Source organism: Cololabis saira, chromosome 2 (genome assembly GCF_033807715.1).
Source record: "Cololabis saira isolate AMF1-May2022 chromosome 2, fColSai1.1, whole genome shotgun sequence".
NCBI lineage: Eukaryota > Metazoa > Chordata > Actinopteri > Beloniformes > Belonidae > Cololabis > Cololabis saira.
Genome location: NC_084588.1, coordinates 34,557,881 through 34,618,828, shown reverse-complemented (window position 1 = coordinate 34,618,828; position 60,948 = coordinate 34,557,881). Strand labels below are relative to the sequence as shown.

At 40.2% G+C, this 60,948-nt stretch overlaps 1 protein-coding gene across 6 annotated transcripts; it reads left to right on the top strand.

Moving 5' to 3' along the window:
• Positions 1-10,917: 10,917 nt before the first annotated feature.
• ppfibp2a (PPFIA binding protein 2a) lies at positions 10,918-33,549 on the top strand. Of its 6 annotated transcripts, none has more exons than XM_061744354.1 (22): positions 11,744-12,212; positions 14,966-15,052; positions 15,858-15,971; positions 17,715-17,846; positions 20,180-20,476; positions 20,735-20,827; positions 22,339-22,450; positions 23,273-23,334; positions 25,410-25,488; positions 25,631-25,755; positions 25,864-25,931; positions 26,019-26,079; positions 28,206-28,374; positions 29,215-29,356; positions 30,167-30,292; positions 30,410-30,560; positions 30,761-30,872; positions 31,019-31,107; positions 31,229-31,351; positions 31,681-31,806; positions 32,550-32,738; positions 32,840-33,549. In XM_061744354.1, exons 1-22 carry the CDS (start codon positions 12,165-12,167, stop codon positions 33,059-33,061), a joined length of 2,727 nt encoding a protein of 908 aa, XP_061600338.1. In that variant the 5' UTR covers positions 11,744-12,164; the 3' UTR covers positions 33,062-33,549. The 6 variants fall into 6 exon arrangements, with proteins under 6 accessions (XP_061600382.1, XP_061600338.1, XP_061600346.1 ...); XM_061744362.1 differs by having other exon boundaries at positions 11,746-12,212; positions 28,206-28,347; XM_061744371.1 differs by lacking the exon at positions 20,180-20,476 and having other exon boundaries at positions 11,750-12,212.
• Positions 33,550-60,948: the final 27,399 nt, after the last annotated feature.

Sequence of the window (60,948 nt, the reverse complement as noted above, 5' to 3'; positions counted from 1 at the left end):
GTTATGGTACTCCAGTACAACAGTTACTATACAGATAATATCACAAAAGCTCTTTTGTCCTTCAGTTGAATATGTTACTGCAGGAGCAACAGAAACACACATTGCATTACCGGGGAGACGATGCAATTTCTGATTTGCATTACATTCTTAAGCTTATCTTCCAAAGCTACTCATGAAAAATAAATCACAGCAAGGTAAAGTGTAATGTTTAAACGAAGAGTAATCTGCAAATCTATGATTGGAAATTAACACTGATTAGTTTCAATAAAGGATAACTACATAGAAAAAATGTTATGAGTCTCTAGTTCTTTAAAGTGTGTTTTATTTCTGCGTGCATGAAGAGTGAATACATTTACAATCGACTAGTTCCCGCTGGAAAATCCCATATTTTTTTATCCATGTTATCAATTTATAAAAACTACAATTAGCAAATTATAATTGCTTTATCCCCATTCTTGGCCTAATTTTTTGCAAAAAAAACATTGCATTGCCTCAGGCTGATTCATAATTAGAGAGACTAAAAAGAAACACAGGAGCAGAGTGATGGTCTCTGAAGACTAGAGGTGAGAAACTGGGGTGAGGAAAGAAAGCCTTGAACTTAATCAAAAGAAAAGTTGTACATGTTCAATTTTGTAGGGATTTCGCAGTGATGTTGGTATTGTACCATTGTCAGATAGTATAACTTCTCAAACGGGTTTTCTTTTTCTGGAGTTCATGTTCAAGCCAATTTATTCTGATATCTCGTAACGTCAACATATCAAGGCCAATGTTGCTCAGGTGTTATGTCCACCATAAATATTCAGACTGAATATTTATAGTGGACATAACAGCGTATTATATGTGTGTGTCGGGCCCCTCCTTCAGTGTCCACTAAATTGGATCATTCCATCTTACTCATACCTGTCAAGTTTTGGATTTAAAAATACGGAAAATTTTCCGCCATTGTCCCACCAGCCCAACCCAGGTCCAGTATCATTCATTTTAAGACAGATTAACGAGAAATCCAAAATAACTACATGTCAACCACTTACACACTACAATTATGTGCTCATAGCCTGATAGGCTGACTTTTGCTGACACTGAAAATGCTACGAACATTCCTATGTGTGTAATTCCTATAATAGAGTCTAAATGAAAACACAAAGAGTAATTAAAGCACTTTCAGTTTATACAAACATTGTCTTCAAGTGAAACATTTACATTTTCTTTTAATTTGTCATTTTCACTCTCTGGATCTCTGGCATAGGCTGAGTGATGACACAGACGCATGTTTCTGTCCTGCTCATCTTTAAGAAAGTAAATTCGGTTTCACATTTTTAGAGATATTTACACAAAGTCTTCGTTTTTTGTGCAGAAATGTTTTCTTTCTCGTTCATCCATCTCTAATTTGATGTGCCCCCATTGTCGCCTCTAACCGTGCAAGATCTGCCACCCAGGCTACAGCAAGTGGCAGTTCTCGTGAGGCTAGTGACAATTCAGTTTGCAGTTTAAAAATTATTATATTATAAAACGGGAAATTTACGGGAAAATACTAATATGGGAGGACGGCGGGAAAGAGGGGTAAAATACGGTAGTTTCCCGGCCAAAACGGGAGACTTGACAGGTATGATCTTACTGCGCATGTGCAGAACGGATCCAAGAAAATGGTGACAAAACAAACGGCGTGAAGTGGCGAGGGAGGGAGGGAGGAAGAGGAGAGTGGCGTAATCGAGAAGAGAAAACACACGTCGAAGTTACAGAAAGTGACAAGTTTCTTAACCGCTCCTGCGGCAGCAACCCACAACCGGCACCTGTTGAGGGTCCGTCATGTGCAAATGAACAAGTGAGTATCAAAACTGTCCAAGGCTTATTTAGGAGTGATGTTCGATACCACCTTTCCAATCCGATATCGAGTAAAATTCAGGTTGGTATAAACGATACCGATTCAATACCAATACATTGTGCAAATACACCTAATGTGCCAGGTAAATCTAAAACAAATAGTCTAGTTTAGATAGGAATTACAAGACATCAGAGTCACTTATATAGCTATTTATTTGAAACTGAGGTAGCGGCCTCATTCACAACACTGCCGAGCTATTAGAGCCACAGAAACGGGTTTGAAAAAGGTGTTTCCATCACTAAAAAAAGATCCTAAGTAAGATAATAAAACCATTGAAATAAATAAGAGAATAATAAAAAAAAATAAGAACTACAATAAAAATGGAAAAAAACGTGTTCCTACCAGCAGCTTGTCATTTAGACAAAATCTGAATAGTTTAGTTGTTTTCCCCATATTCCTGTTAATGATATACATGACCACAAATGACTGAATTATCAAAAGTATTGATATTTTAGTTTTAGAATCGCTTTTAGAGCATACAGATCTATTGGAAGTATAGATATTTCAGTATTGATCCTTACATCACTATTATTTAATCGTCAATGTGTAAATTTGTGCATTAAAAGCGTAAGAAACTACCGGTATGTAAGTTACGGAAGTTATTAACAACTATCACTCTGCATTAAAAAAAGATCTTTCATTGTTATTACTTTATATTAATATCATTTTAATGCGTGTTATCATTTACTGCTGTAGATATTTAAGACTTTCACGAGGCAGGAAAGGTTTAAAATATGTAACCAGCCATTTCATTTAATGTAGAGTAGTGGAGTTTAAACCACTGTGTTTGCCTCTAAGATACAGCAGAGCAGACAGAATTGAAGTTGCATGAAATCCTCAACTGTCTACAGTAGTAAATATACTGTACATTTCACCACTGGGTAAAAGCCTTATACTGTGTTTGGTATTTGTTTCCAGAATGAGACAGGGATGGGCTGTGAGAGCTCTCCAGCTGCATCCACTGTAGCCTACTTCTTGAAGATGACCCAGCACTCGGGCCAAAACAGCTGCAAACAAAGAAAAATGAATGTGAGTAAAAGAGACAGGAAAACAAAAAAGACAAGGAGAAAAAGGAGAGAAATCAGACTACAAAAAAAGACAGGAAGAGAAAAGAAGAAGGCACAAAGGGAGAGGAAGACCACATGAAAAAGGGACAGAAGAGAAAAATGGAGTGATGATGTGAAAAGGGGACAACAGGTAAAACAAATCATACATGTATATTATGTTTAAAATGTATCTGGATAATTCACCTGTATTGTGTGTTGTCTTCTCATGTCAGCACCACAACATTGAGAACAGCTTCTACTGGCCTGCTACCCACTGTTGAGCTGTGTAAAGTTAAAACATCTCTCACATACACAGTCATGAAATGACAACATATCTAGTGAATTCAGTGGGCAGCAGTGTTTCAGGAAGGGCAGCAGGTCGTCCAATAATCAATGGTTTGGCGGTTTGAATCCCGCTCTCTCACTTCGTAGTGTCCTTGGGCAAAAAAAAAAAAGTATTCTATCTTAAGTATTCTATCAGATAACCTGCTGGTAAAAATAATACATGTTTATTCTGTTAAAATGTATATATCTGTATAGTTGACCTGTTGCTTTGGGTGTTGTCTTCTCATTTCAGAGGGCTCCATGCCGGCCTTTGTCTTGGGCCCCAAATTATGTATTGGGTGCAAAGGGTGTGTCATAGTTTATTTTATTTATCGTAAATATATAATTATCATATTTTACCAATAATATAATAATGACAATAATGACGAGTCATTTGTCCTTTTAAGAGGTTTGTTTCTATAGAAGTGTCACCAACAAAAAATGAAAGAAATGTCTGTAGCAGTTGGTCTTTATGAAAACCCCAAAATAACTGGATTCAGTTTACAGTTAGAGCTCATTTTACATTATTCATATGTCCAGGACCTTTTAATTAGTATGTCTGACTACATTACCTCAGATGCGCTGCCAAATAACTCTTTCTGATTCTCTCGCTCTCGCTCTCGCTCTCGCTCTTGCTCTCTCTCTCTCTCTCGCTCTCTCTCTCTCTCTCTCTCTCTCTCTCTCTCTCTCTCTCTCTCTCTCTCTCTCTCTCTCTCTCTCTCTCTCTCTCTCTCTCTCTCTCTCTCTCTCTCTCTCTCTCTCTCTCTCTCTCTCTCTCTCTCTCTCTCTCTCTCTCTCTCTCTCTTTCTCTTTTCTTCATATTTTTCTTTTTGGGATCAAGCTCATGTCACGGCAGAGAACATTTTTATTGTAACAGACTTGGCCTCAGATGAGCTGATTAAGCCATCCGGCCGTGTTTCCGACAACTAGCCAGCTGAATGTTCTGCCTTTTCCACTGAACCACATCTTTTCTGGTTACCAGGATTCACACAGCTTCTTCACAGACTGTGAAGGAGTAGTGAGCAGAAAGAGAAATTGACTGATTTTGTGAACATTAGGATCAGACGGTACTGACATATGTGCGCTCTCTCAGTGGAAACATTTTCTTCTCACTTAAACCTTCCAAGATTGTACAGCCATTTCACAACCAAAACCAATAAACAATAAGGCTTTTATTCAGAGCATAACAATATCAGTCAAGTAAATTACACTGTCTGTCCAAAAATGAAAGTCACGCGTTCTAAGATTTTGTTGGACCGCATTTAGCTTTGATTACAGCACGTATTCGCTGCGGTCGTTCCGATATGCTTCTGCAATGTCATAACATTTATTTCCATCCAGAGTTGCTTATAGTCTTCTCCAGCACATTCTAAAGATTCTGGATGGGGTTGAAGTCTGGACTCAACCCATGTGTGATTATGTGTCATGGTCCCTGAACCACTCTTTCACAATTTCACATTTTTTGTGTACATAACGCTGCTGAACCAGACCTGGGGCCTGTACTACGAAGCAAGTTCAACATACCCAGGATATCTTTTCCTTATCCAGATTCACTAACCCGGACAATTGCAATCACGCTAAGCGGTCACACGACGGTGGTTATCAACTCGGTATATCAACCCAGGTTTCTCCAATCTGGATTTGAGCGCGTGCACATAAAAGGGGCGGTGTTTTCAGCGCATGACCAATCGCAAGCATGGAGAAGTCCGCTGTCAGAGCCGCTTATTTCAGTAGCGAAGAGCAAACAATAATTTTACGGAAATATGATGAGTATAGGCATATAATACAGGCAAAAAGCAACACAGTTGCAGCTGCAAAATGCAGGAAAGACAGCTGGCAAAAGATCGCTGACTGTATAAATGTGTAAATTCATAGGGATATAAACATCACTGCCCCATCATTAGGGCATAAGTAGATCTGACTATAATTACAGTTGTCTATTCTGTTAAATACACTTAGATGTATTCGTATGGCGTGTATGACAATTGTAGCCTCATTCCTTCAGCTGCAACCCCAGCGGAGTGAAACGCACATGGGAGCAAATAAAAAATAAATATAAAAACATAATTCAAAGCGGTAAGTAGGCTCACTTTCATATCTTAGAAGTACAACAAGTACAAGGCTTTAGTGTTTCTATCACTCTCTGTTTTAGGATGATATCAGTATACAAAAGCACAATGAAATAGCATTGACATTACTTGCAGCAAACAGAAAAAAAAATGACAAGAAGAAGACAGGAGGGTCCCTGAATACGCGTTCTCTTCGGAGGGATCCTCTCACGATCCGCGCACCGAGCTCCACTGGATTCTCTTCGAAAGGGCATGCCATTTTCCAAGAGAGCTGATTGGTCAGTGGGCGGTGCTTTTATACCCGGCGATCTGTATCTCGAACATAACCTGCTCCGGAGCAGGTTAGCTGTTCAGCATAAGTTACCATGGCGATGTACCCCGGTAAGAAGTGAACCACCGTCGTAGTCCTGAAAACCCAGGGTTAAACCTGAAGTTACCTCGCTAACCCCAAATCCCGCTTCGTAGTACAGGCCCTTGATGTTCCGAGTTTGCCCCTGTTGTCGCCTCTAACCTCGTGAGAACTGCCACCCAGGCTACAGCAAGTGGCAGTTCTCGCGAGGCTAGTGACAATTCAGTTTGCAGTTTAAAAATTATTATTTTATAAAACGGGAAATTTACGGGAAAATACCATGGAAAATACTAGTCCAATCTTTATGCTTCCTAGCAAATTGAAACCTTATTAATTATTCACTAATTAGTGGTTTTCTTAAGGCTTTGCAGGTGTTTAGTCTCAATCCCTCACGTTCCCTCTGCATCGTGCATGTGAAGAAGCTCCTGGCTTCACCATTAAACATAGCTGTGAGTTCGGCTTGGTTTTTTTTGTTGTTGTTTTTTTTTATGATTTGAATGCACTGAAAGTTTAAGTGATTGCTTTCAAGATTTTTTTCCTGACTGCATTTGTTCTTCAAATATGACAGTACCCCACTGTCCTTCCAGTTCTTAACATATTTTTCACAAAAAAACCACAGTATGTGTCTTCCGACATGATTGTTTAAGAAATCAGAAACACCAACTCCATGTAAGTTAGATATTGTTAATTGATTTTCTATGATGTGGATTTGCTGGTTACTTTGCTTTTGTTTTTAAAAATGCACTTTGTTTCTGTTTTTTCAGATATCCAGTCAGGCATCTCATACCCCTTTTACACCAAGCTGGTTCCAGGGCTGGTTCTGGGCTAGAGCCAGACTTAGCACCAGTTCTTTGGTTTTACACAGCCTAAGCGCCGGCTCCTGGCTCTCAAAACGGGTGCTACGCCAGCCCCTTTGAGCTGCTGGGCCAGCGTTAGAACCAGCTACGTCGGGGGCTGGGGGCGGGGCTGGGGACGGTGTTACTGAACAACCAGAGCAGAGTAAACACGGAAGCGCGCCGTTTTTAAACAACGTAGCGTTGAAGACGGTGGTAAAGTTAGCAGACTATTTTATTATTACATCCATTTATTTAATAATGGATGTAAAACAGAAGCAGCAGTGGTCTACGGTACAATCCATCAACAGTAACGTCTGCGGGCTCCGTGCCGCCGATGCAGCGGCGCAGCCTCGCATCGCAAGCTGGTGCAGGCTAGCACCAGCTTGTGTAAAAGCAAACGGTTCTTACTTAGAACCAACCGCGAACCGGCTCTAGCACCAGCACTAGCACCAGCCCTGGAACCAGCTTGGTGTAAAAGGGGTATCAGAGTCCCTTGTGTTGGTTCTGCTCACTCACTTCTACTGGGGCGGTACCAAAAGACATATCAGTTAAGGTCAGCTGCGCGGTAGCTGTTTTTGATCAGGTTTATTCAACTCTACAAATCACGCACCAAACAAACATATGATGGTTGGGTGGACTTGTATTATAGGTGATGACTGTACCACATAGTTTACCTCCAAACAATAATGTGCAAAAGTAAGTTAACAAATGCACAGCGGTGAAATGGGTACTTACTTCCACATTTTATTCAGTATTATTTTTCTGTCAATGTACGGTAGCAAAGCTCCTTTGGTGATTTTATCAACGTCTGGTTCAGTCTTAGAGTGCCCCCATGGATGTTCAGAGGGGTCGAGATCAGGGACTGAGAAATAAATCTTTGATATCCAGCACTCCCTCAAGAACTGGTCAGTTTGGTTCTTTGTCCTGCAGATGCCTCAGTCCATCCACGTACATGTAAATCACAATACATGTCTCTGTAGAAAATAGTGATACTTTTTCTCTGTGCCATTTAAAAACTGGCCTCAGGGGAGATGACTGGGGCTTTTGGACTCCTTGATATACAATTAAAAGCAGGTGTTCCATCTTTAAACACACACTAGTATCTTAGTATAGCTCTAGTATTGACATAGTCCATTGATTTTAATTACAGCAGCATTTCAGAGGGTTGACTGACTGTTTAACAGCGACATCTGTGTGAAGATAGATCATTTTCTTGACCTGTGACGCACCCTGTTGGTGACTCTATATACAACATGGAACAGTTGAGCCAAAAAAACCATGACAGACATGTAAGTTAAAAAAGGTTTTCAAGGGTATTAAGTTATAAGATTCTCACATAGGCTCCCATTTATTAAAATGAAAATTAATTTAAAAGAGTTTTTTTGTTTGTTTGTATTATTTTGAATTTTCAGTTGCATTTTAGGGTTTATGACATGCAGATCATTTAAATGTTTTTAGGAACACAGAGTGTGTCTAATCAACCTGTTGAGGTTTGATTAAAAACTTAACCAAAGCGTAGAAGTGCACCACGACTCGAAAGGTTTTAATCCTTTAAAGCCCAACGTGGGAAATAATACACAGTAAAACTTTTTGAACTTATTTATTTTTATATTTTTTTTAATAATATGATTTATTTCATTATTGCATGGTGCAAAGGTCTCAGAAATCCATGTATCATACATGTAGCACTGCTTCAGTTCACTGAGGTTTTTGCTCATGGACGGCTCTCTCAAGGTCCCACTACAGCATTTCAACTATGTTGAGGTTTGGACTTTAACTATGACATTGGAGTACTTTTGATTCTTTATATGTATTTACAACTGTTCTGTTATACAGTACAGTTGCTGGTTGCTGTTGTAGACGGCCAACTCACTGACAGGAAAGTCCTTGGGTTTTGTGGCTGCGATTGACAAAGAAAAAACAAAACATGGGCTTCATAACTGGAATGACACCAAAAAGCTGATATAAATGTTTTTTTTTAGTTCTTTTTTACCAAATGAGATTTCAGAAGTTTCAGAAGCCATGTGATTTGCTCAGAGACAGCTTTGCAACCTTAAACTGTGCTGGCAATGATCATTTAAAAGAATGTAGGCTCTGCCGTGCTACGTACTCTTCCAAAACAGTAAATCTTTCAGTAATTGCGGTGCCATCAACTGTCACAATTAACATGCTGTTTTTTCAGTCTCGTAATTACTTTGATATTTGATTGTTCTGAGTTTGGGATGAATTAATAATCATGTTTGATTAGTAGCAACTCTCCTCCACCTGCTCTCTTCATTCCTATGGAAGCTGTTAGAGTGTACTTCATTTTTGACAAATTGGTTCTGCATTTGGTGTAGTCTTTAAATAACTAATGATATAGCGTCTTTTATTATTGGTTATTATTAATATGATGGATGCAACATTTTCCTCGACTTCTTTGCCATCACTTCTGAAATTCAGTACTGCCGAAGGCAAGATATTGTGAAGGCTCTATAATAATTCTAATATAGTTCTAATATCCCCTAATTCTCATAATTCTCATAATTCATTTTTCATTTATAAAATCCTGACTCACTTGGATGAAAAACACCCAAAGGCCTCAACATTCCCATCACCATACATACATATATTTTTTAGATTAATTTATTTTTCTTTCCCTTAATATATCAAAACCAATTCACTTTTCTTAAATAATTCCATGTTCACCTCATTCCTCCTCAAAATAACTGAACATACTGTAGACTTTCCTCTTTGTTAGGCTAAGTTAATCTCTAATGTGCACAACTGTCCAGCCAGTCTTGTTTACTGCAGCTACATTGTTCCTCGTGCAGCGTTGTTAATTATGTTCTCTCTCTCATCAGTGTCAAACAGAAGCTTGAACCTTGTAGTTCCATTGAAACTGCTGGTCCTGAACTGAATGGTAATTACTAATTTTTGACCTTTTTTTTTTGTTAATCACCTGACTAAAATTAACTTACCTTTTGGTGAACAAAAAACACAAAAAACAATAACAACAACAGCAAAGCAAACTATTCTAAATATGAAGTTTGGCCTCAAGTGCATAACAGAGCTGACAATGGGTGAAATGTCTGGTCACAAAATGAGAGGAGAGTTTAAACCCAAAAGCCACACTCAGGAGCTTATTTACTCGCGAGTCCCTCAGATGTCAGGAAGGCTGTTATATCTTTGCTGTAAAAGGATCCAAGTGTGACAAGCGCTGGGAGTAGACCCGTCCTTCTGATGAGCATCTTTCACGGCTAACACTCCGTTAGAAAGAGGATCTAGTAGCTGCTTTACAACAACGGCGTTTCCATGGCGTTGCATGCCAGCCACGTGTTGGAGGCTGCTTTGGACCAAATGGATGACATTATTGCTGGTAAGAGCTTCTGTTTCATTGTTGCAGTCTCAGGAGACTGCCCCGTTTGTAATTGCAGGCTTTCCTATAGACCGGGAGCAGCCGCATTACTTCTCTGCTACACACTCAACAACTGTATACATATGTTGCATAAGACAGTTTTCCTAAATATTACTTAAATTGCGGAAGATATTTGACAAATAAGAGACATATTTGAATGGAGTCAAAGTAGGGGGAAGTTACTGAAGAAAAAGGTTTGGTTTTCTCATCATTGATTGCTTTTGCACCTTCATTTCTCCCTGTTGGCTTACTACTGTCACGGAGGAACATGAGCTCTAACTCAGTCTCCAGAAACTTCCTTGCAAAGTTTTCTAGTCGAGGTGACACATTTTAGATGCTTCTCTTTTTCATAACCACAATAGTGTTGAAGCACAGACACAGAAGACAAAGAGCCAATAATAGCAGCCCAACTTCAGTTAGAAAATACACTACAACCAACAACAAAGCAAGTCACGCTCGATCAGAAATATTGTATATGTAAAGTCATATTACAAAATATGAACCCATCCACATTTGTAAAGTGCTGGATTACTGTGCCCTTTGATTTCACTACAAATAGCATGTATGAAGAGCACTTTTGCAGCTTAGACACGATGATTACAGTAACTACTGCGACAAGCTTAACCTTTAATTTGTGGATTCCAGAAACCACAGTCCAAATATGATGCTATTTCCATCCAGTATAGGCTTCACTGGAGCTGAACAGTGCCCTCAAGAGGACATTACTGGCACTGCTATTACTTCCCAGTCACAAGGCACTCACTTATTACTCAATTCTTTTCTAAGTAGGAATAAACAATAGTCACAAATTTAGATGAATGAAATAATGGGTATACTGTTTGAGTAAGTCATATGTTAAAAACAAACGTTGATTTCCTGTTGTCTTTCCTCAAGGCAAAATGGGGGAAGACCTGCTGAGAGCTCTGCAGTTAGGAAGCCAAGGTTGCCAATCTTCAGAGCAAAACCAGCAGCACCTCCCCCCACCGGTGGACTCTGATCTCCAGGTTCTTGAGTTGACTGAGGCCCTCAGGGCTGTGTTGGAGGCCCAGGAGAGTGAAGAAGAGCAGGCCGCTCTGAGGAAACAGGTCTCCAGTGATACAGCAAATGTTATACTAAAATGGCTGGAACGAGATGAGGTGAGTACTCCTCCTCTCACAATTGAAGGCTTTCTACGAGCACGCTTGGACGAATGATCACCATAACAGTGTTTTATAACACCCCGCAAATTTCATATCCACATCTAAAATATCCAAAGTCCTATTTGTGATAAAAGGTTCTGGTAGAGAATTGTGCTCATGCATACGCCATTAGCCTGTCACAGCCTAATACTACTGGGTCCATGAGTTTTATGGGTTGCATGATTTGGTGGTCTTTGATCCTGGTCATAAACTTCTAAAGGGCTGTTTTTTTTCTGTCTGCTAAGAAGTGAGCTGAAAGCAGGATCTATTGCGAATGGCACCAGTAATGAGAACCAGAGCTCCTGTTTAAAGTGCAAGCAGTCGCTCTGCATTTCCACTGTTGTTGTGTCTCTCTGGTCCTTCATTGCCTTGTCAGCAAAGGTAGTTTATTTGAGTTCTCCAAGTAAGCTATCCCAAGTGCTTGTCCTCATGCACTCTATCTCTTAGATTTTATTCTATATCAACTATGTTCTCACTTTCCCCTTTACTCTGCCCCCCTACCTCCCCCTTTGCGTGGCCTGCCCTGCTCCACATCTGACAAGCATGTGCTACAAAAAGTTTTCTCTCCCCTTTTCTCCTATGAGAAGCCTCACAAAATGAATTTGTCAGAGGGGGCTTGACACAGAAGCGGAGGGGAAGGACAGGAGAAAGGAAAGTGAAGGAAAAACACGGAGGGTCTTGATGAGACCCACTAACACGCAGAGATGTGCTGAACGCTGAAGCAGCTGGAGTATGTGTGCATGAGAGGGAAACAGAACGGGGCAGTTAAGAAGAAGTAGAAAAAAAGACGAGGGGGAGAAAAAAAAAAGAAAGAACGGGAGAACTGCCAACTGGCATACTTTGACTTATTCATCTCAGCTCTAAAAGTCTCAGGCAGCCCCAGACTGCCAACCACACGGACCAACATCTCTCCTGCACTCTACAACTGCAGTATGGGGTATCTGTAAAAGGAGGAGAGAGTGTGTGCAGCATACAGCTAGCAGCTGTTGTTTTGTTTTTGCTTTGAACTGTGTGTTCATCTCCCAGGGTGTGTGATAGTACAGGCTAAGTTCTCTTTGACTTTAAAAGCCATGGGCCTGCAGAATGGAGTATCATATTGATTTCTACAAACATTTTGCCTGGCTCAGAAAGGTAAGACATTCCCCACTTGCATGTCTGCTGCCTGTACCTTTACACCGCAGCACAGCTGCTATGCCTTTTCTTCACTTTGTTACTTCTCCACTATAATTACAGACGCCAGAGTAGATCATTTAGGAGGAAGACAAGATTTGTTTTTCATTTGCAGGGATGCTGCAGAGCATGAAACACGTGCATCCTGCTAAACACATGGTCCTCAAGGAGTGGAATGTTTTGGAAAAGTGGAACTTAAATCATTTTGTTTATTTAGGACATTTTTTGAGTACAGACATGCTTTTTTATTATTTTTATTATTTACTGCAGATGTTCTGCACATTCCACTTTTTATTTGTTTCTGGTTGTTGATTGAAAAGGACTTTAATCAAAGTTGATCGCTTTTCAATATAATTTCAGGCCCTATAGCAGTGGAACATTGTTTACCTCTCAAAGTGATTTTAAGTTTAAACTGTTGAGAAGAATGAAAGGATGTATATGATTGTTGTGGTCATTTTCTGCCACTTTGATCTTTAGGGGGTCTTTGTGCAGCCCCTACCTTTCTGTTACCATTAACAAGTGAGTCGTGTCCACTGCTTCCATTTGGTTTTAATATTTAAAGGCAGCTGGCAGGATATATGTGTCAGTGATTTTAAACATAATTTAATGAGATGCAATATTTCACCTGTGATATTACTATTCTTCAAAGTAGTGTGCAGAAGTACATTATTGCTTAAGTCTTTAAATACTAATAAAATACAACTTGTGTATCATGGGTTTACTTACAAAAGTAAAAAAAAACAGAAGTATACCAGATATCAAAAAAATATTATAACAGAAGAATAATTAATGAATAGATATATAAATAATACATTTGTAAATATGATAAATACTCATTTGTGGCAGTGCAATCTAATAAATGAGTAAACATCAGCCTTATATCCAGTACTACATGATCACTCCTGAACATCGGTGTCAGGAGGCCTTAGCCTTACTTAGAGATCAACTACATTATGTTTTGTCGATGCCCAATTTTTCCAATGTGTTCCCAAGAACTTGGGAAGAATATAGAAATATATCCCTCTATTCAGGTTTGAAACCAGTTCAGTCACTATAGTTTTTCAGCTAAACTGTTGGGTGTAGGGCTGCGACTAATGATTATTCTGGGAGTTGACGAGTCCGCCAAACATTCCTTTCGACTAGTCAGTGATAACGTACGTGAATGTTCATCAACCCAGGTCGTCAGATGATTGGATCACCATCAGCCTGTCATGAAGGTCTACACAAAGTCTGTTGATGGGCTCTAATTTGAGCAAGGTGTATGAGAGCAGAGCAACATCTAAAACGGACAGGACAGTGTTTCCTGAGGACCAGGGTTGAAGAACACTGACTTCTGACATGCCCTCCACATGCCTCATCATGCTGCTGATAAACTGTTCAGCAGCTCGTATGAACCAAGCCAACCAAACCAAGACTGTGGACAGCTTACTGCTGATTACAAAACAAAGTAAAATTGATCAATACCAGCCTCTTCTAAATAGCGGCGTTATAATGTTTAACTAAAAGTTTTGTTTGTGATCCAAATAACAGCAAATTGAACACATCATGATTCCTGTGTCTTATTTGCAAAAGAAGATGACCAAGCTAAGGACCTATTTTGGACTTGGAATTTTAAGCACTATTATGAGATACTAAATCTTAATACAGGTAACCAGGACACATGTGAAGGTATTAGCGTCAACAAGACTTGTTTGAACAGTCAGACTTGAGAAATCTTGGAGAATATGAGTGGCTTTAGGTTGCGGGTCTACTTTTTGTGATTGACCTTATGTCAGATGCTATATATATCTAAATAAGAATTCAATCATCGGATCTCTGAGAGTTCTGATCGTAACAAAAGGATGCACCGCTCCTTATGGCAAGAGGCAGCCCATTAGAGGAGCCCGTCAGCCGACAGGCTTGCCAGTAGATTCATACATTTGAAGGAGGTGTGGTCTTATCGGTGCCATGCCAGCCATCAGGATTCACCTAATCATTCAGCTAGTAGATGTGTTAAACAAAAGAAAAAAAAAGCCACACTTTGTTAATAAACCAGGAGAAGAAAAAACCCTTAGAGGCTCCACTTTTGCATTTGGGTGAGTAAAAATGACAGGATGGGTTTCCCTTTGTCGACATTGGACCCTGCGGCTGAAAGCTATTAAGTTTATATTCAAGTATTTCTCTGCTGAACCACATAGATTGGTGCTTCTTTAAAGTATTTTGAAAATATTGTTCAATAATACCTTAAGAATATTTTATTTCATATTATTTTGAGTATTTTGGTTATAACTATTTAAGACCTACTTTAAAACAGGTGCACTGGTTGGTTCATGACTATGAACGTTGAGTTACAGAATATTTCTCTGACTGGGGTCAACTAGAGCTGATGTGGATGTACTTTTCTTCTCTTATGACAATGAGGTAGCGCTGTGATTTCCCTGACAACACAGGCCAATATTCAGCTAACACTTTCTCACCCCCTAATCAGCTTGTGTAAATAGTTGTGCACAACTTTCAGAATTGGATTAGAACCTATAAACCTCTTACAGACTCCACACAGCGCTGATACTGAAATGTATTGTGCATCTACTGTATATATATATGTGTGTGTGTGTGTTTGCATTCATCTGTGTTTATGTGCCTGAGGCTGCAACAAAAGAAAATTGATCCACTGGGAAAATGTTCTGTAATAACAGCCTGCAAACAGGACTTAAGAGGTGACCTCTATTTTGCAGGAAAACCTCCGCACAAATGCTAATAGTGAGTCCTACCAGGAGCGGTTATCACGTCTGGAGGGAGACAAAGAGTCACTAATTCTGCAGGTTGGATTTTGTTTCAAGGATCTTGTCAAATGCTATGCAATTTTGTAAACAAAGCAGTCTGAAAGCAGGAATTGATTTCAAACAATGCCCATATCACGTAGCGGGGTTAGAGGAGAGAGGCGAGGACAGGAAAGGACAAAGGTGCATTGCAGAATTGCCTTGTAAATATTGTGTAATTGCTTCAGTCTCAGCGTCTAGGCGAGGCAGCAGTTAGAAATGTGGGTTAGGTGCTGTTACAACACCAGAATGTCTTGTTTCAATCTTGTTTTGTCTGTGACTTATATCTGTAGGTGTGTGTAGCAACTCTGAGAGAGTGTGTGGACAGGTTGGAACTAGCACCAGCAGTAGTAAGCACCCATGTTGGTGTGTGAGGGACAGCAGGTGCCCCATTAGTTTCTTCAGACTCCACAGAAAGCCTTTCCCTGGAAACCTTTCCCAGTAGGCTGGAGGGAGCTGCCTCTTAGCGTGAGATTAGCTGTTTTGAGGCTTAAAGTTTCAATGCAGAGCTCTTTTTTTAACCGCACGTGCTCTGCTGCTTGAGTTACTGAACCTTTTGCAAACACCAGCTAAAGGACAAAGAATCATTCCTTTAGTTAATAAAAGGAATATGTTAGTAAAAGTGAGCACCATTTAAATGAAAATAGTGGTCAATTAATAGTTTATTATGAGTAGCTTTTTAATTAAAGGGAATTGCTGCACCCAGCGCAGACTGTAATTACGAGGGTGGAGTTGAAAAGAAATGATGGTTTAACGGTCTATGATTTGTTTCTCTAACGTCTCTGTTCACATGTACAAATGTAATCAGGTGAGCGTGCTGACAGACCAGGTGGAGGCTCAGGGAGTGAAGATCAGCGACCTAGAGAGTTCTTTGGTGGAGCATCAGCACAAACTCAGCTGCACAGAAGAGATGCTACAGCAGGTACTCGGCTTCACTGACCGCAGATTAAGCTGAATTGTTTAAACAAGACAAGATGATCTCTATCAGTGCCACATGCTCTGTGTTTTCCTGGACCAAGGCTAGGAAAGTCTGACTTTCACTAGCAGAAATGCAAAACTGCTCCATCACTATTATTGTTCATTAAAACAAAGAGAGAAAAAAAGAATTGGGACAGGGCCCCTGATCGTCCATTTATCTTTTTAATATAGCTTCTTCTGCGGGACCACGTTTTTTCTCATGAGCTGGAGAATGTTACCCAGGATGCTTCCTGGAAGGAAATTCCTTTTCAAGATTCCAGCGGTGGCTGGAGATTACCTTGACAACCAAAATATTTGGGATGATCAGACTCATTCCAGGATAGATTTTGTTTCAGAGAGTATGTCTGGTTCATGCAGGGCCAGACTAGTCTGTCTTTGCAGGAGACTGCTGCATAATAAGCTGTGCCGCCCCCCCACCCACCCCCTGACCCCCACCTCTCACCCCACCGCCGCCGCCATCCACCTGCAGACACCATAGCTCCGGTGCAGGCTTCTGCAGAGAAGGAAAGACAGGAGGATAACAGAAGGAGGGAGAAAAGAGCAGATGAGGAGGGGTGGAATAGCTGTAAAAGGTGAAGAGGTGGGAGGGAGGAAGAGATGGGTGGTGCTTCTTTAAGAACGGGGCGTGCTTGTCATCTTTCAGTTGTTTGCTTTAGATTTCTCATCAGAAACTTTATACTGAATGGAATGGATGTCTAAAAGCTTAACTTCCTGAAACTGAAACACGCCTGAAACCACCGTATCCATGAGGGGAACACATGGTTTGCTGCTGGCAGACACTGGACGATCAACCAGGTATTGATTCTAAATCTTATGCTGGGACCCTTATAGCCGAGTTGACTGTTTCTGAGTGTTTTGGCACATTTCTGAATTAGATTTGTAACTTCTGCTCTTATTTGAAAAGCTGTATGCGTGGACTTTATTAAAGTACAGCCAGCACTGGGTTTTTGGATACATGGTCATTATGAGGCTTTGGAACTAAGCTGTAAATCTCTTCCTGGTGACAAAGCTCTAATATTTTCCATGCACACTCTAGAAGAAGCCCAGATATTTTCCAAAAGCCAGAGGTTGACACGGTTGTATCCATGTGTACACTTTGATGCATAATTTCTGGATGTTAAGTGATTCAGCACCTGGTTGGCATTTAGAAAAATGTGTAATACATCTGCCTGCATGGTCTGGTTTAATTGTGAAAGATGACAGCCTTTCAGGGTAGATTTACCAGAACTATTTGGCTTTAATCTCCCTCACCACCTGGTTTGATTGGCAGCCGTTTATGTATACGCAACAGGGAAATGCACCTGTCTAAATTATTTTGACGCTCCGTTTATGAATGTTTTGCATGCTTTTTCCCCCCCTCTCTCACCCCTCCCTCCCCTCTGCAATGTACTTTGAGTGAGCTGTGAAATAGACATTATAAATAGTGGTCATGGGTTGTGTATATTTAGCCACTCAAACAGCTTCTGAAACCAGCAGGGTTTGTGTGAGGGGACTTACATTTCAGAGCCGGTAGCTTGCTGAGCCTCATACTCAATGCTGCCTTTGTAAAGTAAGTATTGTGCCTTGTGTATAGATGATGGGATAATGTATTTGTGTGTGTCTGTGTGTTGATTTGGGCTCCCGCTGTGTGTGTGTGTGTGTGTGTGTGTGTGTGTGTGTGTGTGTGTGTATGTGTTGTGGATGACAGGAGGTCCTGCATAGAACGTCACTGGAGAGCCAGAAGCTGAATCTTTTGGGGGAGGTGTCCTACCTGAAACTGAAGCTGGCAGATATGGAGGGAAAGCAGGGCCACGGTGCTGAAAAGCAGCACAAAGCCGAGGTTAGACTTCTCTCTTGCTGTACATTATGTGTCCGTGCTTGTGCTGTCATTCCTTGTTTTAAATATAATGTGTATTGGTCAAAATTTTGCTATTGGCATGACTTGACTTAAGACTTTCTTCATTTTCATTTCAAGCAAAAGATCCAACTTCAGCGCTGTCAGTATTTTCACTGTCAAAAGAATTGCAATTACCTCATTTCTATGCACAAATTCCTTGCATGCAAGTGACCTAGGGGTTAAACCCAGTCACATTTTAGAGAGTGTAGTTACTGTACATAGATGACAGCAGTTTCACTATAAAGGCTCAACAACAGCTGCATTAGTGCAAACACTGAGCAAAACAGTTGCATCCCCATATCAGCCTGTTAAAGTCCTATGTTTTGCATTTTGATGATATATGTTTTTAATAACTGCCTTTTCGAAGGCTAGGACGTGGAAAACAATGCCAAAATGGGATTTTATAACATTAAAAACCAAGTTTGAGAGCCATCCAACTTCTCTGTCGATCACTTTTGGTTAGGGAATGAAAAGCTCTCTCAGTTGACGTCTCAGAGCCAGAGTCATCAACCGAAACAGTTTAGGACACAGAACCAAAGGCCGTGCATGTGACTCAGCATTCACAACGCTGTGTCACAGTTACATGAGAGAAAGTGAAGGAAAAGGCATGCAAAATAGATGGTTAGAGTTAGATGATGATAAATGCATGATTGGGGTTTGGTATAAAAAATGTGGTTTGGCTCGCCTGCTGGTAAATACATGGTTACAACTTGGCATCATCTTGTGGAAGTGCTGCTGTACATGAAACAATACGGGAAATGTGACTTTTGACTACTACATTTTGGACATGTGGATTATTCTATGGATTCAAACATTTTGCTTTCATCCCCTTTCTTTTGACGAGTACTTTGTTTTCACTGAGCGCTGCAAAGACACGTTAGTTTAAATCCTCAGGAGCTTCACTTTCATCCCAGTCCCTGGAAATGTGAACACATCACTGCCAGGAATGGCGAGGGTACACACAAAAATACGCTTTGTGTTCGAATGGCTCGCACTCCACTGTCAGCTGCTGACTTTTCTGTGGATCTATGAACAGTTTTTGAACGGATGGATGGAGGGAAAGATTCAGCAAAACCCTGGCTTTGTTGTTCCTGGGCAGTCTACAAGAAAAAGAATGTGTCCAGGAGGTTTAAATTTTTTTTATTGTCTCTCTAAACTGGATCATATATTTGCTTAAGACTGATGTGTTAGGTTACCAGCAGAACTCCTTGGCACTTGGTGACCACTAGAAAGAGAAAACAGAACCTTCAGCAGACAGGATGCCATGATGTATGTAGTTACTTTAAAAACACTGCTGGTCAAAGAGTCTTTGTGTCCTCACGTTGAAATATTTCAGGCCTGGAAGAGCTTTCGTACAGGATGACAGGCCAATTCTGAGTGTGTGTAGGCTTCAGCTCAGTTTTTACTTTTTTCATTGATGGTGGCAGGTAAAAGTTAAATATGTCATTTTTCATAAAAAGCCGCTCTGTCCTAAGTAATATGACCAGAATCTTCCTGCAGAATCATTTCAATATGATTGAATTTCATGCAGATTTGTAATTTGAATTGAAATACTAGAATGTCCTTGTGTGTGTAACAAATTCTTTAAAAAAAAAGAACAAAAAAAAAAAACTATCTTCAACTGCTTTCACTGAGTGTCTGAGGGAACGAAAACAAAACATTCTGGTTTTATCACTTTACTCTCTCCACGTGCCGCCTCATTGACACAAACAGGTCCACATGCACACACAGACACACACACACACCCACCCACACACACATACAGACAAAACATGTGGAGGGATCATGGCCATGGAGCCAGTAAGCTCATGTTTAAATTTAGCCGCAGAGGCGCTCCATATCATCTGTCATATCCGCTGTACCAGAGCCCGGGTGAGACTTCCTCTGTCCACAGTCATAGCATAACTCGGCTGCTTTTCAAACTCCCCCAGGGCAGAGATCTAAGCAAGAATCCCACTGGCCACTGTTAAAATAACCATTCACCGAGATTAAAACGTTATTTAGCTCACCATCATGGACGGTTTGTGTCATAAGAAACAGCTTTGTCAGACCTGACGGTGTACATGTCAGGGCTCTGAGTTTCTGATGCATGAGAGCGCTGGATTTAAATTATAACATAAAGTGACATCAAGATAAAAAGAGGAGACATAAAAACGTTTTTTTTTTAATGATTTACACAAATACAAACTCACTCCTTCTCCACATTGTCACTTTTTTCCCGGCTTTCTTAACAATTTTTTTCCCATTTTTGTTTTCTCCCCCACTGTGTCTGCCAGACTGTAGTGAATTTCATTAGTGAGCTGCAGGAGCAGATGTGTCAGTTTCAGAAGGAGATCAATAGCAAGATCCGGGAGAAAAAAGCCTTGGAGACGCCGGCTGACAGCGGGCTTCCAGTGGCGTGCCCCGCTGAGTCCACCGAGGGCCAGGGCTCAAACCACGAGGCGTGTTGTGACAAAACCTCAGGGGAGATGCACAAGCTAGAGGAGGCATCAGACGGGCCTGATGGGAACACACACAGCCCGAGAGAGGGTAGCTCAGATGCAGAGCGACGGTGCCGCTGCGGAGGAGAAAGTGTAGGCAAAGCTTGCCTGCATGGTGTCTAATGTGCACAGCATGGGTTTGGCTCAGTTTGTTGTGTGATCCACAGCTGCAGATGGAAATGAAGCATTCACTGAATATCCGAAATTGACATGTTGTGGATCAACGTGTGACACAAAAAGTGCATTTCACACATTTTAACACTGCGTGTTGTATGAAAGAATAATAGGCATGTTTAGTTTGATCAGTTTCATGTCAAATTAACTACTTTTTCTCTCCCCTCCTTTTTGTAGATCTTACTGAAGGAACTCAGGACCCTCAAGGACAAAGTGGAGCACCTGGAGGATCAGAAACTACAGTATGAGAAGAAACTTAAAGCAACAAAGGTAAAATGACGTGCATGGCTTGTGGACTTTGCTATACGCCATCAGTGCCCAAATTCCACTGCTAACTGTCCGCTCAACTTTCCTAAACGCTGTCCAATTCGATGTTCCAGCCAGTTAAGTGAGTCATTTTCTTCTGCACAAGTTCTCTCATTTTCAGACACCTATGTTTTCTTAGGACGTCTGACTCTGCTCTCTATTTTAAAGTGTGGTAGAAATAGACTTAATACTAGCCTTGTCTTTTTTAATGAACTCTTACTTTGGCATGATTCCTTGGCATTTACTTTCTTCTTTTTCTCTTTCTCTCAACCAGTGCCCTCTGTTATGATTGTTATATGATTTCACTGGTTCCTCTATTCTGTCTTCCTGTTGGCCATTTCCAGGACCAAAACATATATGTTTATGTGTATTACAAAGGTTTAATGATGCTAATATACTAGTTCACTTTAATTAGCAAACTAAACTTGGACATGGTGATATGCAGTTTAGAAAAAGAGAGAGAGAAAAAGAAAAAGATGTGTTGTAAACTGCATGCATTTTATCAGCATGGCTCCATTATAAAGTAGCTCGATGGCTAAAAGGATCTGCCTGCAGTTCAGGCCTGTCTCCCAACTCCCAACGTCATCAAAGGATGAGCCCTGCTGTTTAATAGCAGTAAAACAAGTATATGGAAACAGTTTCTCTTCAGAATTATAGCAGCTGGTCTCATCAGTGTCTGAATCCTTCAAAAGAGTTGATTGAAGTTTGTAACAGGGTGGTAAATGTGCCCCTGTGCCAACAATTGGAGAAACATGTCACCAAATTCACAAATGAGCCTTTTTATAGAAGCAGTTTTAGACATTTTAGTTTAAAGCATAAATATTCTATACTGTATTATTGTAAAATTTTAAATACATAAATAAAAAAATAAATAAAATGTGTGTGTGTGTGTGTGTGTTTGTATATACATATATATATGTGTATATATATATATATATATATATATATATATATATATATATATATATATATATTCTTCATTGCAGCACACTGACGCATTGTCCGTTACATAATCCTGAATTTAAGCCTGAATATAACTTAACGAAAATAACTAATTCCCTGTCTTGTTTGACCTGACTTGGCCAAATAAACATGATTCTGATCTGTGTTCCTCCTGTAACTTGCTTAGCAAACCATAAAAACTGAACAGATTTGGCCGAACATTACATTTCTTTTCTTTGTTGTGGTGTTTCATGTATAGTAAATATTATAAAAAAGATAATAAAAAACGTATAAAGTGACATATGTATGTATATATATATATATATATATATATATATATATATATATATATATATATACATACATACATGGCCTTTTAGTTGTGTTTTAGACTATGTATTTTATTATTATTAAATTACTACGTTATTTTCTTTTTTTTTCTGACATACACAATGGTGTAGTTGTGAGTGTTTATGCAGATGTGCTGGCATGAGCAGTGAGCAGAACTGTCCTCTCTGCTGAACCCTCCACAGGCAGAGATCAGCAGCCTGCAGCAGCTCCTGCTCAGTAAGAACGCGGAGATCGAGAGCTTGCACACTCAGCTGTTAACCAGGCCCTGTTTAACCAGCGAGAGCTCAGACAGAGGTAAACAAAGCAGCCGTGCACCTTCCAACCCTCCATAACCCCTGCGCCTGGGGGACACAGTTTGTTTATTTTCATGAACAAATGTGGGAAGAGTTTGACTTGGCCATTTCTAAACTGCCTCATCAAAGGTTTCTGTGTCCGTCTCCCTCTCTCTCTCAGAGGAGATGCACAGGAAGAGACTAAACACCAAGCGTAAGACTCCTGCAGTACCTAATGAAAATAATTTAAAACCCAAGGGCCACATCTGCTATTACTCTTTCATTTATTTCCTTTCTACATAGATGTCACTTTCTTTTATAATTCTTTATTTATTGCCATCCTTAATGTATCTCTCCTTTATTACTTCTGTCTGCTCGGAGGGGAGCAGCTTGACAATCATCAGCTGGTATCTAAAGTTACTGAATGCATTATCTCACTTTCCTTTGCCTTTTTTTGTTTGATTTATGGATGAGTGAAGAAACAGCGCCTTGTTTGACTCTTTAATGCTTTTAGTGATAGATGCTCGTCTAGGGTTATCTCTCTATATGATCATTGTCGTTTACTCGAAATGCTGGCTGAGTTCCTTCTGTCGTTACTAGCAAAGTGTCTGTAGTAATACGTAAAACTGCTATGACAAAACCCATGAAGAGTGTGTCAAAAGAATCATCAAAAGATGTGATTCCTTTTGAGAAATATTTCTTCAACACGCTGGCATCTATGTTCACCTCCGACTTTTCTCGATAACCATATTCCTCTGAGCATGTGTAGGGAAAATGCAAATGTTTCCAGCATGAGCAGCTATTTTATACAGGTTAAAGAACAGTGTGGGGTTTCTCCTCGTAGATCAAGAGCTGCAGAGACTGAGGAGTGGAATGAAGTCACTGATAGCTGCCAATGATGAAAAGGTAAGGCCCAATCTCAGTACTCCCCCTACTTTTCTTCACTCGCCCTTCTTTTCTTCCCTAACCCCTAAAAAAGAAGGGGGAGATTTTAGGGCACTTGAGATCTAGGCACTTGGCCCAGGTGCCTGTCCCATTTCTCCTACTCCCCCTCGTTTTCATCCCTAACCTGATCAGGAAGCAGAGAGCCAAAAGCTGTTTTAATTTCAGCTTTAGCACTGTTAATATGGCACTTTATTAAAGGAGCTTGAGGCTCCTTTTAAGAAATTAGACTCTCTAGCGCCACCCTTCACCACGACGGCCGTTGGGGGTACTGCAGCCAACAGTGAAGCCGGCACGGGAGAACGGGGAGAACGCACATGCAGCGTCATGTGACGTCACATCCGCAGCCCAGCGCGGGAAATTCGGGACCGAATTGCAGCACATTTTGCAGCACACAGCCTGTTCAAGGCAAAGGAGAGATACACTAGAGGAATCATTCTTTTGGGTTTGGAACGCTTCATCTGACATTATTACTAGAAAACTTAAAATGTATATGGATTTTTTTCATAAATCCTGCCACAATCCGGCCTCAAGCTCCTTTAAGTTTTAATATTTTTTCAGGTATAAAGGTAACCTTAAGATCCGCAACCGGGGCTCAGTTTATCCAAATAACGCCTGTTAAGAAATTTGACCCGATGTTTTCGGAGATGAGAAGAGCCGCCGCCCCCGGGGAGCAGCCTCAGCTCACAGCCCGAGAAGAGACGTATCCGCTGGGTCAAGCTGCTGCGTCGTCCCGGGAGAGAAACTCTCTCCTGGGACGCAGCTCTGTTGAGAATTACGCTGGCTGAAATAAATCATTTAGGAAGATGTTGGTTTAATAGATGAAATCTAACAGTTGTAGCTACGCCTGTTAAGAAATTTGCTCCGAAATTTAGAGATTTCTGTCTGCCGGCTCCGGAGTTTAGGTCTGCGTTAAATAGACGCAGCCTAAGGCGTAGCTTACGTAACCTACGGCGTCGCTTACGTAGGTTATGTAACCATATTTCGGCGCGATCTTACCGAACAACGGACAAAAAAGGGATTATGTACATTCACTGAGTGAATATTATGAAAGTAAAATATTGGTTTGTGCCGAGAAATGTAATCAAAATGCATTTTTATGCAGAAACTAACTCAAAATATTGATTTTATTCCCAAAAAAATAAGAAACGTCCGCCATGTTTTTTTTTTTTTATTCAGTCCGCAAATGACGACGAAAAGCATTCTGGGAAATTTTCATACCCCCTCGCTCGCCAAGTGAGCATCTGCAAACCCTCGATTTGAAGGGGCTATTCTCAGCCCCTAGCCCTCGTTATGCCCCCTCCCCCTAGGTGAAAAGAGGAATTGGGACACCACTACCTTCACGGGAACGCGCAAAAGTTAGGGTTAGTGAAGAAAACGAGGGTGAGGGGGAGTATTGGGACGCAGCCTAAGTCATGGTTGGGTGAAAATATATTGTCTTTCTGTTCAAATCAGCTGTGTTTGATCATGCAAACATTAGAGCATGTGTGGTCATTCTTTTACTGTTTATAATGTGGTTGGTATATGGCTCGGAACCTTCATCAGTGCTGTTTAAAACCATTTTTAAACTCTGTTATTTCTGAGAGCCACCACCCTGCAGCCATGTGTTGCACAAAGGGTCTTTTGTATGCTCCCATCCACAGTGTCTTGGACTCTAAGTTCTTGCAGACATGGGCCTAAATGTGGCACGCTGGCGAGCGCACACGTGCATACACACCCCAAGGCCATTTCAGGCATAGCCACACTTAAGCTGGCCTCGCTCTGCTGAGCCTAATTTTGGACTGAGATGTACTAAGGCAACCATGGCGAAACCAGGCACAGGCACCACTTCAAAAACACTCCTCGTGCAGCTGGTTACCACAACTAAGGCTTCTACCCAGGCCTGTGTCAGTCCCCTCCCTACTTTGATGTAAAGACCATGTGGTGGAAGGCGAACGCTGGAATGGCAGCAAAGTGAAGCTGGTAGTCCATATGTTTAAGCTTCGATTTAAAAAATCCTCATTTGGATTCACTGACCTCTCACCTCTTGTTTTCTGCAGGACCGACGTATTGAGGAGCTCACTCTGCTTCTTAATCAGTGCAGACAATTCAGAGAGGTCACTCACACATCAAGGCAAGGTAATCTGCTCCTTCACCTCTAATTATTATCATTATTTTTGTTATTATTATTATTACCTGGCAGATTTTATATGAACAGAGCAGCTGTGTTTAGATTGATTCCTCCTGCAGACAAAAAAAGGACTTCTTTTTGTTGCTGTAGCTCCCTCTGCTGTTCAGTCATTGTCAAACGGCCGCAGTCCATCAGTCAGCAGTGAGGAAGGCATGCAGGTGCTGATGAAGAACGCCGACTCTGCCAGTGCAAAATCTGATGATGTGAAGTCTGAAGTGGGTACAAATAAGTTGGGATCATCTCAGTCTCTTCAATATGTCCATGAAAGTGATTCCAAGGTTTCCAAACAATTCTAAGGAGATATATTTCTTTCACTGTCACAGGTTTCAACAAACAGCCATTCCTCCCAACCAGCATCTCTGTCCTCAGTTGTGAAAGACAGTGACTCCAGGTAGAGAAGAAGCTCTTAGCCAGAGGATGACCCCACTATCTCTTAGCTGGCTTTTTTTAATGGATTGTGTGTGTTTTTTCTGAACAGAACCGAGCCAGAGACTTTATCAACTAGTTCGAATGACATAACAAGCGGACATTCACCAAAGGTATCTTTATACACTGTTAACACATTTTTCATTTAATGAACGCAGTCATGTACAACCTGGTACCCCACTCTGTAAATACTATGTTGCTTTTTTTCCCTTTGTATGTGTGTACACGCTCACACACAAACACGATCTGTGAGTAAAAGCATAATAAAGTAATCTCATCACAGTGGCTATTAGTATTAAAGGGAAAGTTCGGTTTTTTACAACCTGGACCTTATTTCTGGCATTTTTTATGGTCGTATACTCACCCAGGCAAGTTTGGTGTCATTTGGAGTCCTTCGGAAGATATTAGGGGGTTTTTTGCGAGCCGCTTCTCCATATAACGGTAGTGAACGGGGCACAGCGGGACACAGACGATGCAGCGTCTAAATAACACATGATTGCCGCGAAACTCGTTCATTTCTTTTATGACTTCTTTTATTTTATTTGTGTGTGTAACAAATAAATCAGTTTTTAAACAAGACCTCTGAACTCATGACGTCATCTCTGTGCGCGCGTCCCGGACACAGCTCCGTGTACAGCTGGAGTTCGCTCTTGTTAGTTTACTGTTAGTTATTTGAAACATGTCTGAATATTTGTCAAATTCTGAGGTTGGGGACGACGACTTTGAATATGATGGACGTGACATCCTTACCGTTTTGAGCCAGAGTATACGGCTGAAGAGCTCACTGAACGGAGGACAGAGTGCGCGCACAGAGATGACGTCATGAGTTCAGAGGTCTTGTTTACAAACTGATTTATTTGTTACACACACAGCCCCGGATGTAGACAACAGGTCCTGGAAGCAGATCTAGTGATTCATAAAAGAAATGAAGAGTTTCGCGGCAATCATGTGTTATTTAGACGCTGCTTCGTCTGTGTCCCGCTGTGCCCTCATGCGCTACCGTTATATGGAGAAGTGGCTCGCAAAAAAAACCCTAATATCTTCCGAAGGACTCCAAATGACACCAAACTTGCCTGAGTGAGTATACGACCATAAAAAATGCCAGAAATAAGGTCCAGGTTGTAAAAAACCGAACTTTCCCTTTAAGACTAGACATTGATGGATAACACAAGGCAAAGTATCTACAAGGCATGTCAAGGCAACCCTCCCCACCCACCCCCCAAAAGAAAGCAATGGTCACAAAGAGACATTGTTGTACTTCACTCTTCAAGTACTTTTAAAAACTTTCTATAATGACAAAGGTTACCGACAAGTAATTAATCATCCGCTTCCATGTCAGACCATTAAAATAAAATTACCAAATAAAACTCAAGATATACATGTCATGCCCAAATGAACATGTTAAACACTAAGTTCATGTCAGAAGGTTGACCGGTACCAGTTGCCAGGACCAACCTGGGGGCCTTGCAGTCACTCAGGCAACCATGAATTAATCTGTACCCCGGCATATTCTGCAGGGAAATGTGAGGTCATCTGTCTGACTACTAAAACTTGGTTGAAATAAGGTGATAATAATAATAATAATAATAATAATAATAATAATAATAATAATAATAATAATAATAATAATAATAATAATAATAATAATAATAATAATAATAATACCAAAGCTACAGCCAAATTACTGAATGTAGGTTTTTGAAATAGGCTGTGCAGAGTTCAGGCTGAAATGCTGTGGTGGGAACCTAATAAAGGTGTGCAAAAGTGAATGCCCAAAAGCCTCAATGAACTGGAACAATTTGGTGAAGACGAATGGGCCAAAAGGATGTGAGAGGCTCATAAAAGTAATACAGGAAATGACTACTTGAAGATATTGCTGCTAAAGGTGGATCTACAAACTAATTAATCATGGCGATACTGAGTATTGCCTTTATTATTATTATTTTTTTCTTTTTGGCTCAATTTCTGTTAAACAAATAATAAGATGGTGAAAGACGCTGTATGTTGTTGTTCTTCTGAGGTTAATTTTAGGCAGAGGCCCACAGAGGACTAAAAGAGGGGCCATTCATTTCTGTCCATGGCTGTATAATCATAAGGTTTCCATCTTAAATTATCTGCAGGTTAAAAGCTACTCTATTTTGCCTTCCATCAGAGTATATCCTCTAATTTATGTATTTATTTATGTTTTTAATGATTTGATGTAAATCAACTGCTATTTCTATTTGTGTTGCTTTTGAAGAGTGTTCTTGGGGACAGCAGCAGAAGTCCAACTCTGCCAGTAAATTCCTCGCTGCTGGAACAGAACGGGCTCGGAGACAGCAGCACGGAAACCCCGAGCCAAAGATCTCCAGATGGTAGCGAGGATGGAGACTCCAGCCAAAGTAAATCCACAAATACAGCTTCACAGGGTAATTTATGACATGATAGCGTGCTTTAATGACCCTCGGTGCACCGTAGGATCAGTCAGTAGCCCAGTAATTCCCATGAGGAGAGGCCGGATTCATATTTGAAGCTGTAACCGCCCTTCTTTGACCAGACAACCACTGCATGTTTGATCACAGCTAATTGCAGAAGCTCCTGACAGAGCAGATGGATCATGGGATAGGCCTTGTAACCCAACACACCCTCTCTCTTGCCCTGACTGACCACATTCATCTCAGTCCCACCCTTCAACACCGAGGCTGACCACTTTTAACCGGGGCCCCACCCTGACGTCTCTGCGCTGCAGCTGGCACCGACCGTAGACTTTTATCACAGAGATCACACCTTGTAAAATGTAGCTTGGATCCTTTTCTTCCTCACGGGGCATTAACTAATGATTTATTTCCTGAATTCAACGGTCTTTAACCTCCAATGAATAGAACACTGTGAAAAGCCAGACCACTACATTTCTGCTGTAATGTTCTGTTTGTTATGCAAAATGGGAAGATGAAGAAGTAAAAAAGGCTTTCCATGGCTCTGTTTTCAGTCGCCATCATTATCGAGATTTTGTCTTTAACGCTGCCTTAACTACAGGGAACAGTTAGTTCTGTTCATACATATCATCAATCAAAAGCGTGTTATTTGGCACGATCACAGTGGGGCTTTGTCTGCTCACATTATTGTGACTGTTTTCAACTACACAATTACTGTGGTGAGATACTGCAGAGTCTATCGGGCCGTCTAAACTGCAGTCAAACAATTTGAATGTTCTTTTTTGTTCTTTTTTGTCCCCGGTAATTAACTGTGGTTTGTGAAACCTCATGCAGGAAAGCTGGAGCAATCTGATGACGGCACATCCAGCGATAACTCTCCTGTTCAGTGTGGGGCGCAAACACAACCTGGCCAGCGAGGCGTGGGCTCTCCGGAGTACATGAAGAATAACAGGAGCTTCAAGAGACTCTGGGGGAAGTGAGTGCAGGGATGCACACCAGTGCATCGACAAAGCGGCGCATCGACATAGATGATCAATGCACAAGAAAAAAAGAAAGAAAGCAGTGCTTTTGATTTGAGAAAGAAGGAAAACATGAATCAAGTTCTCCTCTTTCATCTACTTGTATTTCCCCTAATTTACATCGGTTTCAGTGCCATATTAAATTACACTGTTGCATTTTCTTTTAGCAATAAAAGAAAAAAAAAGCAGATATAACCATTATAGTATTAATCACAGCCAGCCAACTCATGCTGCAATGGGCACATATACTTTACTGCTGCTATTATAACGTGCCCACATAGACTGTGTCTATGCTGAGATACTGGGGAGAGAAGAGCAAAAACCTGAGCCCCTTGATGCATGCTGGGAGGGGTGGTGAAGTCTTTCAGCTGCAAACTTGGCAGTTGTGCATCAGTCGGGAAGCCAGAGATGGGCAGCGATGGTTTTGCTCCTTTTAATAGATTAGTGAAAGGGTGGGTGTCATTGGAACGACTCCCAGAGAGGCGTCTATGCGAGGCAAACTGATGCTCAACTTATCTTCCTCGACTGGCTTGTAGGTGTTCTATTTAGAAAAAGATAGTCAAAGTCATTATTATTTTTATTATATTAATATTTAAATATTAAATATTATATAATATATTATTTTAATATTATATTTAATATTTTATTATATTATTTTTATTATTATTTATATTTTATTTATTAGAAAAAAATGTGTGTGTTTTGATTAATTTAGTTTAAGAAAAAAGTTGCGCCTTTTTATCCAAAGTTTACTGTCATCCAAACAGACTTCGAAGAACCCAGTCTGGAGGCTTCCAAGCATCAGATCCAGATGGCGGCCAGTTTAGAAGAGGCGGCCTGCGCGCGACGGCAGGACCCAGACTGACCCGAACCCCTGAATCTGACTCTGCACGGTAAAATCTATTGAGGCTGCCATTTATTCATTTATTTAACTACTAATAGTGTTCTTAGTTGTTGTTTATTTGAACACCTGCAATAACATATTGTCTTTGGCCCCTTTTTGCTGTCAGTGATATGAATATTCCATTCAGCCAATGGTCCAAGGAGCAGGTGTGCGGCTGGTTAGAGGACTACGGACTGGGCCAATATGTCAATCTCACAAGGCAGTGGGTTGAAAATGGCCAGACGCTTTTGTCCGCCACGCCACAGGATTTTGAGAAGGTTAGAAAATAAAACCCTACAGCTAAAACTAGACACGACTAAAACTGAAACTCAAGACCTACAGATTATAAACTGAAGTTCTATGTTTAATTTTTACTTCCAATGGAGTTAAGGTTATGCAAGTAAATTGAAGTGTGTGCAGCTGAAAGAGGAATTCTACCCTGATGTTGTGTTGTAAGGAACGTTTTCTCTGAGTTCAGGAGATGGGCATGAAGCATCCGCTGCACAGGAAGAAGCTGCAGCTTGGTCTGAGGGCGTTCACCACCAAGGTCATAGAGAAGTCCTCAGAGCTGGACTACATCTGGGTCACTCGTAAGAATCTATCTCAGTGGATAACTTCTCAAACAGCGCTTTCTTATTTGAGTCCGCTCTTTAAATATAGTGGAGCCTCTTGTACCTTAAAGCAAGGTTTAGTTTAATTTGTGAAGTTCATTCATGCCTGCTTTTCTCTGATCTAGGCTGGTTGGATGATATTGGTTTGCCTCAGTATAAAGACCAGTTCCATGAAGCTCGAGTGGATGGCCGCATGATACAATATCTTACAGTGGTAAGACTGAATTCTGCATGTACATACATTTCAGATACAACTAAAAACCGTACAAAATGTTTACCACTGTTATACTTTTGCTTATTTTTCATCACTGTCCACTCTCTCTCTGTCCACTCAGAATGATCTCCTGACTCTAAAGGTCACCAGTCAGCTTCACCATCTCAGTGTTAAATGTGCCATCCATGTCCTCCACGCAAATAAGTTCAACCCAAACTGTCTGCGGCGCAGACCAGGCGAGGAGGTAGGCCAGCATGTAAAGCTAAGGTTAAGATTTGAATTAACACTGATGAGATAACACATCACAGACAGTCAAAATTGTCTTATGTATTTTTCTAAAGTTATACTGCTGTTAAATGTTAAATGTTAAACAGATGTGATTATATAATGTCACCACAAGGGGGCAGCAGATCGATTTTAAATATTTTGGGACATTTTGACTTTTCCTGCCATGCAGTTACCATTATCATCTTTTAAGGGTGTTTATACGTTAATTTATTTGTGGACATCAGATAAACGGTCAAATAACTAAAAGTATAATAGAAGGAAGTCTTTTTGTTGTCTTGCCCTCAGAAACAGCCCTCTCCCTCAGAGGTGGTGCAGTGGTCAAACCACCGCGTCATGGAGTGGTTAAGAGCAGTTGATCTTGCTGAATATGCTCCTAATCTACGGGGTAGCGGTGTTCACGGAGGCCTGATTGTGAGTACTGTAAATAATGAGCATGCCTGGACTGTGATACGGTCACATCAATGTTTTTTGATTTAGGGATGTTTAGACTGAAGAATGCCATCTCGTGCACTGCATAAACATACCGGCTCACATACACGACACTCAAATTCATGGGTGAAACAGGCATTTAGAGGTTTTCTTAATCAAAACTGCCATGTAAATATACTCTATTCAAAAGTAAATTCTATTTAATGTATTGTTAGTAATTGCATCATATAAAAAGGCAGCTCCTACAACAAATCCTAACGATATGAAATGTGACTCCAATCATGTAAAGTAGTGTGAAGCTATAAAAGTTGGAAGCTGCCAATTTATTCTTAGCAATATTATGTGAAGTAAAACTGTATGAAATCTTCATCTAAAAGTTACAATTATCTAAAGCTGTCATATAAATCACACATAGTTGTACGAAATCTGATAATTAATGCAATGTAAGCATAAAAGAGGATAAAATGGTCAAGCAGGGATTCAGCTAAAAGCTCTACTGCTTAACATTTTGCGGATCTCTTGGCAGTCACGAGTGTAGAGTCATGCATACATCTTTTTTTTCTTTAACTTAACTACTTTAGAGCAAGAAAGTAGCTTGAAGATTTTTACCACTAGACTGTGTCACGATATACTACACGCTTAACCTTTATGTGAGACACTTGAGCAAACGCGTTCAGTTATTTTCCACCATCCTAAGTGTATTCTCTCCTTGTGCTCTTTCATAGATCCTAGAGCCTCGCTTCAGCTCAGAGACTTTGGCCCTACTCTTGAACATTCCTCCACAGAAGACCTTGCTCCGCCGTCACCTGGCCACCGCCTTCGCCGCCCTGGTTGGGCACCAAGCCATGCAGGAGAAGCGAGAGTATGGCAACGCCACGGGCCACGTGCCCCTCACCACCACTGCAAAAGTGAAAGTAAGCGCCATCAAAATCAATCAGTCTGAATATTCTGCAGATGTTGCAGCAGCATAACATCAGAATAGTTTATTAACCATTTGTCACTTTTGCGTTTCCAGCCAAAGAAGCTGGGCTTCACCCAATTTAGTCATCTCAGAAAGAGGAAACCTGATGAATCTGCAGACTACATCTGCCCAACAGACAGCGGAGCACTTACAGTGAATGGAGTTTCTCGCCTGCCCTCCGCAGCGCACAGAGGCCTCAGCCCGTCTTTGGAGAGACAAGTTGAGAAGTGGGAACCGGTGGGGGCAAAAGCTCTAACTAATGGGCCCAAACATTAGTGTAATTAAAAAAAAAAGCAAAAAAAAACCTTCTCACCCTCAGCTACTCTGTTAGTGAATTTGTAAATCAGTGAAATATTTAATGTTGTTATCGACGTACAATGCATGTATGGGATGATTTGCCGGATGGGCTGCAAAGATGCAGCGTTTGTGTAGAATAGATGATTTAATTGCCGTTTAATCAAATGTTGCATGAACAATATCCATCTCAGATCTGGAATGATTGATGATTTTGTTTGAAATGTTTGATGAAAGCTGCTCTCTGCATTCCTTTTATGGTTGGATTCCAAAGCTGATCTTCTGCTTTAAAATGTCATTTTATCGACCGAAACTCTTGTAGGACTTTCTTGTATATTGGGAGTGTTTGTACAGCATAATAATTGACACCAGCTACATAATGATGGATATTTCATTTATTTTCTGAATTTTGATTCTTGACATATATGCAGTTTTCTGCACTTTCGAATAAAGCTTGTATATAAATGAGATTCTCCAAATGGAGTGTTGCCTTATTTCCCTATGTCATGGTGCATAAGCCTAGTCCGAAATTTTGTTTTAGCTCAATTTAGGTATAGGAAATGTATTAATTTACTAAAACTAGAGTTCTTTAATTATTTATTTACATTTCAGGCAGATTATTTCCTTCATGTTAGCAACACACAGAGTCTTTAAGTTCACCTATTCACATTTTTGCATGGTGTCATTACACCCGTCCAGCGTTGCGCGAGGATTCCTAATATTATGGAAACAGTTTACTTCCAGAGAATACTAGCAGTTGATTCCAGTGTTGTTTTCGTCAACGATGACGAAATCATTTTGTTGATGCCACTTTTTCTCATGACGATAACGAGATAAAAGATTAACATGGCTCTTTGATGATTAAAGCATGACAAGATATGTGAGTTTTCGTTTGACGAGACGAGAATGGACGAAAATGTAAATAAATTGTTACAAAAATAAAATATGTGTCGAGATATAGCCTACGTTTATGCGTGGTGTTAAGAGACATTCTTTCAATTTGTGTACTCAGTTGTCATATGTAATTGTACTTCTGTTTTTACTGAGGTGCAGTATTTTGTTTTTGCCACCGTGAGGCGCAAGTTTACAGGCCAGGGCTCATGCTGCGCCATCACGTTCAGACCTGCCCAGATTTGGTCGGTCGGGAGAGTTCACAGCTAAAGACAGCATGTAGGCCTATATTTTTGTCTCCAATAAATATGCCAAAACGGCTAAAGATTATTATTGCCTTCGTCGGTTTATTCCCCCGAGTTCAACGCTGGTGAGGCTGCAAAACTCAACACGTGGGCTCCTATAGGCCAATCCCTACGTTACGACTGTCCCTGAATGCACCGGCTGCGCGACATTAACTTGTAAGAACCGAACTCTTTTGAGGAAAAAGAAAGAGGAAAATGGAGAAGAAAAAACATCAACATGGCTAATTCAAACGAAAGGTGAAAGAAATGAAAGTGAACCTGGTTTCTTCTTGTTATCCACTTTATTATCCTACTACTTTTCAGCGACATCACACCATGGCCGCCACATGTGTGTGTGCGTTGCTCTTGATTTGTGTGTGCGTATTATCTGATTTGTGCGTATTATTAGATTTGTGCTTGCGAAACTTACTCGAAGTTACGGACAAAACGATAATAACGAATTCAAAAAGCCTCATACACTAATTGTTAAATAAATACGCATGAACGAATCGCCTGAAACACAAGCACAAAGCTATGGCAGAAATGGTTTTGAGACTCTTCACGCCTCCAAGAAGCCTCAGAGTTGTCCGTACATGGTGCATTTTAGTACTGGTGGGAGGCTGGGCCATCTGTTATTTCATCTGAGTCAAGCGTTATTTCCCTCCATAGTTATTACCTAACCTAAGTACCTTGTCATTACAAGGTAAAAAATGTAAAGCAACGACCGCTAGGTGGTGGTGGACTTGTCCTTTGACTGGGAAAAACTGAGGGTCAAATCAGGAGGCAAGAAGACGGTAATGACGGGGCGTCACGGTGGTCTAAAGTAGATATGTCATTACCCGATGTGAGTCGCTACCCGATTTGAGTCACACATGCGCAGTCGCGTCCAACAACAGGGAATGTTATGCTATATAATGCAAAAAATATTTATATTATTTTTAGCAAAAATATTTATATTATTTTTAGCAAGCATAGCTAAGCATGCTAGCCAAATTACCTTTCAAGATGTAATTACTCATAGAACGAGTAATCTTCCATTTGTCAGCTTTTCCCAAACTGGGATGAAACTTTCCGGATTCCATGTAGGCATGGAGCTGATGGAAAAAATGAAAGTCACTCATTTTAATCAATAATCAGGTAATGACAACACTCTCTACTTCTCCACTGACTGACTGATTTCCTGCTGAAATGCACATGTTGGACGCGACTGCGCATGTGTGACTCAAATCGGGTAGCGACTCACATCGGGTAATGACATATCTACTTTAGACCACCGTGACGCCCCGTCATTACCGTCTTCTTGCCTCCTGATTTGACCCTCAGTTTTTCCCAGTCAAAGGACAAGTCCACCACCACCTAGCGGTCGTTGCTTTACATTTTTTATTACATTTGTAAGGCTCATAAATGCATATCTGTCCATATAAGGAATTATAGAATATCACAAAGTTGATGTGTTATAATCATGGGGTGCCGAGATATTCTTTCTTATACAGGCCTACAATTTTGCACAATTCGTTACAAGTTTATCGGTAACTAAGACCCCGTCCACACGTAGCCGGGTATTTTTAAAAACGAATATTTCCCCCCTCCGTTTATAAAAAAATTTGCATCCACACATAACCGAAGATCTGCGTTTTCGACCACATTCATAACCTGTAGATCATCTGCGGCTCCCGGGAAGCTGCACCTCCGCGGGCTCCGCGGCGGCTCCGCGGGCACCGCGGGGTGCGCGTCGCTGCGTAACCTACGGTTGTAGGCTCTGTGTCGGTGTAACGCAGTAAGCGGTGGTCAAGACCAGAGACCATTTATTTAATAGCTTGGAGAACAGATGCTGGATCATCTGTAGTAAACAAAAGGCGCACGTCAGAGCAGATTTGTTGTTGTTTTGGCGCATAATGTGACGTTCGAAAACGCAAAACTCCGGTTGTCTCTGTCTACACGCATCTACATTAACAGAGTTTTCAAAAATCTTCACTTTGCCAGGAGTTTTTTTAAAGCTTCGTTTATTTGCGTTTTCGTGTGGATGACAGGTCAAAACGTAGGAAAATATCTCCGGTTTAGCAGATATCCGCAGATATCCGGCTACGTGTGGACGGGGTCTAAGTACAGAGAAATAAGGCTTGACTCAGATGAAAATTCAGATGGCCCAGTTTACCACCAGTACTTAAATGCACCATGTACGGACGAATCTGAGGCTTCTTGGAGGCGTGAAAAGAGTCAAAACCCTCTGTGCGTATCTACAGCTTTGTGCGTGTGTATCAAGCGATTCGTGCATGCGTATTTAACGACGTGTGTGTGTAGGAGGTTTTTTGAATTCGTAATTATCGTTTTGTCCGTGACTTCGAACAAGTTCCGCAAATCACAAATCTAATAAGAAGCACAAATTGAGTACTACGCACAAGTCAGATAATACGCACAAATCAGATAATACGCACACACAAATGTTTCTCCTGCATTTTCCCGATTGCTACGCGCACAGATGAGGCCAGACTGTCTCACCTCACTGCTGAGTGTTGAGCGGGACATTAACATTGATAAAGAGAAAGTGGTTTGCCCCCATGAAGGAGAGGAGGGCAACACGTTCAAAGACTAATCATGTACAAAGTTTTTCACGTTACCTCGTTTTCCACGTTACCTGGATTATTTTGTCCGGGCCAAGGATTGTGGAGGAGTCGACTGTAAACTGCGGCAGCCAGCGCAGAGAAAGCCATTGGTGAGTCAGTTTAACCTTCATAAATAAATCATCTCTCTATCAGAATGTAGTTTTTAAGTTAGTTAAATTACCGTAAGTTAATCTTTATTTCGGTCAATTATAAGCATGAAAATCAATAAGCAAGATAATAAACATTTACAGGTTTTTCTTTGGTCAACATGGTGATTATTTTGACCGAAAAGGTTTGGCTTGAAGCATAAAGCTTATCTTGCCCACCTTTTAACATAATGGAATATGCAAAAAGAACAAATGAAGTATCATGAGGCTACACAAAATAATAATAATAATAATAATAATAGTAATAATAATTATTACTATAATAACTAAGTTGTAGCTTTGACCACCTGCCTATTTGAATGTGCCTTGTGTTGTTGTCAACTATATCACACCGCCGAGTCTATTCTCTATTAAAGAGCTCAAGAAAATCAATATCTATCTGAATAGATTGTGTAATTTTAGACCAGTTGTGTTTATTTTGTATTTATATTTATTTAGCTGTATCAAAGATGGAACTGATTCAGCCCGTGACTTGTTTTCAGCGCCATGTACAGCCAACCTCAGAGGCATGTAGGCTTGCTTGGGTCAATAAAAGTTGACTCCAAAGACTCCAGCACTGGTGACAAAATACAGCAATATTCAACTAGAAAATTGGGGGAAATGTAGATATGTGCATGCCCAACTGCCCATTTGTTTCCTCTTGCTGCTTCTTAATGAATGTCTTGCCTGCTTCTCCTTGTGTTTAGGGTGGTTCTGAATGTATTTGTGTTGGTTCTGGTTGTGTTTGGGGTGGTTCATGGTGGTGAAGGTGGTAAATGATACGACCATGATACGACCACTGGCCTACAGGTTGTTTATGAACCACAAAGAAAAATAATATTTTTTTAATTTATTATATCACTTTATTATATCACTACTTTGTATGTACCAATTTTATAATAAAGAGGCAAACCATAGGTAAAAACAATTCTTAAAAAATCGAACTCAAATAGAACTTCATATTTCACTGATCACCCAATTATTGGATTTAAAAAATCTGGGCAACCGACAGGCACATTTCTCACTAATTTCTAAGGGAAACAGTTTACAATAGCCCACGTTTCAATACTGATATAGTTTTTACATTCATAATTTGTAGTTCAGGACAATGGCTAGTTGCATTGACAGTTCTTTTTGCTTATTTTCTGCAGATTTTTATTTTTTTTTTAATGACTCGTCTTTTAATTTTGTGACCATTTATGGTTTAAATGTGTTGTTGCTTTGATGAAGCTTAATTTGATGAATTTGTGAAATTACATTTTTGAAATATTTTGTTTATAAATATTTTATGAATAATATAATTATCTTCGTCATATTTTATTTATTTAGCATTTGTAAATAATTATACATATTTACAAATATTTTACATGATATGAGTGATAACACGTGTTAAAAAGGCTATTTGGCACAATAGGTGTGCCTCGAGATTTTTATTAGTCCTTTGGTGTGCCTTGGGCAGAAAACATTTGGTAACCACTGGCTTACGCAACGTTACAATGCCACTTGACAATCGGCTCGTGATAAATTTCATAGTAGGCTGAACATATAGTAAGTTTTCCACATACTCCTGGCACAAATAGGCTGCTAACTTCAAGGTAAAGTTAGCGTTTGTTACGCTAATGCCAATTCAGTATATGAGTGTTTACATTCAGTGACGGTGTGGTCATCTCTTTTTGTGCCTATGTTCTGTCAGGAAGTAACTTCATATGTTTAACAGGTATCATACATTATGATTTTGCCACTGCTCAGAATGAAGAAAGCTTTAGCACAGGATCAGTTAATAAGCTACGTATTACTGTTTTGCTTGTTTCATAGTTAAGATTATCTATTTTCTTAACATGGTAGTATTTTGACAATTTTTTGTGGTATTTTGACAATTTTTATATTGTATTGTTATACAATGTGGCAATGTATTGAACTTACAGATCTGCTGCTATTCTCACAGCTTATGTGTGGCACTGCCCTACGGCAATCTCCAATACTTATTGAGCTAAATCAATTTGTTGACTAAAACTAGACTAAAACCTTTTTGACTTTTCGTCAACCAGAACTAAACTAAAACTCTTTTGAATTTTCGTTGACTAAAACTGGATTAAAACTATCACATATAGAAGTGACTAAAATTTGACTAAATTTGATAAGCATTTTAGTCCAAAAGATTAGATTTAGATTTATCTTAGATTTAGTCTTAGTAGTTTTAGACAAAAACAACACTGATTTAATTAGAACTGCTCACTACATGTCAAAATCCGAAAAAAGGACAACCAATTTCTTACTCGTTCTGCATTTAAGGTTTTATTTGATCCATTTCAGTTCAATCAATCAAATCTGGAAGCCCTAAAGCATGTATACCTGCTGGAGACTGCGTGACTTGTGTGTTGTGTAAGTCTCGTGTAAATCCCCCACAAACCGTCCCTCAGGTCTTTGGGAAACATACCTTGTTTATCTGGTCATCACATAAGATAATTTGGTTGCATGAGTCAAAGTAAGACTGGTTGTGAAACTGAGAAGATTCAACGCTGCATTTAAAGCGCTGAATAGGTGAAACCTGAGGCCACGTTCTCCGTTTAACGGCGTCGTTCCTGTTAGACATAGATGTCATGGCTTCTTTCACTCCTCTGTCGCACCATGTTTTTCTGTACAGATTTGCAAGACTGGCATTCTTTTAAGGAGGATTATTGCCTCTTTCTATCTGTTTACAAGTAGTACACCTGCTAAAGCCCACAAACATCTGGCTTTTGAATGTGACCAGAACGTGTTTAACAAATATCTAGTCCTGTGTCAAATGTCTCAGCAGCACTCAAGGGTAATCATAAGCTCAAGCTACTTTTGGCATTTATGGTAACAAAGTACCCCGGTGCACATGTTCATTTTCGATAAGGAAGTTAAACTCTGGTCTGCAAGAGTCATCTCGTTTTCTTTACAGAAACTCACTTACTGTCACATATAGACAACAGGTGGACTCGACACGTCTCCTGCCTGAGTGACCGTTTGCAGCTGGTATTTCTTTACATTTCATTCTCTTTGATCAATTATCTTGGTGATCAGAGAACTGTTAAACCAACGGGCCACATCCGGCTTTCCAAAGTGACACCATTGCCAAAGTGGCCAAATTTTTAGTCCATTAAAAGACTCGCGCCAAATTCATGTCAATCTCTATTGACCCTCATATAAAATGTCCAAATATAAACAAAAATTAAAGCTGCAAGCAGCGATGAACGGGCCCTCGCACTCACGGCCACCGCCCCCATAAGCATATCAGAAATTACACCACCCACAACTTCCTATGTCAAACCATTCAAAAGTTATAGCAGAAAAAAGGGACAACCAATCAGAAGAAGGGGCGGGGCTAATTCAGGCCAATGAAGGTCAAGGACTCCATACAGAATCTGATGACACCACCCACGACTCTCTATGTCAAACCATTCAAAAGTTATAGCAGAAAATCGGGACAACCAATCAGAAGAAGGGGCGGGGCTAATTTTCGCCAATTATGGTCAAGGACTCAATACCGAGTCCGATGACACTACCCACAACTGTTTATGTCAAACCTTTCAAAAGTTATGGCAGAGAAAAGTATTCTAGTGGGCGCTGTTGAGCCGTTAGGCCACGCCCATTAATGCAAACCATGAAATATCAAATTTATCGACAGGCCTGGCTTTTCTTTAAGTTGCGACATGATACAGGTGTGTACCGATTTTTGTTCATGTACGTCAAACCGTATTCTGGGGCTTGAGGCGCAAAGTTTTTTCTGTCTGAACCAATCAGATGAAGGGTAGGCGCGCTTTTTGCCGTCTAGCATCGCCACGGTAACGCTTTTGAAGGAGAAAAGTAATGCGTGGTGTCGGAGGATGGAGACGCACATTTTGATGTATAACACACCTGGGTGCACGTTACGTTCGGGCCGTATTAATGACCGAAGAAATGGCATAAATTGCGCCAAAATTACACGATTAATTCAAAATGTTCAAAATGGCCGACTTCCTGTTCGGTTTCGGCCATGGCTCCAAGAGACTTTTCTTTAAGTTGTGACATGATACAGGTGTGTACCGATTTTGGTGCATGTGCGTCAAACCGTATTGTGGGGCTTGAGGCACAAAGTTTTCTAGGGGGCGCTGTTGAGCCATTAGGTCCCGCCCATTAATTCAAACCATTAAATATCAAATTTTTCACCAGGCCTGGCTCAGTGTTTCGAGAGGAGGTAGTAAAACGTTAATACCTGAAGCAACAGCAGGACTGGTGTCATCACCATCACCACCTTTGAACAGCCAATATGCTTACAGTGTTTTTTCATACACGTATAGTTCATACAGGAAGATAGTGTAGCCTTTGTCTCACTTGATTTGGCCTTGTATTCATATACATACTAATTGAATGATTATAGGCTATCCCATTTGTTGCCCAAATAAATCATTTCAAAATCAGTAAATAATTAAAATCAGTACTCGAGTTGTAAAAAAAAAAAATCAGGGGGGATGGTGGATTTGATCATATGGGGACAGATAATTGTGCTGAATTTATCAATATGACTCTGTCCTTCACAGGATAAGTAACACGGATCACTGCAAAAACTCTAAATCTTAAGAATATTTGTCTTATTTCTAGTTAAAATGTCTCATTTTAGTAAAAAAAATCTCATTACACAAAAAACAACAATTTTCACCTGTTTCAAGTAGATTTTCACTTGTAATAAGTAGAAAAATCTGCATGTGGAACAAGATTGTTTTGCTTGTAATGAGAAGATAAATCTTGTCCCACTGGCAGATTTTTCTACTTATTTCAAGTGAACATTTACTTGAAACAGGTGAAAATTGTCAAATAAGTTATTTTTCTGGTGATGACTCTAAATGTTGAAATAGCAGTAAAACCACATTCATTGATGAAATGACATAAGGGATGGAAAGGGGGATGGCAGTTTTACAGGGGGGATGATTTGGACCGTTTTTATTTCAGGGGGGAAATCCCCCTCATCCCCCCTCAACTCGAGTACTGATTATAATAAAGTGTCTTATAAATCAATAATTTTAAAATCTCAATCCTTATTTTTATTTAACGGCCAGGGTTTATAGGCTGCATATTTACACTGTGTAGCCTGAAAGTGAACTGCAACTTACGTGCGGACGCATCTTTGCTGTGGAGGGGGCTGAATAAATCAACCAATTTTTGACATTTGGCCGTGTCTTCCTCCAGCGCCTTTTTTTTCTCTCTCCCTCTCGGCACCGCCTTGTCGAGGCAAAACCTAATTTTAACTCTCCCTCGCTGTGGAAACAGCCCCTGCTTGTAATAATGGCTGCAGCTCGAGCGGCAGAGCTGGTGGTGGGCGTGGTTTCAGCAGCGGAGGAGACCGAGGGGTGGTGTGCATTTTGGTGACGTAAAGAAAATGCACCAATCTTAACGGCTCACAGAAACCACGTGACACTGGGGGACTCTGTAAGGGTGGGGGCGAGCAGACCGTGCAGATTTTCATGGGATTTCATCTTTTCTGTGTTGGCAGGCTGAGGGGAGACCCTTTAAATATGTTAAAACAAGAAAACACGTGTTTTTCATAATAGGTCCCCCTTTAAAGATTTTCTAACAGTTTAGTTTGTTATGAACGTCAGAGATGTAGTTATAACACTGCATACTTGTGAATAATTATAAACATTGAAAAACGTACTTTAATATGAAAATAACCAGAAACAGATAGCTATAACATGGTATTTATATACTGCTTTAATGAACATTATTTTTATAGCCTATAAGCTATAAATATTATTTTTCTATTTTAATAAAATTAAATGTTTTTCTCTCATTTCAATTAAAACAAATAGGAATATTATCGGTTTTAATGACAATTATTGTACATCACAGCTAATTGTAAAATACATTGATTCAATTCGATTATATACAGGAATTACAGGCTATGATAATAATAGAAAAGAAAGAAAAATGACTCAAACAAAAAAAAAAACAGTGAGTGAGACAGGCAAGACAGCGACAACCAATGCAAGTGGGATGTCAACAGTGTATACATATTTCAAAACACAGACAACAACTTCTGAGCAAGTGGTTTGTTGAGCAGATATTGGAATTAATCTCAGATATTTGCATGAGGTCACTCTCACTCTCAACTAAATATATATATTTATATAAAAATAAATATATATATATATATATAAATACAACAACACACCCCTCTCCTCTTAAAATAAATTCAAATAAACAATCAAACTTATTTCCTTATACAATTTATACAAAAACCATATGTCTTTGTAAAAGAGCATAATACAAAGTCTTTCAGAATAAATGTACGTTTTTTTAACGTGTGACAGCATCCTGTATCATAACTACATCTCTGCCGTTTGTACAAACCAAACTGTGTGGAAATCGGGTAAAGAGTCTGGGAGTTATGAATGATTGTAGTCCGGGAGAAACCTTGCTCAGTAGAAATGATGCACTAAGACGCAAATAATGCCCTGTCCAAGATGGCGGCCGCATCGATCGGCGCCCGGTCCAAGATGGCGGCCGCGCCCCACCCCCCCCCCCCCTTCCCCGAAGAGCTGCGCGCGCATTCCAAACTGCACTCATCCCCCCACCTTCCCCCCGCGGGAGCTCAACCCCTCCCCTCCCCTCCCAGTGCTGCTGCAGTCTTCTCAGCGGCAGCAGTCCTGCTGGATCTGACTGAGACACAGTCTGATCACACATAAATATTCATTTAAAATCACGTCTAATGATTAGGTTTATCAAAATCACAGGACATTTTCAAAATACAGTAAACAATATACTTATGAAGTCCCATATGTCTATGACATTTATTGACAAAGACATAGTTTTTTACGTTATTAGTTAATTTTTTTAATTTTTAGAGTGACCAAGTTTTTCAAACACAATATGTTACAGTGTATGATTTTTTACTCCTGTTGTAAGCTATCTGAAACTGTCATTTGATTTTCCTTACACAAAATCTTTGATTTTTAATTAATATTTTTCCAGAAATACAGAGTGACATAAAAATGCCAATTCCTTTCAAGAAATAACCACGATACGCGACACAGTCAACAAGGAACCTACTGCCAATCAAATGTGTCAATCGCATTAAGATTGGATAAACCAAACAGCAACTAAAGCACATAATTTGATGAAAAATGTATACCTGACCAAAAGGTGGCGCTATGGAGTTCATCCAAGATTGTCATATCCACTTGTTCAGAATGCAAGCCCGATTAAATGTATTGAATTTGGGTTCATTCTGACCAATTATGTTTAAGTTACAACAACTTTTATGTTCATGGCGAGACCTCGAAATTTGACAACCTCTGACAGCGACGCCCTTTGACACAAACTTACAGTTTTCTCTGTCACTCATCGTCAATGCCTTACCTATTATCTCACCAACTTTGAGATCAAGAAACTGATCTCGTTTGGAGCACAGATGCAAACTAGAAGACATGACAATTCCTGGTGCCAACAGGTGGCGCTACAACCGATCCTGAATATTCCACCATAGATGGGTTCAGGCCCAACCTACAATCATGCACATACGTTTTCGACCACATCAAATCATGTATTGCTGAATTACAGCCAATTGATGTTTGATGGCGAAGCTTAAAAATGACCTCAAACTTCGCCGGATCACTACGGTCAAGCCCTCTGGCAGAAACTTAAAAGCTTCGCAATTTAGCGTCGGCCATGTGTCTAGATTGTACAAACCAAGTTGTGAGCCAATTCGATAAAATCTCTAGGAGGAGTTCGTTAAAGTACGAGGCCTAGAAATGACCATAATTCATGAAAAATGACATTTTCTGTTCAAAATGCCGGACTTCCTGTGTAACTTAGACCATGGGTCCAAAAGACTTTTTTGTAGCTCTTTGTCTAATATAATACACACATAAAGGTCATTGCTGTAAGTCAAACCATATTGTGGGGCTCGTCAAAAAACATAAAATAGGTGGCGCTATAGAGCCCATTTTTGTGGACCCATGCCTGTCGCCCATAAAATACGTAATTTTACGCGACTCTGGAAGCGTGGGCAAAATTTGGTGAGTTTTCGAGCATTTTAAGGCCTCCAAAAAGGCAATTTATTTACGGCGAGAATAATAATAATAATAATTAAAGCTGCAAGCAGCGATGAACGGGCCCTCGCACTCACGGCCACCGCCCCCCATAAGCATATCAAAAATGACACCACCCACAACTTCCTATGTCAAACCATTCAAAAGTTATAGCAGAAAAAAGGGACAACCAATCAGAAGAAGGGGCGGGGCTAATTCAGGCCAATGAAGGTCAAGGACTCCATACAGAATGTGATGACACCACCCACGACTCTCTATGTCAAACCATTCAAATGTTATAGCAGGAAATAGGGACAACCAATCAGAAGAAGGGGCGGGGCTCATTTTCGCCAATTATGGTCAAGGACTCAATACCGAGTCCGATGACACCACCCACGACTCTATGTCAAACCTTTCAAAAGTTATGGCAGAGAAAAGTATTCTAGTGGGCGCTGTTGAGCCGTTAGGCAACGCCCATTAATGCAAACCATGAAATTTCAAATGTATCGACAGGCCTGGCTTTTCTTTAAGTTGCGACATGATACAGGTGTGTACCGATTTTTGTTCATGTACGTCAAACCGTATTATGGGGCTTGAGGCGCAAAGTTTTTTCTGTCTGAACCAATCAGATGAAGGGTGGGCGCGCTTTTTGCCGTCTAGCGTCGCCACGGTAACACTTTTGAAAGAGAAAAGTAATGCGTGGTGTCGGAGGATGGAGACGCACGTTTTGATGTATAACACACCTGGGTGCACGTTACAGTTCGGGCCGCATTAATGACCGAAGAAATGGCATAAATTGCGCCAAAATTACACGATTAATTCAAAATGTTCAAAATGGCCGACTTCCTGTTGGGTTTCGGCCATGGCGCCAAGAGACTTTTCTTTAAGTTGTGACATGATACAGGTGTGTACCGATTTTGGTGCATGTACGTCAAACCGTATGGTGGGGCTTGAGGCACAAAGTTTTCTAGGGGGCGCTGTTGAGCCATTAGGTCCCGCCCATTAATGCAAACCATTAAATATCACATTTTTCACCAGACCTGGCTCAGTGTTTCGAGAGGAGGTAGTAAAACGTTTTTACTTTTAAGTTTAACAGCACACTGGTTGGATGAAAGCTTCGTGCCACAAAGTACAATTCTAAACACAACTGTTATCTTATTTCTAAAGATAAAGGAAGCTCTGAAAACCTTAAAAGGAACCCTGGCTATTAAGACATGTAGGTCTTAAAAGATAAATGTTGGTATCAATTATAACAATGTGATATAAAAAACCTTTTAGATGTCTTCGTTTTTATAAAATTTGAAAATATAATTTAACATGTAGGTCGCCATTGTTGTTTACATTCTGGGTAGTGACGTCAGACGGTGGCACCTGCTAGCCGCCGTCCACTGTTTTGACACCCAGAAACAGATGAAAACACAGCTAAACAGGTGACGGCGCACCAGAAACACAGATCAAAACACAGCCAAACATTAAGGTGACGAAGCACCTACAAAAAAGTTAAAAAAAAAAAAAAAAAAAAAAAAGTACAGCACCATAAAGCATGAACTATAAAAACACCATAAAACTCAGATAGACTAACAGACCACACGTTTCAACTAGCAGATATAGCCGATGCTACAATAAAAACCCCAGCCAGATCTGGCATCATTAAATTAAATAAAGATGTTCTTGCCTATTTGACGCGAAGTCTGCACCTCCCGTTTCATCAAAGTCCCGGGCCAGTCCCCTCAGCCTCTGGTCTGTCATCACCCAGCACCGAAGCCGGTTTTAGGGGGGGGCAGGGGTTGGCTATGCCCACCCAAACGTGCATCATGCCCACCGGCGTCTCCATCCCGGCCAGAGCGGAGAGCGCAGAGCGGAGAGCGGGTGGCGGAGCGCTGCAGGCTCTAAAGCCCCGGCTACGCCGTCTACGGCGTAGGCTACGTAGCCTAATGCACTGGTAAGATGCGCACGACTTTGATCATTTTTGCAGATCTCCCGTGCATCACAGAACTTTGATCCAGTTTGCCTGAACCGAGACGTCTTATGGGCTCCCTCGTCCTGGAGGTGGTTTCCATCTGGCTTGCAAAAATCGGATATCATGCGGTTTGGGACTGTTCAGACTTCAAAAAAGTCATCCAGTTTCAATCTGGATGGGCTAAAAATCGGATATTTGCCTGCAGTCTGAACGGGGGCTTAGGGACTACAAGTCTTAATAACCAGGGTTCCTTTTAACAAACCATGGTTTACTATAGAACTTAGGAAATCTGCTTTAAACAAAAACAAGCTTTATAAAAGGCATTTTCAAAGTCCTAGTCCTTTAAATTGTGCTACATACAAAAATTATAGGAATAAATACAACCATCTTATTAGAAATAAATAAATGATCTATGGAAAATATTGAAAGAATTACTCAACAAGATAAAAAAATCATCTATTCCAGCCCAGTCTACATTTCAGGATGGCGCATAAGATAACAGAGCATACACAAATTGCTAATAAATTCAATGATTTCTTTATAAATGTGGGTCCACGTCTTGCAAAACATCTTAAAAATGTTCATGGTTCTTCTAACTATAAATGAAGGTTATCCCTCTTTAAAGGGGACCTATTACGAAAAACATAGGAACATACAACGACATAGTTATGCTGATTCTTTAATAAAATGTCTTTATATTTGTCTCAAATCTTAACCCTCTTTATGAGGGTGACACTTCCATTATAGATAAAATGTATTTAAAAATGGTTTTCGAAAATGAAAGGACACATGAGTCTATCTTTCTTGAACAGTTAATTTAATTACTGATACTTATTAAAATATAAATTTTGTTAAGGAAATCTATTAATTTTGAGATAAATAAGGGTCGCCCCCAATTACTTTTTTAAGGTCGTTGCCCTATTAATGTAGGTTTAAAAACACTAAAATACCTTTGTTTTAAGTTTTCACATATATGCACACTACATTCCAAATGTTTGGAAAATGGCCAAATATATCTTTATTTTAAGTATTTTAAGAAATAGGCCTTATACATCATTGACCCAGAACTGTAATTCAGGCTTAAAGGAGACATATTATGGCATTTAATGTATATTTTAAACAGGCCTTGAATGTCTTAAAAACAATCTAATCTAATCTGTGGCTCATTTTCAGGGCGGTGGGGGCTATGATAATGAGGCTCTGCTCTGATTGTCTGCTTGAATGACGTGTAGGAGGGGAGGAGACGAAGTGTCGCTCCGTAGCAAAGCGTGTCCACGGTTCTGCGTTAAATCGACGCGTACCCTACGCTGTAGGCTCCGGGGGAGAGCTGGCTCTCCCGGCTCTCCCCCGGAGCCTACGGGTTCGGATCCCCTCGACGGGCTGGTCCGTGAGCAGCTCCGGCAGCTCCGTACGCGGCGCCGGGGCTCCGGAGCTAAGCTAAATACTTAGCCCATGCAAAGATCATAGGCTACTCATAGACAAATATAAATTACACTAAAAAAACCGGAACTTACCGCTGACTTGTGTCAGTTGTCGGGTCCGTGCTGTGGGATCTGATCCTTTTATGAGGGTAAATGTCCATGCAAAACCTCATCTTAACTCTCCCTCGTTGTTCAAACAGCCAGCGCTGCTGAACAATGGCGGAGCTCGAGCGGCCGGCAGAGCTGGTGGTGGGCGTGGTTTCAGCAGCGGAGGAGACCGAGGGCGTGGTTTGCATTTTGGTGACGTAAAGAAAATGCACAAATCACAACGGCCCGTGGAAACCACATGACACTGTCACTGGGGGACTCTGTAAGGGTGGGGGCGAGCAGACCGTGCAGATTTTCATGGGATATCATCTTCTCTGTGTTGGCAGGCTGACGGGAGACCACTTTATATATGTTAAAACAAGAAAAAACGTGTTTTTCATAATAGGTCCCCCTTTAAAGATCCCAGGGAGTCGTTTGCACCATGTCATAACTGCATGCGAGAGTCCGATTATCACGTTGAGCTGCGTGACATCGGATGCTCTCTGTCCACACTGAAACTGTTAAACTCGCAGCCAGTTAGGACAGTCCAATACAAAAAAAATAAAGCAATGGAATTGATTTTGTCGCTGAAGCTTGTTCGCATTGCATGGAACACGCTTTAATAGTGTACGCAGCTGGCTCTTCTGCCTGGAGCGGCTCATTTTAGAATTCCTACCGGGCCCTGAATGCATCTCGTCGTTCTCCTGCGCGTGTGAAACAAAACACTGGGGAGGTGTCAGGTTTCTCCCAGCAAGGGCACGTGTGAGTGACGTCATCACGCAGTCCGGGCTCGGAGCTCCGGGAGCGCGCCCCCTCCCCTTTCTCTTCCCCAACTCAGAACTGCAGTTTGCGCGTTCACGTGTCTGAGACAGGCTGAGACAGGCTGAGACAGGGTGGCAATGATTCATTCGACATAAATATTCATAGAAAATCCCATATTGGAAGGACTTTATTGTAATTCACACAATATTTTCACATTACAGTAAACAATATATGTACGAAGTCACATGTCAATAAAATAATTTTATGGCAAAGTCATACCTTTTTACGTTATTAGTTGGTATTTTCAAAAAAGAGAGTGGCAGAGTTCTTCAAAAATAATATGTTCCAGTGTATGATTTTTTCGTCATGCCAAAAGGTCTCTGAATCTGGCATTTAATTTTCCTTACACAAAATCTTTGATTTTTAATTAATATTTTTCAAGAAATACAGAGTGACATAAAAATGCCAATTCCTTTCAAGCAATGATCACGATACGCGACACAGTCAACAAGGAACCTACTGCCAATCATATATGTCGATTTCATTAAGATTGGATGAACCAAACAGCAACTAAAGCACATAATTTGATGAAAAATGTATACCTGACCAAAAGGTGGCGCTATGGAGTTCATCCAAGATTGTCATATCCACTTGTTCAGAATGGAAGCCCGATTACATGAATTGATTTTGGGTTGATTCTGACCAATTATGTTTAAGTTACAACAACTTTTATCTTCATGGCGAGACCCCGAAATTTGACAACCTCTGACAGCAACGCCCTTTGACACAAACTTACAGTTTTCTCTGTCACTCATCGTCAATGCCTTACCTATTATCTCACCAACTTTGAGATCAAGAAACTGATCTCGTTTGGAGCACAGATGCAAACTAGAAGACATGACAATTCCTGGTGCCAACAGGTGGCGCTACAACCGATCCTGAATATTCCACCATAGATGTCTTCAGGCTCAAACTACAATCATGCACATACGTTTTCGACCACATCAAATCATGTATTGCTGAATTACAGCCAATTGATGTTTGATGGCGAAGCTTAAAAATGACCTCAAACTTCGCCGGATCACTACGGTCACGCCCTCTGGCAGAAACTTAAAAGCTTCGCAATTTAGCGTCGGCCATGTGTCTAGATTGTACAAACCAAGTTGTGAGCCAATTCGATAAAATCTCTAGGAGAAGTTCGTTAAAGTACGAGGCCTAGAAATGATCAATGATCTGTTCAAAATGCCGGGCTTCCTGTGTAACTTAGACCATGGGTCCAAAAGACTTTTTTGTAGCTCTTTGTCTAATATAATACTCACATAAAGGTCATTGCTGTAAGTCAAACCATATTGTGGGGCTCGTCAAAAAACATAAAATAGGTGGCGCTATAGAGCCCATTCTTGTGGACCCATGCCTGTCGCCCATAAAATACGTAATTTTACGTGACTCTGGAAGCGTGTGCAAAATTTGGTGAGTTTTCGAGCATTTTAAGGCCTCCAAAAAGGCAATTTATTTACGGCGAGAATAATAATAATAATAATAATAATAATTAAAGCTGCAAGCAGCGATGAACGGGCCCTCGCACTCATGGCCAACGCCCCTCCTTCCAGCCCCCCCCAAAAAGAGAATATTAAAAATACGATAAATTTCAAAAAAAAAATAAAATTAAACAAGATTTATCTTCTCATTACAAGCAAAAAAATCTTGTTCCACTGGCAGATTTTTCTACTTATTTTAAGTGAAAACAGGTGAACAGGTGAAACAGATGAAAATGGTGGGTTTTTTTTCCAGTTATGAGTCTTGTTTTAAGTGTAATGAGGTTTTTTTTACTAAAATGAGACATTTTCACTAGAAATAAGACAAATATTCTTGTTAAGATTGTGAGTTTTTGCAGTGATCCATTTTACTTATCCTGTGAAGGACAGAGTCATATTGATAAGTTCAGAAAACTGTTTTTTATTGTTGTGTTTTGATGTATTTGATGTAAGCCCAGTGGATATTTAAAGCTTACAGAAGGCTGCATTTAACTGCTGCTATGTCATTCCTGCAGTATTTCTGCAGCTGTTTTGGTCACTGCTATTATTTGTAATATATTATAATATTTGTAATCAGAACAAATTATCTGTCCCCATATGATAAAATCCACCATCCCCCCTGATTTCTTTTTACAACTCGAGTACTGGCTGCGGTTCTGTTTAAAGCCGGGCAGACACTGTGCCATTGCCGGCTCGTTTTGAACCAATTTTCCTCTTGTTTAAATCATTAATATGTGTGCAGACAAGGTAAAAAAAAAAAAAGAAGAAAACTCAAACTCTTTCAGTTCACTGTGTTTTCTAGTAGTTCTTCTAGTTTTCTATTGTTACTTTTAAGTTTACTGTTCCCTTTGTGGTTTTACTGGTTGTAAAGCATGTAGCTTTAATTATCACCCAATTCTGTGTTTCACCCTGTTAGTCAACTTCACTCCAACTCATTACCACCAATTTTACACTTATTTTTGGAATGAATGGTCAATAGACCTCATTTACATAAAATCATAGCTCATTTTTTAGATAGATAAAGATAAGCCGAAATTCTGAATTTTTTTGACTATAGTTAAACTCAGAGGCATATAAATTGATGGATTATCACAGACGGGTATATGTGAAAATGAAATGAAATCATTTAAAATGTTTGGACCACCACCCAGCACCAGCCAGTGGTTGGTGGGTCAAATTGAATATCACAGGAGAGGAGAAATTGAATAAAATATCCATAATTCAATGCAAGTAGTGATCAGAGGTGGGTAGTAACGAGTTACATTTACTCCGTTACATTTACTTGAGTAAGTTTTGGGAAATTTTGTACTTTTAGGAGTAGTTTTGGATAACTGTACTTTTTACTTTTACTTGAGTAGATTTGTGAAGGACAAACTGTTTCTCTTACTCCGCTACATTAGGCTACGTTGAGCTGTTACTTTTCTTTTATCCCTTTTATCCACGTACGCGTCAATCTCATGACATCACTGGGTGATTCTTTGGGAAAAAGGTTTGTTTTTGCATGTTTTGTCACATTTACACAGACTCAAACACACACAGAGTTTCTATGAGTTCATGGGCTTGTTCTAGTTCTGCCTGGTTAAAAAAGAAAAGTACAAAGGCTTGAAATGTTGTGCTACTGGTGCTTAATTTATTTTTTTATTCTGTTATTTTATTATTTATTAAAGTTCTTGAATTTACTTTACGCTTATTTTAATTTAAGCTATTTTTCATTTTTTTATTAATTTTAATTTATTTTATTATTTTATTGATTTTAATTTGCCTGAAGGTGATTATTTTGTACTTTTGTCTTTTTGAATGGGTGTGTTAAAAAAATAAATCAGACGTTACTCAACAGTTACTCAGTACTTGAGTAGTTTTTTCACCAAGTACTTTTTTTACTTTTACTCAAGTAATTATTTGGAAGACTACTTTTTACTTTTACTTGAGTCATATTATTCTGAAGTAACAGTACTTTTACTTGAGTACAATTTTTGGCTACTCTACCAGCTCTGGTAGTGATCATCAATTTTATTTGAAATGAGTGTAACAGAGGCAGTTATATGGATGAAAATCATATTTTTGATATAAAAGAAAAGTGAATATGGGTCAATTTGACCAAAAGACCACAGAAGGGTTATCTATTAACATTTCAACATAATCAACTCATCCAAGAGATATTCAGAAGAGCTTCTCTTCTGCAAATGGTACAGTAGATGAGCTGCCATACAAAGGAATTTCCCTTTGGGGATTAATAAAGTAATTCTTATTCTTATTCTTAAAATCCGTCTAGCTGACGTGACCCAGGCAGACCAAACAACAGGCTTCAGCTTGAGCGGCCGTTTTCCGCTTGGTCCTAGTGCTGACCTGTCTCCATTTAATATAGCGTAACATTGTTTTTGGACGGTAAAAACTGCAGGGGACCAAAACTGCCTTTTGAAAAAGTGCAGGATACATGTCCCCCCCCCATATTACGTCCGTGTATGAACGTATAGTCAGTGTGAGCAGAGACGGGTCGCATCAGAGCAGCAGGTCCGTCCCAGCCGGTGTTCTGCCAATCTCTGCTCCCTGCCGAAAAAATGCTACGTTTGGGTTCTGCGCATGCGCACAGTCGATTTTCAAAGTTTGCATTTGCTAAATACACGACCCATGACATGAATGCATGACACTTTGTGAACATTATACGATAAAGAGAAAAAAAACAACAATTCTATGGCTTTATTTGATATTCATTCAGTCATTCGCCTTTATTTAACCAGGCAGGTCATTAAGAACATTCTTATTTACAATGACGGCCTGGCAAGAGACAAGGACCACTTGGGGGTGAAAGGAAGTGGTTTAGGGAGTAAAACACAGTAAAGTTGTGGCTCTACAAAAGGTGGAAAACCTTTAGGTAGCATTTTTTGGCAAAGCTGCAGAAATGGGCAGAAACTGGCTCTCGGCTCTGCGCGTGGCCGCGCGCGGCCGCGCGCTCCTGATCGGGATCGCGGATGGAAGCTCAATAATAATATAATAATATAATAAAATAAAATAATTGCAACACGCATTAAAAAAACACAATACAACTTACGTGACGTGACGGCGTGACTCCACATGTTGCTGCAAGTTGCAACAACCCCCCTCCCCCGCCCCGCCCCCGGCAGCTTCCAGGAGCTGCGGCTGCGCGTTCCCGCGGTCTGCGCGCACGCGGCCCGCAGACAGCTTCATGCTTCTAATCCAACTCAAAACATTCATTATAAATCGCCTCTTGCACATACAATGCTCAAATCATATTATTTTCAACAATATTTTTACGAAGTTAGAAGTTAATTCGACATTGCATGACAAAGTAAAGATTTATTTCAAAATGAGTTCATATTTTGAATAAAGTCGGTGACAAACTGTCCCAAATATAGAATGGATATCAGAATGGAAGCCTGATTAAATGTATTGATTTTGGGTCAATTTGGACCAAGTATTTGAAAGTTAAAACAACTTTTATGTTCATGGCGAGACACCGAAATTTTACTACCTCTGACAGCGACGCCCTTTGATAAGAACTTACAGTTTTCTCTGTCAGTCATCGTCAATGTCTTACCTATTTATTTGACCAACTTTGAGATCCATCCGCTCATCTCCCTTTGAGCACAGATGCATACTAGAAGACATGACAATTCCTGGTGCCAACAGGTGGCGCTACAACCGATCCTGAATATTCCACCATAGATGTCTTCAGGCTCAGCCTACAATCATGCACATACGTTTTCAACAACATCAAATCATGTATTGCTGAATTACAGCCAATTGATGTTTGATGGCGAAGCTTAAAAATGACCTCAAACTTCGCCGGATCACTACGGTCAAGCCCTCTGGCAGAAACTTAAAAGCTTCGCAATTTAGCGTCGGCCATGTGTCTAGATTGTACAAACCAAGTTGTGAGCCAATTCGATAAAATCTCTAGGAGGAGTTCGTTAAAGTACGAGGCCTAGAAATGATCAGAATTCATGAAAAATGACATTTTCTGTTCAAAATGCCGGACTTCCTGTGTAACTTAGACCATGGGTCCAAAAGACTTTTTTGTAGCTCTTTGTCTAATATAATACACACATAAAGGTCATTGCTGTAAGTCAAACCATATTGTGGGGCTCGTCAAAAAACATAAAATAGGTGGCGCTATAGAGCCCATTCTTGTGGACCCATGCCTGTCGCCCATAAAATACGTAATTTTACGCAACTCTGGAAGCGTGTGCAAAATTTGGTGAGTTTTTGAGCATTTTAAGGCCTCCAAAAAGGCAATTTATTTACGGCGAGAATAATAATAATAATAATAATTAAAGCTGCAAGCAGCGATGAACGGGCCCTCGCACTCACGGCCACCGCCCCCATAAGCATATCAGAAATGACACCACCCACGACTTCCTATGTCAAACCATTCAAAAGTTATAGCAGAAAAAAGGGACAACCAATCAGAAGAAGGGGCGGGGCTAATTCAGGCCAATGAAGGTCAAGGACTCCATACAGAATCTGATGACACCACCCACGACTCTCTATGTCAAACCATTCAAAAGTTATAGCAGAAAATCGGGACAACCAATCAGAAGAAGGGGCGGGGCTAATTTTCGCCAATTATGGTCAAGGACTCAATACCGAGTCCGATGACAACACCCACGACTCTTTATGTCAAACCTTTCAAAAGTTATGGCAGAGAAAAGTATTCTAGTGGGCGCTGTTGAGCCGTTAGGCCACGCCCATTAATGCAAACCATGAAATATCAAATGTATCGACAGGCCTGGCTTTTCTTTAAGTTTGGACATGATACAGGTGTGTACCGATTTTTGTTCATGTACGTCAAACCGTATTATGGGGCTTGAGGCGCAGTTTTTTCTGTCTGAACCAATCAGATGAAGGGTGGGCGCGCTTTTTGCCGTCTAGCATCGCCACGGTAACGCTTTTGAAAGAGAAAAGTAATGCGTGGTGTCGGAGGATGGAGACGCACGTTTTGATGTATAGCACACCTGGGTGCACGTTACGTTCGGGCCGTATTAATGACCGAAGAAATGGCATAAATTGCGCCAAAATTACACGATTAATTCAAAATGTTCAAAATGGCCGACTTCCTGTTCGGTTTCGGCCATGGCGCCAAGAGACTTTTCTTTAAGTTGTGACATGATACAGGTGTGTACCGATTTTCGTGCATGTACGTCAAACCGTATTGTGGGGCTTGAGGCACAAAGTATTCTAGGGGGCGCTGTTGAGCCATTAGGTCCCGCCCATTAATGCAAACCATTAAATATCAAATTTTTCACCAGGCCTGGCTCAGTGTTTCGAGAGGAGGTAGTAAAACGTTAATACCTGAAGCAACAGCAGGACTGGTGTCATCACCATCACCACCTTTGAACAGCCAATATGCTTACAGTGTTTTTTCATACACGTATAGTTCATACAGGAAGATAGTGTAGCTTTTGTCTCACTTGATTTGGCCTTGTATTCATATACATACTAATTGAATGATTATAGGCTATCCCATTTGTTGCCCAAATAAATCATTTCAAAATCAGTAAATAATTAAAATCAGTACTCGAGTTGTAAAAAAAAAAAATCAGGGGGGATGGTGGATTTGATCATATGGGGACAGATAATTGTGCTGATTACAAATAATATAATATATTACAAATAATAGCAGTGACCAAAACACCTGCAGAAATACTGCAGGAATGACATAGCAGCAGTTAAATGCAGCCTTCTGTAAGCTTTAAATATCCACTGGGCTTACATCAAATACATCAAAACACACCAATAAAAAACAGTTTTCTGAACTTATCAATATGACTCTGTCCTTCACAGGATAAGTAACACGGATCACTGCAAAAACTCTAAATCTTAACAAGAATATTTGTCTTATTTCTAGTTAAAATGTCTCATTTTAGTAAAAAAATCTCATTACACTTAAAACAAGACTCATCACTGGAAAAAACAACAATTTTCCCCTGTTTCAAGTAGATTTTCACTTGTAATAAGTAGAAAAATCTGCATGTGGAACAAGATTGTTTTGCTTGTAATGAGAAGATAAATCTTGTCCCATTGGCAGATTTTTCTACTTATTTCAAGTGAACATTTACTTGAAACAGGTGAAAATTGTCAAATAAGTTATTTTTCTGGCGTTATTTTTCTGGTGATGACTCTAAATGTTGAAATAGCAGTAAAACCACATTCATTGATGCAATGACATAAGGGATGGAAAGGGGGGATGGCAGTTTTACAGGGGGATGATTTGGACCGTTTTTATTTCAGGGGGGAAATCCCCCTCATCCCCCCTCAACTCGAGTACTGATTATAATAAAGTGTCTTATAAATCAATAATTTTAAAATCTCAATCCTTATTTTTATTTAACGGCCAGGGTTTATAGGCTGCATATTTACACTGTGTAGCCTGAAAGTGAACTGCAACTTACGTGCGGACGCATCTTTGCTGTGGAGGGGGCTGAATAAATCAACCAATTTTTGACATTTGGCCGTGTCTTCCTCCAGCGCCTTTTTTTTCTCTCTCCCTCTCGGCACCGCCTTGTCGAGGCAAAACCTCATTTTAACTCTCCCTCGCTGTGGAAACAGCCCCTGCTTGTAATAATGGCTGCAGCTCGAGCGGCAGAGCTGGTGGTGGGCGTGGTTTCAGCAGCGGAGGAGACCGAGGGGTGGTGTGCATTTTGGTGACGTAAAGAAAATGCACCAATCTTAACGGCTCACATAAACCATGTGACACTGGGGGACTCTGTAAGGGTGGGGGCGAGCAGACCCTGCAGATTTTCATGGGATTTCATCTTTTCTGTGTTGGCAGGCTGAGGGGAGACCACTTTAAATATGTTAAAACAAGAAAACACGTGTTTTTCATAATAGGTCCCCCTTTAAAGATTTTCTAACAGTTTAGTTTGTTATGAACGTCAGAGATGTAGTTATAACACTGCATACTTGTGAATAATTATAAACATTGAAAAATGTACTTTTATATGAAAATAACCAGAAACAGATAGCTATAACATGGTATTTATATACTGCTTTAATGAACATTATTTTTATAGCCTATAAGCTATAAATATTATTTTTCTATTTTAATAAAATTAAATGTTTTTCTCTCATTTCAATTAAAACAAATAGGAATATTATCGGTTTTAATGACAATTATTGTACATCACAGCTAATTGTAAAATACATTGATTCAATTCGATTATATACAGGAATGACAGGCTATGATAATAATAGAAAAGAAAGAAAAATGACTCAAACAAAAAAAAAAAAACAGTGAGTGAGACAGGCAAGACAGCGACAACCAATGCAAGTGGGATGTCAACAGTGTATACATATTTCAAAACACAGACAACAACTTCTGAGCAAGTGGTTTGTTGAGCAGATATTGGAATTAATCTCAGATATTTGCATGAGGTCACTCTCACTCTCAACTAAATAAATAAATAAATAAATATATATATATATAAATACAACAACACACCCCTCTCCTCTTAAAATAAATTCAAATAAACAATCAAACTTATTTCCTTATACAATTTATACAAAAACCATATGTCTTTGTAAAAGAGCATAATACAAAGTCTTTCAGAATAAATGTACGTATTTGTAACGTGTGACAGCATCCTGTATCATAACTACATCTCTGCCGTTTGTACAAACCAAACTGTGTGGAAATCGGGTAAAGAGTCTGGGAGTTATGAATGATTGTAGTCCGGGAGAAACCTTGCTCAGTAGAAATGATGCACTAAGACGCAAATAATGCCCTGTCCAAGATGGCGGCCGCATCGATCGGCGCCCGGTCCAAGATGGCGGCAGCTCAACCCCTCCCCTCCCCTCCCAGTGCTGCTGCAGCAGTCTTCTCAGCGGCAGCAGTCCTGCTGGATCTGACTGAGACACAGTCTGATCACACATAAATATTCATTTAAAATCACGTCTAATGATTAGGTTTATCAAAATCACAGGACATTTTCAAAATACAGTAAACAATATACTTATGAAGTCCCATATGTCTATGACATTTATTGACAAAGACATAGCTTTTTACGTTATTAGTTCATTTTTTTAATTTTTAGAGTGACCAAGTTTTTCAAACACAATATGTTACAGTGTATGATTTTTTACTCCTGTTGTAAGCTATCTGAAACTGTCATTTGATTTTCCTTACACAAAATCTTTGATTTTTAATTAATATTTTTCCAGAAATACAGAGTGACATAAAAATGCCAATTCCTTTCAAGAAATAACCACGATACGCGACACAGTCAACAAGGAACCTACTGCCAATCAAATGTGTCAATCGCATTAAGATTGGATAAACCAAACAGCAACTAAAGCACATCATTTGATGAAAAATGTATACCTGACCAAAAGGTGGCGCTATGGAGTTCATCCAAGATTGTCATATCCACTTGTTCAGAATGCAAGCCCGATTAAATGTATTGAATTTGGGTTCATTCTGACCAATTATGTTTAAGTTACAACAACTTTTATGTTCATGGCGAGACCCCGAAATTTGACAACCTCTGACGGCGACGCCCTTTGACACAAACTTACAGTTTTCTCTGTCACTCATCGTCAATGCCTAACCTATTATCTCACCAACTTTGAGATCAAGAAACTGATCTCGTTTGGAGCACAGATGCAAACTAGAAGACTTGACAATTCCTGGTGCCAACAGGTGGCGCTACAACCGATCCTGAATATTCCACCATAGATGTCTTCAGGCTCAGTCTACAATCATGCACATACGTTTTCAACAACATCAAATCATGTATTGCTGAATTACAGCCAATTGATGTTTGATGGCGAAGCTTAAAAATGACCTCAAACTTTGCCGGATCACTACGGTCAAGCCCTCTGGCAGAAACTTAAAAGCTTCGCAATTTAGCGTCGGCCATGTGTCTAGATTGTACAAACCAAGTTGTGAGCCAATTCGATAAAATCTCTAGGAGGAGTTCGTTAAAGTACGAGGCCTAGAAATGATCAGAATTCATGAAAAATGACATTTTCTGTTCAAAATGCCGGACTTCCTGTGTAACTTAGACCATGGGTCCAAAAGACTTTTTTGTAGGGCTTTGTCTAATATAATACACACATAAAGGTCATTGCTGTAAGTCAAACCATATTGTGGGGCTCGTCAAAAAACATAAAATAGGTGGCGCTATAGAGCCCATTCTTGTGGACCCATGCCTGTCGCCCATAAAATACGTAATTTTACGCGACTCTGGAAGCGTGTGCAAAATTTGGTGAGTTTTTGAGCATTTTAAGGCCTCCAAAAAGGCAATTCATTTACGGCAAGAATAATAATAATAATAATAATAATAATAATAATAATAATAAACATCACAGATACAATAGGGTCCTCGCACTTTCAGTGCTCGGGCCCTAATAATAATAATAATAATAAACATCACAGATACAATAGGGTCCTCGCACTTTCAGTGCTCGGGCCCTAATAATAATAATAATTAAAGCTGCAAGCAGCGATGAACGGGCCCTCGCACTCACGGCCACCGCCCACCATAAGCATATCAGAAATGACACCACCCACGACTTCCTATGTCAAACCATTCAAAAGTTATAGCAGAAAAAAGGGACAACCAATCAGAAGAAGGGACGGGGCTAATTAAGGCCAAAGAAGCTCAAGGACTCATTACAGAATCCCATGACACCACCCACGACTCTCTATGTCAAAACATTCAAATGTTATAGCAGGAAATAGGGACAACCAATCAGAAGAAGGGGCGGGGCTAATTTTCGCCAATTATGGTCAAGGACTCAATACCGAGTCCGATGACACCACCCACGACTCTTTATGTCAAACCTTTCAAAAGTTATGGGAGAGAAAGGTTTTCTAGTGGGCGCTGTTGAGCCGTTAGGCAACGCCCATTAATGCAAACCATGAAATATCAAATGTATCGACAGGCCTGGCTTTTCTTTAAGTTGCGACATGATACAGGTGTGTACCAATTTTCGTTCATGTACGTCAAACCGTATTATGGGGCTTGAGGCGCAAAGTTTTTTCTGTCTGAACCAATCAGATGAAGGGTGGGCGCGCTTTTTGCCGTCTAGCGTCGCCACGGTAACGCTTTTGAAAGAGAAAAGTAATGCGTGGTGTCGGAGGATGGAGACGCACGTTTTGATGTATAACACACCTGGGTGCACGTTACGG

Excerpts from the sequence above, each read along its gene's own strand:
- ppfibp2a (XM_061744354.1), top strand. The coding sequence starts at position 12,165 with ATGGAGTATCATATTGATTTCTACAAACATTTTGCCTGGCTCAGAAAG. Across the intron at positions 15,972-17,714 it reads CAGAAGAGATGCTACAGCAG|GAGGTCCTGCATAGAACGTC; the intron begins GTACTCGGCTTC and ends TGTGGATGACAG. Across the intron at positions 31,108-31,228 it reads TGATACAATATCTTACAGTG|AATGATCTCCTGACTCTAAA; the intron begins GTAAGACTGAAT and ends CTGTCCACTCAG.